Here is a 70589-nt window from a genome sequence, read left to right as displayed (position 1 = left end):
GATATTATATTTTACCATGGTGTCTAAGAATACATTTCTCTGACAGCTGTAAACATGTCCAATGATTAACGTGTAACCACTTATTTCTATTAAGTATGGTTTGTTTTTCTTGGGTCACGTGTGTGTGTGTGTGTGTGTGTGTGTGTGTGTGTGTGTGTGTGCGTGGCGGCGTGTTTGTGTGTGTTTGTGTGTGGCTCAGGGTCTCAAGACAAGGAGGTGAGTGTCCGTCTCCTAACTAATGAGGCCCCATGAGAGACGGTTTCATTCCTATGGAAATGTGCATGTGAGTGAGCGTGTGTGTGTGTGTGTGGGGGGGGGGGCGGTGTTACATATCTGGATAAGATTCCTTGGAGCTATGATGTGGAACAGCGAGCCTTGAGTGGCCGATGCTGGCGTAGGAATAATGTGTGTCAATTATGTGTGTGTGTGTGTGTGTGTGTGTGAGAGAGAGCATGTCTTTAGGCCGTGTTGACCAGTTGTCATCTTTGTGAGGACATTTTGACCCTGTGAGGACATTTTGGCTGGTCCACACAACTTTAACGGGCTATAGACCCAGTTTTAGTGTTAATTTGTGAATTAGCTTTAAGTTAGAGTAAGCACAATTTTTCAAAAATACTACCCCTATTCTTGTAATACAAAGCTAAATGCAAATTGGTGAAATATTCCTTTAAGGCTAGGGACTGTATCAATATGTCTATGAGTGTCCACACAAATAATGCAAAACCAGCTGTGTGTGTTCTTGTATGGGTATCTTTGTGAGGACCAAAAAAAAAACTTAGGGAGTGAGGACATTTTGGCTGGTCCTCACGTTCTGAGGGTTAAGTCTTGGTTTTAGGATTAGGGTTGTGATGGTTAAGGTTAGGGTGAAGGGGTTAGGGAACGCATTACGTGTGTCCTCAGTGTCCTCACTACGAATGTGGTGTGCAAACGTGTGTGTGTGAGAGAGAGAGAGAGCATTTCATCTGTCCATTCATGTGTCGATTTCGTTCTTTGTGGTAAAAAATGATAGTGAAAAGTGAAAAGTGCAGTGACAGCAGCATGGTAAAGGTGTGTTTGTGTGTGTGTGTGTGTGTCAAAGTGTGTATGAGCACGGAGGAGTGAGACAGGAAGCATCAGCCACAAAGTAGTGGTGGTGACTGAAAAAAGCCTCTGTACAGGCTGGTATACACACACACATATATATATGTGTGTGTATACAAATGTGTGTAAAACATAAGAGTATAGACCACAGCAGACCAACAATCTGAATGCATGCGTGAAAGTATTTACCCTACAGTATGTGGATGTGTGTGATGATGAACTTCCTGTGAGAGGGGGGCCCCACAGAGGAAGTTCAACGTGATCTTATTTGTATCTTGTGTCAACAAGCTGCTGATATTGTTGAGACTTTCATATAAGGTGAGCTTAGATTAGATTCTTACATAAATAGTTTTGTTTTTTTTCCCTGAGTGAATACAGCCAGCGTGACAACAACGCATAATTTGCACTTTACTGCACCATGAGCTCCATCAGAGCCTCGGGTTAAAATCTAAAGACAATCACATGTCACAGGGTCATGGGTTTTCCTCAAAGACTCAGCAATGCTCGTTCCCTGACAGCCGCTCAATCCCATGATTTTGAGCAAAATGCATTCAGTGTGACAGGCTGTGACATTTGTCATCATCACTGTTTTGAGATCATTTTCTTTTCACGAACCATACAGGATTTTCGAACCACTTATATAACCCAGTTATTTCAAAGCAACAATGTACACACAGTTGACACACTTTTGAGGAATGTTGGAGCTCTGTTGTGCGGCGCCACCTGGTGTTGTGTTGAAGCTCCAGCAGCTTCTTGCACCAGTAAGAATTTCAAAGCCACAAAATGTCAGCTCAGAATGTCTCTCTATCTCTCTCAGCTCCCTTAGAGCTCCCTCTGCTGGAAGAACAGCAGCACTTCAACAGTAAATATGAACCAAAGCCAAATGTCAAACTGCTTAATTACCAGTGGTGCGATAATTAAGGAGGGTTGCGCTGCCTCAGGATAAACTGTCTCAGTCACACCCTCTTACAAACGTGCATCCAACATTACACATAATTGTCTCCTTGTTACGACATCTAAATAAGCTGATTTTTCAACACACAACAAACAACCACAATCCGTACACGGTGGTGCACTGGCTGGCATTGTTACCTCACAATGTGTGTGTTTTCACCGGGTACTCCGGGTTCCTCCCGGAGTGCAGATTATAAGGGATGAGGTTAACTGGACACTCTAAATTAACCACAGGTGTGAGGTGAGAGAGGTGTTTCCGCGATGGATTTCAGGACCTGGTCATGCCTCCATCGATACATTGATGTTTGTTGAGGCTTTTTAATATTGCATTTTGACGTAGACATTGAATGTGATGCGCAACGCATTAAAACACATATTGCCTTGATAAAAAAAAAAAAAAAATTTCAAAGCTACAAGGAGCCACTGCAGAGGGGCCACATGTGGCTCCATAGCTGCAGGTTTCAGACCCCTGGTATAGGATATTCAGTGTTAGTGTGAAGGTGCAAACTTTCCCATGAGTCTAACTTTGCCTCATTGGCCTGAGGCAGCGACACTGAGCAGCTGCACACTGATAATAATGATGTTAAAGTCAATGTTCCATGGCTGATATCCATGACTCATCCATCCTGCTCGGCCGGGCCTGCTCGAGTTGAACTGGACCTGCTGTGTTCCCTGTTGTTATAATGTCCACACGCTCCCCACACACACACACACACCTGTGTGCTCGCTGCACACGTGATCCCTCGTCCCCAGGTTATGTCACATTCCAGGGAACGTGTTGGGACAGGGAGCTCACTGGAAACCCGGGGAGAAAATAAGCACATTCGGAGAGGAGCAGCACCTTCAATGCAAAAGTCAAGTCTCCACTTCTGCTGAGGTTGTGACATGATTCCTAGAAAATGCAGCCAGTCCTTGACCTGAGGAAAACCGTTCAGAGCTTGTGAACTTGAACTTGTTTCCTCCCTCCCACCTTGTTTCTTCACAGCTGGGATTCAGGATAAATAATGTTTTGGTGGTTTTTTTTTTCATTTTTAGCCAGCAGTTCTGAACACCAGAGGTGGAAACTAATGAATTACATTTACTCACGTTACTGTAATTGAGTAGATTATTTTTGTATACTTGTACTTTTTAAAGTAAACTTTAAAAATTGTAAGTTGACTTTTACTCAAGTATGTTGTTTTGGAAGTACTGTACCTCAGGTGAATGTGAGGACAGGGGAGTGATGATGAGGACAGGTGAATGTGAGGACAGGGGAATGATGATGAGGACAGGTGAATGTGAGGACAGGGAACCGATGAGGACAGGAAATGTGAGGACAGGGGAACGATGATGATGAGGACAGGTGAATGTGAGGACAGGGGAGTGATGATGAGGACAGGTGAATGTGAGGACAGGGGAATGATGATGAGGACAGGTGAATGAGGACAGGGGAACGAGGACAGGGACAGGGGAACGATGATGATGAGGACAGGTGAATGTGAGGACAGGGCGATGATGATGAGGGTGACAGGGGAACATGATGATGAGGACAGGTGAATGTGAGGACAGGGGAATGTGAGGACAGGGGAACGATGATGGGTGAATGTGAGGACAGGTGATGATGATGAGGACAGGTGAATGTGAGGACAGGGGAACGATGATGATGAGGACAGGTGATTGTGAGGACAGGTGAATGATGATAAGGACAGGTGAAATGGCATTAATTAAGGTCCCTTAGTGAGTGACATTTGTGACCTTTGACCCGTTTTGTCTGATACATTAAGCACTTTAATTTGTAAAGATTTGCCTTTAATGTAAAACAATGAACGTGAGAGTTGTGTCCCCTTTTTGCACAACACAAGAAAGAACCCAGAGGTTGTTATTAAAGTAACTAAGCTACTTTTTTACTTTAAAACTTGAGTACTTTTACCTGTACTTAAGTTAAAAAACAAAAAACGTTAAATAATATAGTGGTACTTTTACTTGAGTAGAATATTTTTAGTACTCTTTCCACCCCTGCTGAACACCCACGACCTGTCTGTCACCTTTGTTAATCTTTCGTGCACAGACTCACTTTCACATTTCCTGCCATAGTTCCCTCCCCTGTTTTCACTTTTAATTCATACTTAAGTGCATGTTTTGACCTTAATCCTCCCGCTTCTTCATCCATCTCTCTCTCTTTCTCTCTCACTGTCACTGGATGTTGATTAACCAGTCATGGCAGTCACATGTGGAATTTTTCATTACCTCGCCCCGGGGCACCATGCTGTCTCTGCCTGTGTATCATGCTACTCTCTTTTTTTCTACTCCTGCCCTCTCTCTCTCTCTCTCTCTCGCTCTCTCTGGAAAACACACACACACACACACACTCATTCTCTTCCTGGCCTATTATTCAGACTCAGCCACTAAAGCACGAGCTGTGATTTGTTGTTTGTTGTTTGTTGCAGCAGCGACAGCTGCAGCAGCTTTGTATGGTGCAGCTGTAGCAGACAGTGACTGATCGTCTTTCCATGGCCTGTCATCCGTCCAGCACAGGCTCCTACACTGTGGTCATCATCCCACTCAGGACGAGCCTCTACAGCCTGGACGCACTTCGCTTCTACCTATGGGTGAGGGGGGAAGATAATTGTGTGTGTGTGTTTTTGATCTTAATCAGTTCATGTCATGGTGTCTTTCCTCTGAGTCACTCATATTTTGTCCTTGTCTACATGTCTATTTTAAACAGCTGAGGGGGGAGAAAAGTGCTGTAGTTAACACATTTTTTAATCTGTGTATCTGTCACTACTTTGTTACTTTTGGCAAAAAGTAAGAAGTGATAGCCCAAAACAAAGCAGAGGCAGGTTTGTGTCCCTTTGGACTCATGTAACACATGTTTTTTTGTGGCAGATTTTCAGGTCATTGACAATATTCAACACTATTGTGTACATGTATGTACAGCCTGTGTATACATGTACGTGTCCTGTACAGTACAGGACACGTCAAACTGTATGTCGTGCAAGCAAGTACAAGCAGATGAAGGAGTGGCACAGAACAGTAACTGCATCAAAACAAGGGACACGTCTGTCTCACGTTCGTCTCACGTTCGCCTCACGTTCACCTCACGTTCGTCTCACGTTCGTCTCATGATCGTTTTCTTTGTCAGTCTTTTTCTTCTATGTCAGAAATGTGGAACAGTGAGAGCCAGCAATGACCATCTACTGTATATTAAGGTCAAAGTGCAATAGATACAAGTTAAATCCTCTGTGACACTTTAAGAAGCACTGTATCGTTTTTGCTATATTTATTCATTGTTGCTGATATTTCGGTGGACGTTTTTTTAGACAAACACTCCTGTGGCTGAATTTTGTCAGGTTGCAATATATGGTTTTCTGTGTTGTGTCATTCTGTCTTGTGTTCTTGTGTCCTTATGTCTTGTGTCCTATCTTGTATCCTTATGTCTTGTGTCCTATCTTGTGTCCTTATGTCTCATATCCTTATGTCTTGTGTCCTTATGTCTTATGTCCTTGTGTATTTTGTCCTTATGTCTTGTGTTCTTATATCTTGTGTCCTTTCTTGTGTCCTTTCTTGTATCCTTATGTCTGGTGTCCTGTCTTGTGTCCTTATGTCTTGTGTTCGTATGTCTTGTATCCTTATGTGTTTTGTCCTTATGTCTTGTGTTCTTATGTCTTGTGTCCTATCTTGTATCCTTATGTCTTGTGTCCTTATGTCTTGTATCCTTATGTCTGGTGTCCTGTCTTGTGTCCGATGTCTTGTATCCTTATGTCTGGTGTCCCGTCTTGTGTCCATATTTCATGTGTCCTGTCTTGTGTCCTTATGTCTTGTGTCTGTATGCCTTGTGTCCTTATGTCTGGTGTCCTGTCTGGTGTCCTGTTCTGTGTCCTTGTGTCTTGTGTCTTTTTAACCACTGCTACAAACCAAATTTCCCTCCTTGAGGGACATTAAAGGTCTGAACTGTTTGAGCACACGGTGCCTGAGATTTCATCAAATAATCTTAAAATGTCTCTAAATAATTCAATCATTTTGTCATGTGATTTTAGCACACGACAAAAATAATACCTATTGATTTATTTATTCAGGTTTTAAATCTTAAATTGTATCTTCAACAGATTTAAGTTAAAAGCAATAAAAGTCTGCTGCTTTTGACTGTCCAAAAATAAAATGAGATTTTATTTAAAGCTTCTTAGATGACCCTTAAAGACTGACATGATGTATTCAGAGTGCAATCTTAGCACCAAAGTGTTTAAGAAAAAGACTTCTGAGGACTTTATTTTGGTGTAGACAGAAGAGGTTTAATGTCTAAGTCTTTAATCGGTGACATAATAACGTGTCTTACTGGTTGGTGAAATAAATCCTCTTTAATCTGTAGTACATAAAAAGGGGAACTAAACTATTTGCGTTAATCCAGTGGAATCTAACATTGTCATGATCCACAGAAACAAAACACTCGTGGTGTCTTGAGCCAGGCTTTTCCATCTGTGCCCTTCCTCATGTCTGAGTGTTGTTCTGCGCGGCTGCCGCCAAACCAGTGACACATTCCCACATGTCAAGTTTGCTCCTCGCAGCTTTCTGTTAAAACCTCAGTGTATGTAACTGGGTTCCACCCACTGTAAATCTGTCATCATTAAAGGAGAAGAAACTGTACAAACCAGCAGTAATGTGTGTGTGTGTCTCACGTCGTTGTGGCTTACAGCAAATCTTATGTAACGCATGGACTTTTTTGCGTTTCTTGATTAGGGTTAGGACAAAATATTGTTTTTTTTAATACACTGGCCCCAGAAATTAATATTTTCATTGAAAAAAAACATGATGGATTTCCTTGCCAATTTGCTTCTTCAGTGTTATTATGTCATGAATCCTTAGAATTTATGGTAGTCAACTGGTTGAAGGTAATTGTGAAATGAACTCCCTGCACTTGACCCTTTTAGGGCCATTTTGTATTTTTCAGTTACAAAGATATAGTGATGTGACAATTTATGACTGCCTTGCAGTATATTGATCATAACAGTATCACTGTATCATGACGTTATTACTGATCTAACCCAACTTTATTTATAAAGCATTTAAAAAATGACAACAGCTGAAACAAAGGGCTCTACATCAGAGATAAATAAAACAAAAATCAAATATAAAAACATAAGCCGTAATAGACCTAAGAACAAACAAACTGTGGAAAGTATTAAAAACAGCACAAATGAACAAGTCATTCAATAAAACTATAGAAAAGAGAATACCACATATTGATAGAAGATGTAGGTTTGAATAACTTTATTATAATTTGAATTGCACCATAAGTCAATTTACCCAAGTTACCTTAACCTTGAGTTAGTGATGTAAAGGCCCTGATTATACCTTTTCCTCTTCTTTCACTTACTCTTTGAGTGCACGTTTAAGGGTCGTTCCATGCTTTAAAACCCACCAAACTTGTTGTGCACATTAGGAGTAGCAAACAAATGCAAGCTGGCTGAGATTTAAGGTGATCTGACTAATTTTGCAGGATTTACAGTTAACAAACAAACAAACATTCTCCCATTTTGTGTTCCCACTAGCTGCGCAGCACGCTTTCACTCACTCAGACACCGCCCTCACCTTCCTTTGATCTGTAATGCAAGTTGCCACAGCAACCATGGTAGTGGCCAACAGGAAGTTGCCAGTAACAAACATTGAGAGAACTCAGAAGAATGACCAGACTGGCAGCATCATGTCAACCATTGAATCAGATGTACCACAGCAGCAGAAGTTTATTACCACACTTTATTATGGGTCCTGTGTACCTAATAAAGTGGCTGGCGAGTGTATAAATACAAGTGAGTGTGTAGACAATGGAGCTAAAGGCCTCCTGATGTTCTGTTGATTTAGTTCCGTGCGCAGACAAAGCCTTGGGGGCCTCTGGAAGACAACGGGCACAGACTGTGCTGGTCACGTCCCTTTACACCAGGCTGCATTGTCTGTGGTTGGGATTTTTTTATTCAGCGTTTTGGTGCCATTAGGATGCACATGTCAATGAACATGTACATGTACATGTTCCGCACAAAACTGCAAGTGTTTGTACCTGACTTGTGTTCCTCTTGCTGCAGATTCAGCGCATGAGGGATCTAGAGAAGGAGAAGGACGCCCTGTGGTCAGGCCTGGAGATTCTGGAGAAGTCTCGGCTCTGGTACGTCCAGCGGCTGGAGGAGAACAGGATGCGACAGGACAACGTCGAGACCAAAGGGAAGTTTGACTCAGCTCAGGTACAGGACAGTGCTGGACTCAAGGCCTCATTGAGTTTGTCGTTTCAGTTTGGCTAATAATGATCCCACAAAGTCCATAATCTAATCGGGATTTCAGCATTTCTTCTCCTGTACACACACAGAACATTATAATCCAGGTGTCTATGAGCACAATGACAGTTTAAACAAATATGTCAGTTTTGTGGACGTTTTTCATTATACCCAGAAATGGCACAAAATCAATCTACAAACCAGGATGATTTATTTTGTATAGAGTTAGTTCTCTGGAGAAAAAATAAAAAGGTTTCATTGTTTTATTCTATTTTTGTATTATTTGGTGCACTTTGTTCTGTAGTGTTGAGTTGTTCCACTTTCAATTTTCTGAGACTATATTACCTTACTTATATGAGCCTAAATTCTGGATTATCTGATACAATACTCAGAGTATCATTATTGGTTTGACACATATCAAAAGTCATTGGAGCTGATATTGTAATAATAACCAATATGACTGAAAAAAAACCTTAGTATTCCAACTAAACAAAGACAGTAACAGTGTAAATAAAAAGTTTAGCAGTTAGATATCAGACTGATATCAGTATTGGTGGATACCCAAGATTGTGGTATCACATCGGTATTGGTTCATTTATTATGTACCTGTCACTCTTTGTGTTTGATTTGATTTTGAAAGATTATTTGAACTGAGAGTCAACAAGAAATAAGAAAATGCAAGGGCGAGAAAAAACATCAATTAAATTTAACACAAGTTGACACATGTTCAAAAGGAGTGGGAGTAAATCTGGACTCATTAAACCACACCCCTTCTCCCTTATTTATATGTTTATTCCACTTTTTTTTAATAATGAGTGTTAATAATACTAATCATTATTATAAGTTTCTGATCATCTCACCTCTTCCTCTGTGTGTCCAGACTCGGTCCTGCCTCCTCAGGTCTCGTGTCCTCAGGGTTAATGGTTCTCTGGGCTCAGTGATGTGTGAGCCAAACGTCACGAGCAAAAGCGACCCTTCCCTGCCGGAAACTGTGGCGGACAGCGACCTCCGGTGGCACAACTCGGTGCTGACTCAGGTAAGGTACTGTCAGGTGGAGGTGGTCGGTAGTTTTTGAGTGTTTGTCACGTGGAGGATAAAATTGTAGACGATGGATGAATGGATGGAAGAGGATAAGGCCAAATGGAAAACAGCTTAAATTAATATATGTTCTTAATAGTAAGAACAGTATGCAAATAGTATGGGAGAGGATTAGAATTTCAATTTAGTATTAAAAGTATTGAAAAAGTGTGGAGTTAGGATTGAGCCATGGTAGGGTGAGTTGTCTTTCAACTGGAAGGTTATGGGTTCAATTCCTACCTCTGCTAGTCTAGTATGTGTCCTTGAGCAAGACACTTAACCCCATGTTGCAGCTTGTGAATGGGTGAATGGCAAAAATGCAGCTCAACAAGACTAGAAAAGCTCTGTATAAATTAAGACCATTACCAACTCTTCTTCCTCTGATTTTATTTGGTAGTAACAAGTAACAAAGATAGTTAGAGGGAATGTAGCTTGCAGTAAAGGTAAAAGTTGCTGGAAATATAAATAACAAAGTTGTTGTACTTTGATGCATTACAACACTGCTCTTTGCCTATTGTTCTTTTTTCTTTAACCTTTAGAGCACAGAGCATTGCGGCTGCTTTTTTCCATTACTATGTTAAAGCCTACACTATACACAGAGGCTATAAGAACATGTGCAATACAGAGTGTCTTATATCCTTTTTGAGGAAATCAGATCGCCAACCATATAAACACACCTGAGCAAAAACTGCTTAAAATCTTAAAATCGGATTGAATCTGTGAAATTTGGAAATATGTCACAGTTCAAAGTTCACCTGGCTATTTTGTGACTTCTGCACGATCATTGCTACTTTGTGTCGCGACTAAAAAATGTGATATAGAATGAATCATAACTGACCTATAAACACACACGCCCCCAGGAGGTCCATATAAGGAGTTGTGTATTATTCCCATGGCAAATTACCACCTGCGGCACAGAGCACTATGGGTTAAATCTCTGCCAAGGAAGTTCTTTTTCCACAATGGTCTATCTGTCAGTTAGTTTGATTGTTAGCAGAAGTATGGAAGATATTTTCACAGACGCATACTAATGAGGTATGGATCGAAAAAGGAAGAAGCCTTTCCATGTTTGGTTTGGATCCAGATAAGGGTGTAGATCCAGGAGTGAACTATAAGGCCGTGTTGATGGAGAGACTGGAACTTAGTTTGAGCTCAACTGAGAGTGAATCGTATTTTATTTTATGTTATTGTGTGTAACATTATACCCTTCAGAACAAGGCTTCACGTTTCTCTGTGTGTGTGATGTGGCACCTGTTGTGCTCATCTCTCTTCTTTGGCAGGAACTGAGTGACAAAAATCATCGGATCTCCACGTTGGAGCTGGAGAAAGACGCCCTCCTCGAGCAGCTGTATGAACTACAGGCTCACTGACTTTCCAGCACACACACGTGTCTGTAAAAACGCACCACACGCTGCACTGCAACATTTCAATGGATGTCATACACTTAAAATGCTTCCTAACGGCTTGTATGTAAATATGTATTTAAATTAATAAATGACAATTAATGATCCAACATCTTGTTCCTTTTCTTTGAACTAGTTCCTGCTCGGTGATACATCTCTCAACTATGACTACGTTTGACCTTAGCAAAGAGAAAGCTTTAATTAATCACCACCATTAATTAACTTAATGTAATAATTATATCATGTAATTACTGGTTTTAAGTTAGAGACTAAAATCCCCAGCTACTAAAAGTTGTTTTGACAGTTTTGAGCTATTTGTCAGTTGGCATGTGAGTATTTCAGTTGCATCTTTCAAATTAAAGGTTTGCATATGTTCAACAGCATCACAGTTATAATTAATGCCTCAAAAAAATAACAATAATACAATATACAATACAGAACTGATGACACTTTTCTCTTCTGCTCATGACCCCTTTTATTCTTGATGTTTTATGCAGAATATATGAGTTAATTTGTTTCCTCTAGTTTTTATACGTTCTCCTTTTTAAGTGAAGTTGGATTGTCAGTAGTTTGGACTTTGACCTCTGTGCTCACGTGTGTCTGCAGCGTTCAGAAGCGAACCCCACAACTCAATCTTCCGTTTGGCGTTTCCGCCTCTCGATGAGGGCTCTCTGTCTCGACACGTAGTAGCAACCTTTCCCGGTGGTCCCGCACTGATCTTTTACTTCATCTGATAAACTTTATCTCGCCCAGTCATCGAGCGTGTTTGCAAGGGTTTTCTCTTCCTCCTCCGCTGCACAAATGTGTAAAAGGAAAACATTTGCAGGTTTCAGATAAAAAATAACCCAAATCTCTTGCATGTATGATGGAAATAAGTGTCACACCCTCAAAGAGTTCTGAAGTGGTTTTTTTGTTTGTGTGTGTGTGTGTGGATTTTAAAATCAACCTTTATTTGTTTTCATATTTCATATTTCATATTTGTCCCTGAGTGTTTACCCGCGGTTTACTCTGGGGCCCATGGTGGCCCTGTGTGTCCGCCTGAGGAGACTTTGTTGTTGAGCTGAACATCAGAGCTTTGCCAAATGAAATAAAACACGTGGGAGAAAATAGAAACTATATCAGAGTGTTTTGGGTTTTTTTGTTTAAAGCTGTAGTGTGTGTACTTCAGTGCTGATTAAGCCTATCAGCTCCACACGACTCACTTTGTGTCTCTGGGGAGAGCAGACTTTTGTTGTTGTGTTGTGTCTGTGGTGACACAGACTGCTTTACATCACTGACTGATGGAAGAAAGGCAGACGCATAACAGCTACTCTTGTGAAGTGAGGCTATTCCTGGCACTCTGGACTACTGGAGTAATATGAAATTAATGTTTTAACTCACTAACTTTAGATTAAAGGTGGGGTGGGAGGTCAGTTTTACTGTATTGCTTAAAATCCTCTTCACACCATGACTGTAATGAATGCATTGTCACAGAAATAAAAAATGTATTAAAAAAATGTATGATCACCTGTGGAGCGGAGAGGCCTGAAAAAACACCATTCAATCATAATGAACGGCCCTAATTAATTAGGTCTTGACCTCTCTGTGCACTCATCGTGCACGCGCAGAAGACAGCACCAGAGCTTATGCTAGCTCGCTAAAGCCAACGAAACAGTTGCAAACAACGCTATGGCAGACAAAGGTGCCAACAGCAGGTGTCGGTTGCAAACGGAAAACGTTTTTTGGGGAAAGCTACTGCCAAGAAAAAGGCCGAGAGTGAAGACCAGAGTGAATATCAGAAAGGGCTGCAAAGTGATGCCGTGGTGTCTCTGTTTCTTCCGGACAGGTAGGTTCATTTTATGTCTTTGTGATCTTTTGAGTGTATGTGTTGTTTTTCATGGCATCACATTGTCATTTGACCAAGCATCCAAAACCTTAGCGTCCCCGAAAGCTACCGAAAACAAAATATAGCCAGCTCAAACTATTTTGCCAGGATTTCCAGGTGTCATGACTGATGACCAGTTGACCTTTACAGATCATGTTGCCTCTGTTGCCCGCACAAAAATCAGGCTGTACCTAAACCAACAGGCTACCCAGCTCCTTGTACAGGCTTTGGTCATCTCCCACCTCGACTATACTGCAACACGCTGCTAACAGGCCTCCCGACCAGTGCTGTGAAACTGCTGCAGATACTGTATCGTGGAAAAATGCCATTAGAATTCTTACATATATCACCTTTAACTTGTAAACCTCAGTGTCAAAAAGCATTTGTTTTTCACTATGAACTGAAAGTTAATTGCTTTGTACATGGTAATTGCACTAAATTTGACCAGGTCCTTGAAATTCAACGCGAGCCTAGATTAGCAACAGGTTTTCCAGTAGGATAGAGTGATGCCTGCAGCAGGAATCTGATTAGAATCAGACTGAGTGCATCAGGAAAGAAAACATCCATCATGGCAAAGGCTTTCATTTAAGTAGCTTCATGTTCTTTATCTCCAGAGTGCCACTGAACCATCAAACCCAGGGTACCAGCACTTTTACTCTAATTATTGGGTCTAATTCACAAACTGCACAGGCAAACACCCTCTGATTGAGGGTCCGTCATGCCTTCATGGCTGTCAATGCCATGCTTCCATTGCAAGGTTCACTTCAACTGTACTCTGCTGGTGTCTCTAAATCCCTCTTACTTGTGTATACAATATCATGTTTGCTTTTTTTTTTCTTCTCCCCAGGTTGTGGTTGTGGTATTACTGGAAATAAAAAGTAGAAAAAAAGAAGGAGCGCTGCTTCCGTGCAGGCCAGCGGAGGTGGGAAGCATAAACACAGAAACGGGTGGAAACTGGGTGTTTGTGGCTGAGGGCTCCCTGATAAATGCATTCCACGCGCTAATAGGAAGTGAAAAACTTCCTGAGAAGCTATAGAGATATAGTGCGGTCTGACACCGGTAACTAAAAACAACACAAAAAACTTTCTTCATTGCAGACACTTTTAAGGAACCTGTTCAACCTGCACTACTGTAACATAATGTTCACTTCCACTGTTGAGGACTATGAAGGTTCTAGACATGATAGGCATTTATTTACATACGCTGTAGCAGGAAAATACACAGGTATAATTAACAAAATGATGAATGGCTGCATTTCATTCGTTCATGCACGGCTCTTCTCTTGATTTTAGCAGGTTTTCTGGTTCTACGGGGTTATGTATGGTACAGCAGCATCATGTAAAGGTAATTACCACCATTAATTAAGGTAAAGTGAGGTAAGGTAAAAATCACACTTTGCCCTCTTGAGTTGCTCACTTATTTGGTATTTATGAAGCACACGCCTGTCACTCCACATGTCTATAAAAAGCCAGAGAGGATCTGGGAGGTGATTTATTGGTTTATTTATGGTTATTGGTTTATCACCACTATAGTCTGCACAAACTTTACACCAAAGAGAAGATATTTATGCAGAACCTTTACTTGTTGAGTTGTCTTTGTTATGATTTGCTCCCAGAGTCAGCAAACGCTTGTCCACAGGAGTTTAATACTTACCACAAAATAAAATAGAATTGTCCACAAACAATGTTTTTGCTTTTGTTTCACGTTTAACACATTTGTGATGAGAAGAGCTGCTTCACTTGTTAATGGTCACTGAAAAGAATACATTTAGTCCTATAATCTTGGATTTACAGTATCAAGTATTTGTCAAATGTCTCAGTATCGTATAATCAAAAATGTGATATGGCACAAAAATGACAATTGTTTAATTGTCATTACCTTTTTATTGTTTGAATTTCATTGAAATTATCTTCTTAAAATCACCATTTACTTTGGAAATGTATATTTGCCTGACAAGAAATGACACATTTACATTTATCAAAAGTTAAACCTCGTTAAAATTGTATGTTCTAGTTGAGTTTAAGGCAGCAGATTGTTCATTTTGTCACGTTACAACTTAATCAACGTTTTTCCCATTATTTCCTCTAAATCACACTGAAGTGCTGTGTGATTAGTAATCAGCATGTCATAGAGAAGCAACATCTATACCACGTCCCTGCTGAAGCTGAGTCCACTTTTGGATTCTCCATCACTCTTGCGCTCCATCCTCTGCAGCGGCAAAGGCGCACGGTTGCGCGCGTCTCCAAACGGCATCTCCATGCCGGACACGTTAATATCCAGTAGGCTCTGCAGGTGTTTGATGTAGTCAATGGCTGCCCGCAGTGTCTCCACTTTGCTGAGCCGCTTGTCCTCAAATTCCTCGGGCAGATGCTCCCGGAGCCGTGCGTAACCCTCGTTTACGCAGCGCACCCGGTGTCTCTCCCTTTCGTTCCTTTTCCGGATAAACGCAGGCTCGAAGGAATAATCGCATACGCCGAAGTGTCCGTGATAGGGGAAATATGTTATCCGTCTGTAGGGCGACATCTGGCCGTGCACCGGGTCCAGGTATGTAGCGTCCAGATGCAAAGGCAGTCCGAGTCGAAGCGCATCTTTACAGTGCGCCCCGCTGTCGTTGTCGTTCACGGAGATGCCGTGCAGAGCCAGCGGAGGGACATAAGGAATATGCTCCATTAACTGTTTGCTGTGATAAGACATCTGTGTAAGAGAAAGTCAAAATAAAAATAAAAATAGACAATTGTACACACACACACACACACGAAATGTTGTATATTTCCCCAAATGATTCCAGAGCCTCACCGTGTCAGAGTCTCACTCTCTCCACAATCATCTCGTGGTTCCTTCTCTTGTATCTCGCCACTATGCGATCAGGTTTGATGTGACCTTTAATAAGCCGACTGTCTTCCACCAGGACAGACTGACTGACAGCTTGTTAGTGAGGCTTTCAGGGTGTAGACAGAGACACACACACACACACACACACCCCGGGGCGGGGATGCAGCCATAGTTCCTCATCGACATAAAACGGTTGTTATCCTCCTTCTGCTGTGGTGGTAAACATGAAACCCCTAAAAATATCTTTCTTTTTTTATTATTATTATTTGCAGAGGATTTTTTTTTCATACAACCTTTAATGAACATCTAGCACATTACACCCATGCAATTATTTTATACGTAATTAATTTTTAGGATAAGTGGAAAGAGGAAAAGGGGAACAATAACAAATAGCAAGGCAAGTAGAAGATACCCAACTAACTGATTTGAACACAACAATAAAAGTATGTTTTAACTTAAAATAAAGGGTTACAATGTTCGCACAGTGTTTAAATTACTTTATTTATTATTAAAGTCTATGTTAACATTTGTCGTTATGTTTTAACTTGTTCATGTCCGTGCACATGTGTATATACATAGTAAACAGACAATAATCAAAGAATAATATCAAAAGAACAGTTCTCTTGGGGTAGATTCCTCATAATACAGAGGCAGTTAAAGAAAAACACAGATACATGTCTGGACATATCATCAGGAATAATTTAGACACCTTTTAAAATTATTAAATAATTACTCAACATACAAAAAAAGACCACGTGTAATCGTGTAAATGGGTTCGTTTACGCTGAAAAAAACTGACCGAAAATACACCCATTCACCACTCGCCACTGCGCATGCGCTGTGGGGCTGCTCGCTGTCATGGCCCCGTCCAGGGACGTATTGTGCTGGTATGTTATTGTTTTTCCGGCTCCTTTACTCTTAAATGTGCTGTGTTCTTGCAATAGAGCGAAACATTCGAGAGCCACGTACCGTTCGTGCACTTTTCTAAACCCATAGCGCTGCGTTCTCTCTGTTTTGACGGTGTTTGGAGATGTAATTTAGCACGGCTAACGTTAGCAGTGTGGAAGTGTCGTTGTTAGCAAAGCAGTGGTTTTAAATAACGAGTTGCTCTCACGTTGTCCGTGTAAATACACAACTTGTAAGGATTCTGAAACGTGTCTGAAGTGGTTTTCATTTGTTTGACAGTGACAACAATGTAAAAACGCTTTTCATCAGGACAAGGCTACTGATGGACATCAGTTCTTAAAGCCAGGTAAGCTACTACTAGCTACTCCCATTGTGTAACGTCTATTTCTTTTTCCTTTTTGGATAACATTTCTGAGGGTTTATTGGCAAGTTTTTAAGTCTTGTTGAATGAAAGTACATACACCACATCAACAATAAAACAAACAGGCTAAGAAACAAACTGCTAATGACAGTAACACAACACTAACTTAACTGACTTTGACCATTACACACAGAAATTAAAGGTAAGGAACAGAGTCCACTGCAAAACAAAGACTGACCAAGGCATATTCTTAATATGCTGAATAATTAAATACATTGTCTTTGTAAAAATGTTGACATAATATCTCTGGCCAGTCACTGGCTATCAGTGTGAACTCCCTGTTAAGCTTGGGACATGCTACAAGATTTATTGCCCAATTTTACCCACAATTCACAGTTGGACAGAGTCTGCACCAGTCAGCACTAGTTGGGGACAGTCAGCATGGCTAGTTGTCACATAAATCTGTTAGTATGTGAGGGGTAAAAACTCAAATCAGCAAGTGTGTGAGAGAACAGACCTGACCTCAGTCGCAGCCGATCAAACATGTTTGAATTTATTGAGCTGAATTGGGTAGTGTGTATTGATTACTGACCCAACTGCAAACACACACCAACGCCCAATGAAAGAGAGTAGGTGGGACACAGGAAATGGCATCAGGGGATGAATATGACAGGAAGTAGTGGAAATATCAAAACAACAAATGGCGATGTTTGTTTACAAGTTTGAGTTAGATGTGTTCAGTTGGTTTCAGTTTGTCCATTGTTAAATGTGTGATCCACAGTCTTTCAGTCATCATAAAAATATCTGCTGAAACCAGTCAGTTAGTGTGTACTCCAAGTCTTTCCAAAAGTAGTAAAGACTGTGAAAGTTGTGTTGTGTGTCCTAAGCTTTATATATCTGCAGCATCAAGAATGTTGTTGTTTATTTGATGATGATGTTTCCCCAGGATGAACGAAATGAACCTGAGCCCTGTGGGTATGGACCAGCTCAGTGTGCCCTCAGTGAGTGCCAGCCACCTGGGTCTGCCCACCTCCCCCACACACAATCCCATCCCCACCTCAGGTATGGATTGCATTCACAGGCTTGTAACACATCTTAAAAGATGTTATACATCCTCCCCATGTGTGGAAAGTCAATAACTGTGATTATCTGATCTGATCTGCATTGTAAACCTAGTCAAACAGCTGGACTATATATTGATTTGTCCAGATGAAACTTCATGCATAAGATATACAAGAGTTAAATTAATCATTAACCACTAACCCTTTTAAAATTTGTAATGTGTTAATTTGTATTAATTAAAGTTAAACTGCTTTCAGACATGCATTGAACTCTTTACACCAAGAATGTACATGTCCACAGTAGTTGCTCCAGACATTTGTTTGCTAGCTCCTTATTATTATTTACAGATTATATTCAAGTAAATTGATGTGAGAACTCGGCAGGTAAAACTCCAAATAATCTGTAGATTTTACTGATTTTACTTACTGCTGTTGAGAACGTGTCTCACACAGACAATCTCTTGCCACGTTTTGTCATATATAGACGGCATACTCCAGTAAATGTCTGTACCTAATTTCTGGAAATCACCTGTAGTTCATGTCTGAAAATGGCTTTAAAGTATTCTTTTCTACATCCCTGGATGGGGTATTTGATTTAGGCATGCCAGTGGCCATCCCCAGCCTGGGTCCTTCCCTGGGCTCCCTCCCTTCTGCCCTCTCGCTGATGCTACCCATGGGTCCACTGAGTGACAGAGGAGTGATGTGCGGCCTTCCGGAGAGGAACTACTCCTTGCCGCCTCCTCCATACCCACACCTGGAGAGCAGCTACTTCCGACACATATTGCCAGGTATTGCCAGGTTTTGAATATTATCGGTTGAAAAGTAATCTGTTGTATCGTTATAGTGAGAATCATTGTTAAAGTCAACTTCAATCTAGATGCTCAACTTGTTGCTGTTTCAGCTGAAGAAGATTATGTTGATGAAACATTAATACGTGCTTCTTAATGTATTAAAGATCATGGACTCTTCTTGTCTCTTTAGGGATCCTGTCTTATCTGGCAGACCGTCCACCACCTCAATACATTCATCCCAGCAGTCTTAACATGGATGGGACCCTGTCTGTGGCTAGCAACAATCCCTCAGTACTTGATCCCTACAGTGGCCCAGGGGGCCCCCTGGAGCAGGGTCTGGTACCTATAGATTCCAGACAGGTCAGTGGGCAGGGTGACCTCCACCAGACTGGTGCACATGAATTAAACTCGACAGGATTGGCCATGGAGACACGTGTCAGTAGCCCCATGTCTCCAGATAGGATGGGAGAAGAGCTGGCCTCTATGGATGGAGTTGGAGTGGTGGCAGTGTCTGACACGCAGCAGCTTGGTGGTGGAAGGCAGCCTCAGCCGCATGAGGGCTTGACTGGTGTGGACTCATCTGGTGGGGTGTTGCCCCTCCACGGGCCCTCTGTGCTTGAACTACCAGTGGTTATGGAGCCAGATCACATGGGAGGTCGAGTTGGAAACACCGGGGCAGGAGCAGGTGGACTTGGGGAGCAGCTCCATTCAAATGGGGAGCTCAACTCGGGAGTTGTCAGTGTGGTGCTAACTGGCTCCATGGCAAATCAGGGTCAGCTGGAACCGGTGCCTCTCCATGGACACTCTGGTATGGGGTTGGAGTCGGTAAATGTGTCCCCCATCACTGCAGAAGTGTCACTGGGGCCTGAAAACAACCTGGTGTTGGTGAACTCCTCCTTGCAGCTCGAAGATTCTACGTCCAATAAGGAGAACATGGTCACCGCCTACACCATCTGTGAGTTTTTATTGAAGTCCCTCCGGACATTTTGAAGATTTGAGGAAAGAAAAAAACTTGAATTTTAACTTCAATTTTGTGCTGGTTTTGTTGTTCATTAGGGTGCACACTATGTGAGCGCTCATATACCTCAGACTGTCCAGAACATGGCCCAGTCACCTTCATCCCTGACGCTCCCATCCAAAGCCGTGCCCGCCTCTCACTACCACGTCCACTGTGTCTGCGTATCTCAGTGGCTGATGAACCACTTGGTAAGAAAATTTTAATAATAATATTTATATTTATAATAATAAAGTAAATAAGACTTTTTGTGGCCATTAAATTAGAGCCAACTTTGATCACCATTCTGTGGACAGAGGTATCTGATGAGATTTTTTCCTTTTTTATTTTTGTTTATACGTGTTAACTGATTAACAGAGTTATAATTTGTAAACACGCAACCTTGCAATTTATGTCTCAATATCATGATTTCTTTAGAGAAACACAACAGTTTTTAAAAAGAGATAAGAGGGCGTTAACAAAGTAAAGGTACCTTTAGGATTTTAACATTACCTTATAGAAAGAAAAATAGTATACAATTAATTTCCTGACAAAATGTTGTTATTGTAGGAGTTTTTGCACGTGATGTCATTGCTCAGAGGACGTGCTTCGGGCCAATGGTTGGCCAGCATTGTAGCAACGTGGATCTGTCTAATTGGCCAGAAAAAGACACACCTCAAATATGGAAGGTCAGTACAGTGACTTTTATTGATCTGTAACTTTCATACACAAAACCATGCTAAGTGGATGGAAAATAAATAGCCTTTTTCTCTGTCGCAGATGTATCACAACAATGTGCTGGAGTTCTACATTGTAACAACTGATGAGAACGAATGCAACTGGATGATGTTTGTGCGCAGGGCAAGGTATGACATCGCAGCAGCAGTGCTTTTGTTGTGATATTTCACTTTAGATAATAAGTCAATAAATGTTGTTTTTATTTGCTGTGTGTATTTAGGACTCGCGAGGAGCAGAACCTGGTGGCATACCCTGCAAATGGTAAACTATTCTTTTGTACAACCACAGAGATCCATCCGGATCAGGAGCTGCTCTTTTATTACAGTCGCGACTACTGCAGGGTAATGGGTGAGTTGACTATAGTTATGAAACTTGTGATTTTTAAAGCCTACCATCAGACAGTTGATGATAAATTAACAATTTTGCTTTTTTGTGTCACTGCAGGTGTACCTCAGGTGCCTGAGGGCCAGATCTGCCAATGTGGCGAAGAGTGCTCAACGTTCACTGAGCTCAAGTCTCATCTTGGCAGCCATAATAGTAACCACAGCCATCATCAGCCTCCACACAGCCACAGCCCATCACAACAGGACCACTCTCAGCAGCAGCAGCAGCAACAACAACAACAACAACAACAACAACAACAGCAACAGCAGCAGCAGCAACAACAACAGCAGCAAGAACAACAACAACCACCACAACAACAACAACACACTCATCAGGAAGAGAAGCTCACCAATGGGACGTCCAGCTCCTCCTCATCACCATGGCCCTGCCACGCTCACACTGCAGGACAAACGAGCAATGACAACACTAGTAGCAGCAGAGACAGTGGTGACAGGAGCTCTAATAATGTAAATGGCAGAGCAAAAGGACAGGGTCATGTGCGGGAGAAGAAATTCAAGTGCAGCATGTGTTCCCGGGCTTTCATTACATCCACCAAGCTCAATGTGCATTTTATGGGACACTTGGGCATGAAACCTCATAAGTGTGAATACTGCAGCAAGGCCTTCAGCGATCCCAGCAACCTCAGGAAGCACCTGAAGATTCACACAGGTACCGGCAGGCATAATGGAATTTGTACATCTGTATTTCAGCTACCATATGGGTCTACCAAAAAAAAACATTTCTTTCCAAAAAGCCACATGAACGCTAATACTTGAGCATCACAAAAGAAGATGATTTAAAAGTAATTTCTAAGAACTGTTCCTCTCTTTTAACACATCACCTCAAGGTCTTTGAAAGAATAGTTCAACACTTGAGATTTAAGATTCAAACTAATCTCCGATGTCCATTGGGGAAAAAAAAAAAAATTCCCCAAAGTTTACTTTTGTATTTCTGAAATGTGTGGAACTCCTTTTCTGTCTTGCAGGTCAGAAGAACTATCGATGCACGGTTTGTGAAAAGTCGTTCACGCAGAAGTCCCATGTGGCCTCACATATGCTCATCCACACCGGTGCAGAGAAGCTCAAGTGTGACCTGTGTGACCGGGCCTTCATCAGGAAGCATGACCTGACACAGCACATGTTCTCTCACACACAGTATGTAACTTATTTATTATGTTCTAAAAAAACCTGTCAAAGTAAGCAGAGGTTCTATAGCCATTATCTGGTATCCAGGCATTGAAAGCTGGGACTTTTTTCTCAAATCTTCAAACTCTCCGACAGTCATCCTACAGTCAGTCAGTCTTGAAGCAGTGAAGTGGTAAAAATTTAAGCTCTCCTTTGTTTTTCAATGCTTTCTTTCTCTTTTTAGTAAAATGATTGACCACCTGCTCACCATTGCTTAGTTGTTGACTTCACCTGTTTTTTCCCCTTATTCCTTGTAATGTATTCACTTTATTTAATGTGAAGTTTGAGGGAGGGTCAAATTCACCTTTGTGTCATTTGTTTACCTTTCCATTTATGTGCAAGAGACCTTTTCATTGGTTAATGCATCAGATTAATGTAAAAACGTAGGAGCACAAGAGGGCGGCCTCAGTAAAGCAAGGCACTTTTAAAAGGCTTATTCTTGGCCTATTAAGAACCAAATATATTCATTTTAAAGCAATCATATACTTAAACAAAAATACTTGTGTACAGTTTACTCAATAAACCCACCTACATAGTACACACTAGACCTTTAAATGAGCATCCATTTGCATGCATTTAAGTATTGAATGTTTTGGCTTTTCTCTGTTATCCGATATCTTACTCTCTCCCATCTCCACCACAGTGAGCGCAGGATACAGTGTCCAAAGTGCAACAAACCCTTCCTCAAGACCAACCACCTGAAGAAACACATGAACTCTCATGAGGGCCGCAGAGACTTTATCTGCGAAAAATGCTACAAAGCTTTCCTCACCAAATACCACCTCACCCGTCACCTCAAGATATGCAAAGGACCCAAGACGGAGAAAACATCCCACAAAGAGCAGGAAATGGATGAGGAAGAGGAGGATGAGGAGGATGAGGAGGATGGCAGCAGGGGAGGAGGAGAAAGACTGATTGACTCAGCCAATGATGAAGACTGCGGTTTAGATGTGGGAGGATATAACTCTGAGAAGTCCCTGTCACCCCCGCATTGATAACACCGAGCCTCTTGTTTATTTAAGAACTTCACAACAACACTGATATTTATTTAAATTATATCAGTTACTACATTCGAATGGCCACCTTGAACATAAGTGAAATATTTTTGTTTCGTGTAAGCATAGCAGTGCTTCTACAATGATCTTAACCCTAAAGATCTGTTTCTCTTGTTTCTTTTAAGGGAAGCCTGTGCAATATTGTTGGTTTATAGGATTCATATGAGAGTTGATACATTTTTCTTCTTTGATCAGATTTTCTATGATCATCTCACTAACGGCGTGTCTGATATCATATATTGTGTAGTTGAACATTGTCATTTGAAATTTCTGATGCCATATTTATTATTGTGTAATTCCTGTATACCCTGGGTCTTTGCTTTTTAATTTATCAAATGCATCAATCTAATTATTTTAGATTGCCTGTGTGATTGGAACAGAGACTTTGCGTTATTGTAATAGTCCTCTGTGTGAATGTTGAATAAATGTTAAAATAATGTTATCTTGATTTCATCTTTTACACAATATTTTAATATTTTTTAATCACAGTCAACACATGATCACGCATGGAAAACCACATTGTAAGTCATATACCTTGGAGACAGCTCTCCCAAATGTATATATCTATCTATATATATATAGATAAATAGATATATATATGTATATGATAGATCGATCAATAGATATTTTGTGTGATATCTAAATGTAAAAAACAATCTAAGATAAGTCTATTAAACTAAACCTTTAGTAAGTACTTTTGTACTTTTTCTTTAGTTACATTTGACTATAATTAATTTGTGTAATAATAATAACAATAATAATAATAATCGGCAGTGTTTTCACATACAACAATCGGTAGGTTCAAATTTTGCTATTTTAAAATTTTCTTTTTCTGTCAGGGCTCGGTGCCAGCGGAAGTAGTCACTCTGGCTTCCGGTCCAGTACAAATTATGCATCGCCGCAGTTGTCATTCACTTCAGCGTGGTAGGAATTATCTTCCTTTTCTCTCCCGTTTGTACTTTACTTGTGGTATTCTTTGGTAGTATTATTGTCTCATGTCTTATATATCATGGGAACAAGTTTTAACAAACCATATTTTTTTTCAAAGGTCCTTTTCCTTTTATGTTTTGTGTTAGCTAGCTAGCTGATATTAGCTCATCGTATATAGAAGGGGAGCTACGGTAATGTCAGGTTAAAGAACAGTTAGTTGTTCAGTAAAATACGCTGTTTTTTGTGGGATTTTTTTTATGGCATACCGGTTAACTGCTTTTTTCTTGTCAGCCTAAACAGTGAGATAAGAACATGTTGGCCCCACAGAAGGAGGGGGTGCCCAGTGTGATAGACAGTGCGCTGAGGATGAGGAGAGAGGAGCAGGCTCGACAGGTGGTGCTCGCCTGGGCTGTGCTCAACGTCTCCCTCGCTGGAATGATTTACACGGAGATGTAAGTTTTTCTGATTCACTCTCCCCTTCTTTTCCTGCGTTTTTTCTTCTAGTGTACTGTGTGATAATGTATGTGTCTTTTTACCCTTTCTATCAGGTCAGGGAAACTGCTCAGCCGATACTATAACATCACATACTGGCCAATCTGGTACATTGGTGAGATCCTACATTACATCTTTCATTTGTATCTGATGATATCAGCTTTCATTGTTAAATCATGTAGCCCCCAAACAGACCTAGTATTGACACCTGTGTTTAAAAATTAGCTCACCAGAACAGAGTTTTTTAACAGAGAGAGAGAGAGAGAGTCAGAGTCGTGAGTCAGACACTTAAGATATTTGATTGTTACACAGCGGCTATGATGAGAAAACACAAACGTCCTCAAACCTCCTTCAAATGTACAGCAGTGTGAAATTATTTTTGATTCATAAAGCTCCTCAACTCTTTTTTTCGCTCTATCTCCCTTTCACAAGAGCAGGTAGAGATGCAGACACACAAACCCATTGATAGCAGACAGATTTGTACGGACTCATTTTGCCCTCGCAAACAGACTTTATGTCAGTTTGTGATTACATATTGAGCAGGGATGTGAGATCTAGTTACAGGAGATGCAGGATCAGCTAGGTCACTGCCAGGTGTAAACAGTCGTATGTAGCACTGTGTGGTCATTGGTCATATCTCTGAGGACATGGTGATAACGGGTCTGCATTTGGCTTTTTCCATAGAAGACCTGTTTTGCTATGTGTCTGTATCTTTCTCTGTCCTTCACAGAACTGGTGCTGGCATCTCTCTTCAGCCTCAATGCTCTTTTTGACTTTTGGAAATATTTCAAATACACTATGGCTCCCTCCACTATTGCTGTGTCCCCTGAGCAGCATCTCCTTCTGGGGCTGAGGAACACAAGTGAGGCTCACTCTTGTCAGCAGACTGTTAATATTTCACTCCCGTTGCTTCATCAGTATTTATACAAGAATGTTATTGGATTTGAGTCATTGTTATTTGTTGTCTTGCAGGCATTCAGGCCTCACCGCCACAGAAGCCAGAAAAGAAGGAGACCCCAGCTCCAGCCCAGTTGTCTCCACTGCAGGGTCAGAGTGTGCTGAGTTTTAGCCCTTCCCGTTCGGCAAACACTAACCCCAAGTTCTCCCCGAGCTGTGTACCTGGATATAGCCCTCCTCTCAGCAGTCCACCCACCCCAAACAGTGTGGGGGGGCCTTTTTCCCCCTCAGTGCCATTTGGAAAGGTAAATTACTCACATCACTGAAATAGTTTCTGGGAAATGCATATTTAAATCAATTTAATAACTGTACTGTGTTATTTCCATTTCAGGTGTTGAACTACAGCCCATCCCCAGGTTCTTCTCCCTACCCCAGCAGCATTGGTCCAGCAGAGGGCTCCAGTTTGAGAGCTCGATACCGTACTTCACCCTCAGTATATAATTCCCCAGGAAGCAAGGAGGACTACATGGATGATCAGAAAACCTTGGAGAGGTTCCTCCGCACAGAGGAAGAGAGGAGTCACCGCAGCCAACTAGGTAGAAAATGGCAGTGTTGTAGGAACACAAACAGAATCACTGGTATATTTGAATCAGACACGTGTAGACCAATAAATTGTACATGCTGCTGCCTGTCTGGTCTTAAAAGTGTTTATAGTTAAATAAAAAATAATATGCAGATGAACTGTACTAAAATACTAAAATGTTACCTTAGGTAGTCCAGAGTCTGTGTCTCCAAACCACAGTCCAACATTTTGGAACTATAACCGCTCTGTGGGGGATTACGCTCAGAGCCTGAGGAAATTTTTGTACCAGCCAGCCTGTCGCTCTCAGGCTCCATCTGCACACAAGGATGAGACAGACCTGGGCTCAAAACAGGCTGCAGAGGAGGTCTGTCTTCTCATTAGTTTTGTGTGGTATCTTGTTTTGCCTTAATGAAAAATGCTTTTGGTATTGAAGTGGGATGTATGGTTAATTTGAGTTTTTTTCCCCCCCCCGTTATGTAGGTGTGGGCCAGAATCACAACCAGTCGCCCTGTAGTTGACCGCATTGATAGCTGGACTGCCAAGCTTAGGAACGTAAGTGTCCAAATATATAGAACTACATGCTGAAGATGCACTGTTGATTTCAGCAATTTTATCATTGATTTTTGTCATGTCTTCAAAAGTATTTTGTTTCTTTGCAGTGGATAAGTGACACAATCCTGGTCCCCCTGGTCAAGGAAATTGACTGTGTCAACAGCCAGCTCAGGAGGATGGGCTGCCCTGAACTCCAGATAGGAGGTAAACCACCACTAGTGTGTATTACGGCCAAAACTGTTTTTAGATTCAGGGAGATAAATAGTGCAGGAGTGAAGAATATATTTATGTAAACTCATGTTTTCTGCAATGCATTTTTTTGTATTTGCCAAAAATCATGATTTATAGCTCCAGGAAATGTAATGAACTTGCAGAGTTCAGATATGCAACTTGGTTTGTTTATGAAATAGATTTATTATTTTTTATTGTGAAATATTTTTTATCCAATACTCACTGAGTTTTACTTGTTTTGCCCCTCTCCATTGTCAGATGCCAGCATAAGCAGCCTGAAGCAGGCAGCAGTGATGAAAGCCTCTTCCATCCCCACCATGAACTCTATTGTCCAATACCTGGATGTCACACCCAACCAGGAGTATCTGGTGGACCGAATAAAAGGTAGGTTCAACTGCGAAGACCATGTTTGTGTTTTTAGTGGATCTAAAGAAATTTCAACCATTTTCATTGACAAAAGGCTTTGTTTAGCTGCAACATATTTAATTTGAATAATAATAGATCTTACATTTTGTCTCAGCATTAATAGAATACAGTTCAAAGGCCATGGAGGCATTTACATGTGTAGTGCAAACATTTTAAAATAATTAGAGACATGCTTATTAAATTGAGAGCTGGTTTTAATTAATGAGGGGAAAAGGGCAAAGGTCCGAAATAGCAAAATCGAAGGTATTTGTTTCTCAAATGCATAGCACGGGTTTTGTGGATGACTAGAAAATCACTTGCACAAAGAAAACCCCTCTTTTACTTCAAGGTATGTCTCTACAGTGTGGGTGACGATGCTTATGCAAAAACGTTTTAATGTGTGTGAATCTGAGCACAGAATGATCCTTTGGATCTCTGCATTCACCCTGTCGCTACAATCAAATGCATCTAAACTCGTTAAATGACATTTCCTTGTTTCGACTGGACACAGAGTAATCAAAAATCAATACTTTTTGGTCAGAGCTGTACATTTGTGGTATATTTTCATGTGTGAAATGCAACAAATCTTCTTCTGTTCTGTCAGAGCTGTCTCACAGCGGCTGCATGAGCTCCTTCCGCTGGGAAAGAGGTGGTGATCTGAAGAGCAGGAAGTGGGACACAGACCTCCCCTCTGATTGTGCTGTAGGTACAAACATACACCCGTGTACTCAGATCTAGTTGTTTAAAACATTTTCAAGTAAAATAGTCACTGCTCAGGATTAAATCCAATTTTGACCCACATTATTTTTTGTTCGTTACTGCCTAATGTTGCAGCATCAAACTGGAATTAGCAGAAAAGTGAAGTGAAGTATTTTGTCTCCTTTCGTTGTGTCGCTCTTGTCTATTCTCTCAGATCCTCATGCACATGTTTTGCACATACTTGGACTCCAGACTCCCCCCACACCCAAAGTACCCAGACGGGAAGACTTTTACTTCACAGCACTTCAGCCATACTCCAGACAAACCTGGTAAATACAAACTCATGGTATTCACTAATTGCTTCAGTTTCTCGCGGTGTTTTAATTCTTGTGCTCTTTTCATACTATTTCATAGATGTAACCAAAGAGAACCTCCTCTGCATTCACCAAAGCAGCATCACTCCACCTCACTACCAGCTCATCTACCAGGGAAACATCTACAGTCTTCCCAAGGTGATAATCCACCACTCACTCTTTTTAAAAAATACTTTGTATGTTTTATTCATTTCCTTTTCTAGTTGTTACAATATTTGTCTCGTTGTAGGTTCATAAGATTAAATAATAAATGTATAAAGATAGATGACATTAAATGCATGTCTATTGCTGTCCAAAGTGTTTATTCTCACTACTACACAGAACATGACAACACATAAGCTGAAGGGCCTTGTGTAAGCTACCTTGCCTTAATTTTCTCCATTGGAGGTGAATGCTCACCTATCCCCACATGTGATGTGTAACTGCTATAAAGCCAGCAAATTCAGGGCTTTAGAAGAGACTTTGTAAAACAGTTCAGTCTGTTTTGCTCTACACCAACACTTTAATTCCAATGACCTTAACACACCTCAAATTCTGTTTCAGGGCAGGAACAACCTTTTCCATACAGTCCTCATGTTTCTCTATGTCATTAAGACTAAGGAGTCAGGGATGCTGGGGTGAGTAATGCTGCAACGGAAATGTTATTTGTGGCCAGCTTGGCAAAAAATACACAAAACAGACAATTGTATACAGTATTGATTTATTTAATAAGGTCTGTTTATTTGAAGTAATTGTTTTTACTTTGCTTGGCTTCTGTGGGAAAATAAATGGCCTTTTGTCTTTTTTCAGGAGAGTAAATCTCGGCCTCTCTGGTGTGAACATCCTGTGGATATTTGAAGACTGATGCATTTATAATTTACAAGCAACCACAAGCTACAAATGGATGATTTTCCCTCATCAGTGCTGCGTACACTGGTTGTATCACCTTACAGGAGGCTCTTTATAGGCAAAGTGTGGAAAAACTGTGCTTCTGTTTCTACTTCATAACAAATGCACATTTTTTGAACGTTTACACGATCTAAAAATCAGCAGCATGCTGTATTTTCTGTTACACCAGTGAGCTTATGATACAATGTAGAGCTGTATTTTTTTTTAACATTGGTTTGCTGATTTTCAGAATGCACCAGCATGGGTGACTTGTACATAATATACCTCACGACTTGTGAATTGCAAAGGGTTAAAACCTTTTTAGCTTGAATGTAAATACAGTATGTGCCGACTTCATGTTTCTTTAGCATCATAGTGACCTTTTGGAGCTAATGTTGATTTTTTGTTGTTGTTCTGCCTTGGAATGAATGCCTGCAGTAATAGGGACACTCCTGGGATGTGCTTGAATTCAGTTGCACAACATGCTCAATGATACTAGTTTTGGTATTTGATGTGGACTATTTTCCATATTACTAGGCCACCATGCCACACATAATTATGACTAGAGTTTAATCTGACGTGCTGGAAAACAAATTGGAAAAACTCTGAATCACCAAAGTTTATTTTTTGTATGTACAGTATGCCTTCTTTAGAACAGCCTCTCTGTGTCAGCCGTTCATGAAGTTTTTACATGTTGACTTCTGTTTTACAAAATGTCACCTGAGACTAAATAAAATAAAAATTTTGGTATAAAAATAAACTTGTTCGTTTCTGTCTCTCAAATTGTACTTGGCACTTTTGACTATCTCGAACAACCGCATGGTGGCAGTGTAGTTCAGTGTGTCTTTTTCTTCCGATTTTGACCTTATGTTCCCATTTTCTCTAAGACACTACACGTCCACTGCGTGAGTTGTGTGCATGTGTGAACAGCGACTTACGATATTTATGAATAGTTTTAAAATATTGTTTGTCAACATAGGGTGTGGGGGATCTCTTTTGGGTTAGGGGTGCTATGTGTGATGTGGCAGCGTGCCCTTCAAAGTGTATGACGATATAAGTGACGTAAATGTATCCAGTTTCATGTGAGAAACAATAGTAATGAGTTTTTTCACGTCTAGCATTAAAAGATAGAGGTTTGATTGTTCATTGAACAGATTATGTGGCATAACCCGTGTTTGTTTTGTAGTTTCTCGTTTTCCTTTTTTGTCAAAGGACTTTATTTCCCAAAATGCATTTCACGGTGCAGCTCTACCTGCTTGGAAATGTAGTCGAAGTGTCAACTAAGACAGCTTTTCTGTTGATTGTAATTCATAAATAAGTTACATTATTGTTTATCTTCCATACTAATCAACACTGTACAAAGGTCAGTGGTGTGCCCTTGATTGGTATAATAGTGCGCCCACAAGGGGACCGTCTGAGAAATAGAAAAACTACAACAACCACAATGCACTGCGCCCATCGCCGCTCCGTTCCGCTCATATCCGCTTGACTCGTTATTAGTGTTGAAAAGGGACTTTGTGAAACTGCAGCGATGTCAGTCCAGGTTGTGGCAGCGAAAATGGCAGAGGTCGAACTCAAAGACGTTCCCACCGGCAAAGACCTGGCGGCTGGATCCCCGTTGACACCAACGTCGCAAGGCAAGAGTCTCGGCAGGATCGAGCCACACGAGGCCGGTTCCTCTGCCGTTGCGTCCCCAACAGCGGAGCCCTCCGCGAAAGCCGGGGGAGCCAGCCTTGGCTTGCTCACGCCGAACCCCATGAAGATGCCGCAGGCGTCGGCTATGAAGCGGTCGGACCCGCAGGAGAACGGCGGAGAGGCTTTTGTCAACCGTGACGGTACCGTGGCCGAGGCTCCGCGAATGAAGAAGGTGAGGGAGACCGCATTTTTTCTCGCCATAACCACCAGTATTCTCGGTGTTATTGAACCACCACTAAGCACCTCGCCGCAACGAGAGCTCCCTGGGAAATCTGGCATTGTGTGACGATGCTAACAGGCTAGCCGGTCCAAAAGCTGATTCAGCTCTGTCAGTTAACACTGTAAATAATGGTGTGTGGTGCTAATAACACAGTAGAGGGTTTAAGTGAGAGCCCAGGGGCCAGACACCGTATTTTAAAAAGGTGTAACTATCTAATTTAGAGTGACACGTTCAAAACTACACGTAGCGTTCATGTCCAAGTTGCCATAAGTTTTGATATTGCGTTTTCAGAACGATAGACGTTATTGACCTTATTTGATATGCTTATTTATTATCATACCACCCTTGTTTGTTTTGTGGATGTTTGAATAATTAATCCTTTTTGTTATAAACTTTTTTTCAACCAGGGAATCCTCATTGACATTAAAAATCTGTTTTAATAGAGGGTCCTGGCATTTAACAGGGTGACAGTCAATTTCAAAGGCAAAACACTTTTTTTTTCTTTAAAAAAAACCCCATCATGAAATATACATCTTAAAGTAGAATCAAATACTGAATCATTAAATAAGTACACCGTGTGAATTATCAGCATCTACAGATTTGGGTGACTCCAAGTTATTATAATTATAGTTCCACGGTCTTATGCTTCAAAATCCCACAAAATACCATGTGCTGTTAAAAACAGAGTTCAGTTAATTCCTCAAATGTAATTTGACCATTTTGCTTGGCCAAAAATTTGGCTGTGACTTCCATTTGTGACCATATTCACCACTGTGTTAGCACATGATGTACTTCACGATATATGTGTGAATGCTGGCTTTAAAAGGAGTTTTCAAATTCATTTTGATTGAGCCCTTGTCACCTGAAGTGTGATCGAACTTGGACACAATAGCAACCATTAATCTGTCACTCTTTGCAAGTGCTGTCTGAAATTTGTCTGGTTTTGTTTGTGCCCTAAAAACATGTAATCTTTCTGCATATCACAAAGTCTTGATTAGGACAGAAGTGGATATTTAGGGCAATGTTCAAGGACAGCGCTGTTTTGAACAGGCTACTGGTTTTATTCTTCTGAGTGGGTTATCATCAATGGTTGGGAGACATTTAGCACACTGTAGTGCACTTTATCATTTCTGGTTTGGGATTAGTCCACTTATTGGGATGAGGTTGAGCACCTGACTGGGTGGTGCAGAGACGGCATCCTGCTCATTAGCACCACCAAAATGAAGGAGCTGATTATTTACTTCAGGAAAAAAAATAAATTGGACATTCAGCTCATTCTCATCAGGAGGGAACATCTGCTTCCTGGGGATGTACATAGAGGAGGACCTGATGTGGAGAGCCAGCACCACACGGGTATTAAAGTAGGCACAGCAGATGTTTAATTTCCTGAGGGTCCTCAGGAAGAACCACCTATTAGCAAATCAGCATGCGTCCTCCTATTGCTGCTCCTATAGAGAGCATACAAACATACTGTGTCAGTATGTGGTTTGCTGGCTGCACAGCAGCAGAGGAGAAAGCTCTTCAGAGTGTCGTCACCTCTGCCCAGATGATGATGGGATGTCCTCTCTTCTCTCTGGAACGACTGTACAGTTCCTGTTGCCTCAAAAGAGCCCAGGGGACACTGAAAGATCCATCACAGGAATGTGCAGTGTCTCACATGTGTGCTCTTAAAGATCTTAATAGTAAAGACATATCTATCCTTTCTCTTTTTTCTTGTTCTGCAATTGTAAATTCTTTGCAGCTCAATGATTATTTTTCAGCTCTAGTCTTAGAGTAAAACGTAGAGGCAGAAGGAACAAGTGGTTTGGAATTCACTTAACACCCACATCCACAATTACGCCCCGGCAGTCATCCTATCCTGTTGGACAACCCCTAAGGAAGTCTTACGAGAAGAGAGCCACACAGCAATATCTATAGTGTGAGGATGGACCGTGGACTGACTGGAGCTCAGAGCAGATGGCTTTACATACCTCAGACTCTCACAGCAAGCAAGCATATGGAAGTCAACCTGCAACAGGGAGCACTGGGCCCTCAGGGCGAACCACATTTGCGGCGTGGTGCGAAGGTGGACGTAGATGGCAACAGCCATATCTGGATTATTGTGGAGGCCAAGTTCACATACAGGACCATGGTACAGAATGAAGTTGTACTGATTGCTTTTACTCACACACACCACGGAGCTTATTATTTATTATCTAATGAAATAGTGATAGGTGTCTCTTGGTTGCCTGATAGTGTGAGTGTTGTATAATATTCCTAGTTGAGATATATTAGTTTATGACGCTATTGTTTAGAATCTCTTAAATTTAAAGAGATTTGACACAAGAGGGGTGTATTATTGAATTTCATTGTCAACGTTTCTGTCATTTATTCATATAATGCAGAGACCAATAAACCATAGTAAAGAATGATAGACTGTAAATAAAACAAGATTTAGAGCAATCAATTACATTAATGTACATATCTTGTTGTCGCTACATTTGTCTGGTACATCACTTTAGTGTATAACCAGTGGGACAGAAGGCTGCCTGCTGCCTATTTATAGATCATGAGGTATGGTCAGTCTTATAGCGCAATGCATTATAGATATCCAACCACAGCCTGGCCTTTAGCATCAGCTGGATTCTGCCTGCTATGTGCAGCAAAGGGTAACTGAAGCAGTGGCACTGATGATTCAAGTATACAGGCAGCAGCGTTGACTGACTGACTGAGTGGATGACGGGCAAGCCTGTAATCCATGCCTTTATCATGTCATCACACGAGGGGATTAAAAGGCCAGCTCTCTGTTGTAGGTTGGCCGAGATGTAAGCTTTTTGAGTCACTGAGTGTTGTTGTGTCACGCATCGCTTGTCATATGTATGTCTGGTGTTTTGTAAAGTTGTGGGTGATACCTGCAGTTTGAAGGATAAGAAACTAGCCGCTTAAGGCCTTGGTTACACTGGACGCGTACGCATGCAGTGACAGCTGCGTTACTCATCTGCTGCGCCTCATGCATCTCTGCCGTTCACACAGAGAGTGAGTCTGCTGTAGAGCTGTTGCTATGTTTCACACTAAGTGCCATTAAATAATGTACTTAAACACTCTAAATACTCCTTTTGTATTCAACTGAATGCCAGTACTCCTTCATTATAAAGCCACTCACCAGGTGGTCTCTGCAAGTAATCTTAAATGCTGGAGTGAGTGGTTTTACTTAGTGTTGTGTTTGACATAAGCAACATATATGCAAGTTGAAAATGTGGTGGTAGATAATTTTCACTCAATGTTTACATGACCTTAGAAAAATGTAAGTATTGTGTTTATATTTATATTTATATTTATATATATATATATATATATATATATATATATATATATATATATATACACATACACACACACATAAAACTAGGCTTTTTCAAAGTCAGAGACTTAAACACACAGTTAAATCAGTTGGACTTTGAACCAGAAATAAAACAAGTTGCTGGTACACAGAAGACAACAGCAAGAAAAACCTAGCAAAATCCAGACTGCTGCATTTGGACTGACCATGAGACCAATTCTTTGAGCTGGCAAAGCATAAATTGAATATAAATTGATGGGAGGAAGATTTGATTGGCTCTTGACATGATGCCAACTAGCTGCCAGATAAAATTGTTTTGGTCGGTGGTGTAATAACTGCCTAATACTAACAGACAGGCACACTTAATTCAATAAATCAGCTAGTTTTTGTATACTGGGACAGGGGTGGTAGTCTAATTAAATGGTCTAGTTGAACTTCAATCATAGCTTGACTTAACTGTGTCTGGAAACATATCGACCATCTATTTTGCTCTATTTTGAAGCATGTGGCTTGTGGTACATATATAGCCAGGTGTCTTTTCCCAAGAAGAGCCACATTGCGCACTCATGAGACAAATGTTTCTCATAGACATTGTGGTTCCTCTAATCTGTTAACACGTGCCATGCTAAGGCTGTGACAAGTCTTGATTTAATTTCATACTGGGTCACTAGGGTCACCTCCCTGATTTTCTTATTTGAAACACATTGGGCCTGACCGAACACAAGAGTTTTCACCATCATGGTGCTAACTGACCTTTGAATGAGTTAACTTCCTAATGGATTTAGGAAAGCTTGCACAATGATCTCTTTGAATGACATCAGAGAATGTTGTGTTAACAGATAATTTTGCTCTGATGTAAAGTTACGTCACATCCTGTGGCCAAGTGGAAAAGGGAACTTGGCTTGTAACCGGAAGGTCGCCGGTTCAAGTCCCCACCAGGTCGAAAGGGCTGGGGTACCCCTGAGCAAGGTACCCAACCCCCATTACTCCCCGGGCGCTACTCCGTGTGGCAGCCCACTGCTCCTAATTCTAGGATGGGTCAAAATGCAGAGAATAATTTCCCTAAGGGGATTAATAAAGTATCAAAAATAAAATAAAAATAACCTGCTGCTGTTATTAATGCTTACTGTTTACCTACAGTGTCCCATAGCTACTCTGCTTAGACCCTGTAGAAAGTTCTGAACAGAATAGAGCCTTTCTGATGTATTGAAGTCAAAATTAGTGATAGAATTCTTGAAACCAATGGTAAGACTGCACAAGTTATCTTGTGGAAGTTTAAGGTCACTCTGATCTGTGCCCTGTCAGCATTGTCGTCTTCATGGAAAGTCACAGAGGGTCTTTATCGTCCTGTGGCTGTCCTTGGCTACAAAGGAGAACGCATAATTTTCCTGCCCCTGGGCTCTCATTTGTGAGTCACCTCAGTGATTAAAATTGCTTGCATACAAGTTTGTTAGTGAACGCACAGTGATAATTACTCACACATCGTCCTGAGAGAATTCTGTCTTCTTTCACTGTGGTGTTGACATAGTTAAATCACTCTCTTATCCAAAATAGGTTTTGGGTTAAAATGTTGTATTCCCCCTGGCATTTAATGCAGAGGAAAATAGTGACTATAGTTTGTCTCGCTGTCATGGTATTGAGCTAAAACAAATGTTTAGCCTTTGCTTTTGAGTGTTGATAAAAACATTTTCATAATCAGAACAACCTGCACTCTTTTCAGTAGTATTCTATTCGGTTACAGGGGACCAACCTAAAGTCCCTGTCAGCTTTTTGCAGCTGCTTTGTAATATATTAAACACTGTCATGCTGATTCTTGTGCTGACATGAGCTTTCACTGGTTAAGGAATCTTCATGGAGGAGGGAAAGTATGTGTGAACATTGTCAGAGGTTAACGGGCAGGCCACGAGGATGATGACAGCTTCTCCTGGCAAACGTACCGACTGACCCAATTTTACCAGTTTAAGATGTCTGCTCTCTACTGGCAAAAAAAGAGTGAAATTTGTAGCAAATCTAGTAAAATGTCAAGTTTGATTGTTGTGCTAAATCTTGCCTAAATAAAAGAACCACAAACCACAGTTCAATTGATAAGTGTTACATCTCCACTTAACAGAGCCCCATTATATCACAAACAGCTGATGGTGCTGTATTATCGTAGTAGATTACTTTGCCAAAATGTTGTCTTTTTATGCAAGCATGGGCATAAACTCATCATAATTGTTTCCATCTCCACTAAAATATGAATCTACTTCAACAATGCCCATAAAAAAAATTCCTTTGTCACCTGGTATTTCTTCAGCCTAACAAGCTGAGGACAAAATGGAACATCATCACCACGACATCATGATGACACGACGTTGCCCGTTCTTTGATCTCATTCTACAGACGTTCTACATTATAAGTTAAAGGCTCACCAAAATTCCAAAAAAGAATCAACATTCTTTCCCTTTCTACTTTGCTTTTTTGGAAGCACAAAGCAAAAAGGCGCCAGTTTGAGATTTGAATATATATATATATATATATATAAAACCATTTCCATCATCGGCTATTATCTACACTGACATGGCGGATCCAAAGAACCTGTTCGCACTTTACACCACTGCAGCTGGTGCAGGAGATTTACATCATGATTCTCACTCTGAGGCCATCGCATCACTTCCTGAGCAGGATGTGAAAACATTAGCTGAGGATGAGGAGGTGCTCCTTAAAATGCAGGCCAAACTATTTCGTTATGCCACTGAGAAGAGCCCCCCAGAGTGGAAGGAGAGAGGAACTGGTGTGGTCAAGCTGCTGAAACACAAACAGAAGGGCATGATCCGCCTCCTAATGAGGAGAAACCGGACTTTGAAGGTTTGTGCTAATCATTGTTTTATACCCATGATGGAACTGAAGCCCAATGCTGGCAATAACAGGGCATGGGTGTGGTTCACACCAGCAGACTTTGCTGATGGATGTCCCAAACCTGAAATCCTGGCAATATGCTTTTTTAACGCACACAATGCCCAGAAGTTCAAGTTGATGTTCGATAAGTGCAAGGAGGAGGTCAGAAAAGATCTAGAGGGAAAAGGTAACACTGATGGCAGAGATAAGGTCACAGAGGAGCTGGAAGAGCTCTCAGTAAAAGATGAGGCCAAAGAAGAAAAGAAGGGAGAAGAAAAATGGTAGACTGCGGCAGACAAGAAAAAAAAAAAAATCTTAAGTGGGTTGTTCATCAGTTTGGTGCAGCAATTATTTGGCTTAAATTCAGAACCAGGAAATAGTTAGTGTTACTAAGATTAAAATGAAATTCAGTGAAGCCCTGAAAGGGGAAAATCTCCCCAATGTTCCAGGACATCATGTCTTTGTAGTTTTACTATTAAGTGCAATAGATTTATTTGTATGTGCTTTAGTCTCTGTCTTAAATAAGTGAATACAACAATAGTGTAACAATAGTTCTGTTGTTTTCACTGAACTGGAGTGAGTATAAATAAGTGCTCAAATAAAAATAATTAAAGAGTCACTCACAGACTCCGCAGTTCATTTGAGGTTGTCGGGCATGTTCTATATTCAATGTTGTAGCACAGCAATTCCCAAATGTAAGACTGCCAGGGGCCCACTTTGAAATCTGAAAATTCTCAGAGGCTCACCCTAACCTTGAATCATGACTCTGTATAACACATAAGGCTAGGATGAATAATGCAATTTATATATTTGTCTTTAACATAGTACATTTAGTTCTTTAAATGTATTTAAATGTGAACATGGGGGGGAAAATTCATTGCAGATTAATAATCAATCCACTTCACTTTCAGCCTTTAACAGGCAGAACATGTCACGTGAACATTGAATCATGCCATTCACTTGCGTATATCTTGGATGTTGATGCATATATTAAAATCAATCACAGCTTGGGCTCAGTGTAAGGGGCGTTCAGCGAATCCCCTGCTGTGTTGAGTGTTTTGACTGCTTGTCATCGACGCTCATTCTGATTGGTTAGCTGTAAATCTGTTGAAAGCGGAAGCCTGAAAAGAACAACCTAGATTTGAAAAGAATAAAGGCCACGGATCAGCAAATATGGTGACACCACTTATACTAAGTCAGATAAGAAAAATAACACAATTTGAATGCCATCTCTTTGTTTTATTCCTCCATAAGTATTTCTTAAAAATCCTTTGTACATATTTTTCTCGGGTGCATCTTATTTTCTTTATAGAATCGATGCGGAAAATCAACAATCGGAATTTTAAAAACATCCCAGCTGTCATTTGAGTTGATGGGTTGCAAAAAAAACAAGACAACTAGCAAAGTAGTAAATGTTTAAATGTATGAATGATTGTCCATCAGAATCACCTGAAGGAGAAAGATCAAATTTCTGCACCACAGTAAGGAGAAACGGCTGATAACTGGCCATTTTAGTCGTACACTTCATTTCTTTATTCATGTGTATCTCAGCCAACAGATGCAACTGTTCCAGTTTTGCTGCATCTTCAGCTGTAATGACACTTGAGACTGTGTCCCCTTAAACCCTGGCTCCTCTGTTTAGTTGAGTCACGCTGCATCAGATTTACTTCTTTTGGCAGTGGCCATGATCCTGGTCCGTGATGACATGTGACATAACCACTATGTGTTTCCTTCACCCTGCCCATGACCTGACAGGCATGCAGCCAGAGGGGGACCACCCTGAATGCCATGCCAAGCTGCTGTTGTATGCTTGTTGTAGGTGATTCTTTGACCTGCTTATGTTGCAGCAATAATTGCTACCATTAGCTGTCATTAATTTATTTGTTTTTATCTATAGTTTATGTCTTTTTTATAAAATTTGTATTCTCAATTTGGCCACTGCTGTCACACAACTGGCTCATTCCTCAACCTTGACATGGAGATATTCAGTATGTGTTAGATGAACGCAAAGTATTAGAGGGCTTTATGACTGTCAAACTCTGCCAGGCAACAGAACATGAAATGTGTCCCAAAATAATAAATGCTTATAGGGTCTTGCTGAGTGCTGTGTGTAATTGTGTATCACTTGGCTGCCTGTGCCACATCGAAGAGCGTGTATATTTGGCCAGCTTTGTCTTCAGAGCTGGATTTACCACTCTTTTTAATCACCTATGAGTAAAACTGTAATTCAGATTTTTCTTTTGTGCTCTTGCACCGTTTTCCTCAAATTAGCACTTGTAGTTTTTTTCATTCTCCTCTCCTTTCTGCTGGCCCTGTTTGTTTCCTCCGGTCAGCCTACTCAACAATAGCTTTTTATGTCCAGGTCTTGCTTTCTCCTGTTCTCACTGTGCTCTTGTATGGGGCAAGCACATTCTACCCACTCACAGTGTTGATCTTAACACCACACAGCAAAGGCATGTGTGAGAACCCACTTTCATAACCAACTTCATTCGTGTCACTGAGGCTCTCAAGAAATGGCTGCTAGGACTTAACACCAGTTTGAGTTTCTCTCACCCTTAGGTTGCCAGATAGCGATCTCATCACCTCTTCTTCAGATGGGATGTTCTAGCCTCTACTTTTCTGTCGGACTGCGTGGTTGAATAATGAAGTGAAAATCACAATATTTCACCAAAATTTGAGATCACAATTTTTTTCCTGAGGTCAAAGAAATTTAAGAAGTTGAAAAATCTGAAAGTTTTTTGTTTTTTTTAAAAAAAACAAGACAAGCTGATTAGTTATTTATCAAAAATAGTTTAGTAATTCACAATTGATTAATCAAGTAATAAGTGCAGTCCACTGATTCTCTAACCAATATTTGCAGCAGCGTGTGCTGTCTCTAAACTAACTTCTTCGGTCAGTGCTATGCTTCAGCCAAACCTTGGTGACCAACATTAAATTATGTTTCTACTTACTTCTACATGCTTAATTTTGTCAGGTCGCAGTTTCTTCTCGACATGAAAACAAGCATACACTGCAACGACCTCCAGCACTTGTAAGCTAGTGAGTAATCCAGGGTTCACTGTGTGTTTTAATTGTGAGCTGTGAAGACAAGCAGCCAAAAAGATGCATTCATTGACCCTGGTAAATTTCATCAGTTCTGGGGGCTTCACAGTGTGTTGAGCTTAGATGAGTGACTTCAAGATGTATTCAGTAAACCTTGTAAATTGAATCAGTTCTGAAAACACACTGTTGTCCACTAACCAAAATCACACCTTGTGGTAATGTCTGCACCACAAATTAGGTAGTCAAAAGTGTTATCAATGCAATCATTGGGAAGAAAAAAAAAGAGTTCTGTATTGTATCTTTTTAATACAAAAACTGATTAACTTTTTACAGTCAAACAAATAATTGAACATTAATTCCCGTAACTAATATGGATTAAGAAATAAATGGCGTCAACATGCATGAACCCTGAAGATGATCAACTTGACTGTTGAGTTCAGTATTAAATGAAATTGTTACACAACTCGCAAACATTTCACAAATGCAATTGGAACATATTTTTCAGTCCGTGGCTTTAAAGGAATCATAGCAGAACATTTGTGGCAGTTCCCAAAAATAATAATAATTTCGATTAGATTACCTCAATAACATTAACAAAGTGTTTCTGTCCTCTGTAGTTTTGAAACCTGGGCAAACATCTGTACTTGACCTGTCAGCTCGTGTTCATAATCCCTGTCAGCTATATGTTACCTTTCTTTTTCAAATTAAGTTGACACCTATAAAGTGTTGGCTGTCTCACTCGACTTTCCAGTGTCCGTGAGTCCTAAGTGCTCTGGCTGTCGTTGTCAGTGCTGTGCTTAACCTGTCAAATTAAATGTTCACTTTTTGTATATTGGAGCCCTAACACTTACCCCAAGGCAGACAATCAAGTGAACTCTGCCCTGGTTTTTGGTATGTGGCTCATGGGGCCTGGTATTTGATTTCTCTGATGTAGTTGCTTTGTTTTTAGGCTGGTATTGGCAGTATCGCTGCCTCTCCAGTGTGTACCACCCACACGTTTATCTGCAGCTGTACCTCCCCAGTTGTTATTCATTCATCCTGCTTTGTCATTGCTGCTTGTTATAACTGAGCATGTACAGCTCATTGAGTTACACATCATCCTGTCTAAAGCTGTTGTACAAGCTCCAGATTCTTGGAACAGCAAATGTAGTGCTCCCATTTCCTGGAAACTGTCTGCTCACAAGCAACCAAATTAGTGTGAAATTTTAAACCCTTGGTGTAGTTACAATTGAACAAGTGATCAACCTTTTTGGTGTGTGTGTGTGTGTGTGTGTGTGTATCCTGAGGATCGGTAGGAAGTAAGGGACGCTGAACTTGCTTACCAGCATGACAAGGAATGCAGCTCAATACTCGAGCACTGCATCCAAACAAAGGGCCAACATTGTGTCCAAAAAGTGCTAGCTCACAAAAGGGCCCTCACAAAGCCTGAAATGAACCCCCACACACCCATCTGTCTGCCCTACTTCCTATTAGTCAGACCAAGCCACTAACACTCTAAAAGACAGATGATATCAGCTGAAGCACATCAAGGATATCGATGTAGATATCCAGTACTGTGCAAAAGTCTATGCCACCATTAGATTTGTTGTTTTAGCAATGCTATAATGACCATACAGTACAATTATTTTCAATCACTTGGGAACACAGCCAGAAAATATGGTAAATGTAAGCATTGAAAAAAACAGCTTTTACAGTTTTAAGTGACAGGTCTTTTTGTGGGACTTGCCCTAAACCTTGAACAACAGCATGACCCTGTTTTCCTAACCCTGTAGTAGAATCCTTAACATTATTGGTAAAACCTGTGTTTGTCCTATTTCATTTCAATAAATATCTGCAGTGAAAAAAGTCGCCTTTTATTTAAGACATGCTTGAGCATTATGTATGAGTTATACCAGTAGCAAAAGGTCATTGAGTTTAAGACCAACCTTCAGTCACATCATTCCAATCTAAATGCCAATGATCACAGAATTTGACAGACATAAAAATAGCAAAGCTGGTGGTGTCCTGAGACTTTTGCTCAGCACGGTACATAAAGACAAATAGGTTCGTAATGGAAACTTAATTAATGGAATACGTTGAGATATCATGCACAAATATTGACTGGAGAAAATCAAATCCTGTCACTCACTGCCTATGGGGAACGGAGAAATAAACAGCTGGGTTCACAGATGAGTTCAATAAATGCACCACATTAATGGTAGTAAAACATAACACAGATGGGTTGGGGGTCGGAGTTTCAGTGGAGCTTCAACATCTGCAATTTAGCCCCATCATCAGAAAAAGTTTTGGGTTTTTTTGTCCACAAAGAACAAAAATATAAATAAAAAAACTTCAGATGTTATAAACCTGGTTCGTATGGCAAATACCAATATGAAGTCCAATACTCAATGTCCCGAAAGCTTGGACTGATTTGGCTCTGCCAACTGAGCTGTGCCAGTAGTTGTAAAAAGTAGAAGTGACAGAGCCAAAGTTCTTTAATCTATTATAAATGTAAAAATATTGATTTACAGCAGATTTACGTGATTAATGACAAACAACTATTGGACAATTACTTCACACCCCTAATTAAATGTAGACCACTCACCCCATAATTGGTTTATTACAAAAGTCTGTCCCATCTGTGAGCCTTTGATGTAATTACACCTGCCCTGCAGGGAGAGACTATTTTTGGCAATTAAGGATCAGGAAAGAAAAAACATGCATTTACAGAAATAGTACACCCCATGCTTCATTTATTGCTAATAAATCTGTAGACGTTTTCTTGGTTTTCCCTTTGACTGATGGTCATGATTGATTTGTTCACTGGTGAAAGGATTTACTTCCTCCCAAGGCTTGACGTAGAAAAAGAGACCAATGTGTGTGAAGTATGTCCTAATAGAGACAGATGGTTGCATGCTATTTGTAAATGGATGGATGAATGGATGAGTATGTATACAGCACGTACAGCTTGCCGTTTGATTCGTGTAAAAGTATTCTATAGTTGATCCATCACTGGGTCCAATTATATCTACTTTGTGCCACAGTCAGTTTTCTCTCTGATTTGAGAGCCATATAGAGGTGGCAAAAATTGATTTTTAAAAGATCTGATCAATAGTAACGCTGATCACTTTGCCGTCAGTGTGAATGGAGCTTATTTGACCACTGTCATTGGATGGGATCACAAAGCCTTGGGGCTCTGAACTGTGCCCTATTTTTGGTCGAAATGGGCAGCAAAATCATGTTACACAACACAAATTAAGTGTGTGTGTGTGTGTGTGTGTGTGTGGCTAATCTAGTGCCATAACATTCTGAAATACTGTAAATCTAATTTGAAAAGTAAAATAAAAATTCAACTAGTAAAAGATGCATGCATATTTAAGAAGCATTTAGGAGTTTCAGCTAGTCAAAATGGTCTCTTCATAAGAAAGTCAGCTGTTACTCGTCCTTGAAGGACATGTGAATCCTCCATTCTTAATCCTCCCCCATTCAGTGGCAGATAGAGGGGAAAGGCATGTGAAAGAGAAGAGAACAAGAAAGCCCTGACTGTGGTGCTCTTCCCGACTCCTCCCTCTCTGGTAAGAAGCAGGTAGGGTTTAATCAGTCACTAAGCCCCAACATTCATTGCCTGTTCTCTTCTAGTATCAGTGTCCCTGGCTTTTACAATGACTATTGGACCATATCAGAAGGACAGAGATTGTTCTAGTGGGCTGTGCAGACATTAGACGGCCATGAATACTTTCCATGATTTATTGCAGCACTGCAATCATTCAGAACCACAATTTTATTTAACAATCTGGGGGGGTTTTGAGGTTTGTTTTTCTTATTTCCATGTTTCCTTATAGATAGATGGTATATACAAATTAATAGTTTGAAAGGTGAAGCCCAGGAAGTAGAATAGAATTAACACTAAGCCATCAGGGGGTGGATTTGAATGCAAAAGTCCCATTCTAACTTGATTTATAATGCCAATAATCATTTTCCTGAGGTGTTAATGATCTCAATCGTTAGTTGTAGGTCTTCCACAATAGAGCATGTTGTCAATTTTGTAAGTTATGTTCCCATTTAGAGGAATATAGATGATGTATATGAGTGGATATCAGTGTGACTGACAGCTAGTATTTTCTATTAGATGTCTGTTTGCAGGAGACTTTTGTGAATTTCTGGTTATTTTTTTGGCAAAAAACTGTCTCTAGGCTTCAGAACGGGAGTTTGTTTAGCAACCAATATGCTTTGTTCATTTTTATATACAGTTTATGTTCTTATAGCACCATCAGTGCAACACCTTTTGATGCATTTGATGAATCCAAAGGCATTGACTCAACTGTTATGTCAAAGAGAAGCATCTGGATTTAATATTCACATTTCAGAAGAATTAAATTCCCATTTTTGCTTCCATGGAGCTGACATTTGTTAATGGTGGAAATGTGTGGGGCATGTGTTAAGGCACTTGTAATTGCACGTGGGCCCAGGAACTGCCAAGTGCATGCGTGGCAGTGGGTGTGCGTGTGAGCGTATTTTGCACATGACATGCGAGTCAGTGTGAGCACTTGTCTGTGTCTATAAATCAGCAGGAGCCATTCTTACATCACACAGCCCCCTTCGGGGGAGCACAGCTAGTGCACTCAACACACGTGCACTAGTAGCTTCCTTCTTCCTTCTCATCCTTCTATTGGTCAGAGGCCTCAGGAGTAAGGACTATTGAATAAGAGCAGCCACCCTCTCTCTCTCTAGGTTTTCTATTTAAATATTTCTAATGCTCACTATTCACTCTTTTTTCCCCCCTGCCACTCCTTTTGTGCATTGACCTTTATTATGGAAAGGGCCTGTCAAGGTCATGAAAGCCCATTCACAAATACCTCCCATTTCTACACAAGGGCACACATTGAGGGCAAATTTTCTGAATGTGAGCATGCATGTTGTCATCTTTGGTCAAAATATTTATTTTGCGCGGTGCTCTCTGCAAGTCCGAGCACCTCTGACTTGTGTGCGTCTGTTCCTCTGTCCGTGTGCAGTGCGAGAGCTTCAAATGCAGTCTGCCAGTCACTCCAGCTGTCTTGACGGTGATTTTACTACTGTCTTGTTCAGAAGCTTTTTAAAATGTCATCTGTAAGACATATTAATCTGAATGACATTTAATTTGCAAATGACAAATCACAAATATTTTCTCATTACGAGAAGGAGGAAGTGACTCTACATAAAACCAGGCCAATATTCAGCCACAGGGAAACTGATGGTCTAAAACAGAGGTCTCAAACTTGCGGCCCGCAGGCCACATGTGGCCCCTCAACCAATTTTTTGTGGCCCATCACTTTATAGTGAGATATTTCTGTATGTTTTTTTTAATTGATAGATTAATTTTGTATCATAAATACGTTTATATTGTGAATAATTTATCGTTCCATATCAAAACAGACACTTTTATTTTAAAATTATGTGAAATATCTTCACAAAAAGTTTGACTTTTTTTCCACTTGACTGGCATCCTGGGTCTAAAACATACCCACTGTCCTCCTGGTGGCCAATGAAAGCTTGACACACTGTACTTGGTATATTGGAATTAAATCATCATGGAACTTGGACGTCTGACCAGTATATTGATTCTTTACAATAGTCCTCATAGTGGTGTTAATAGTAGTTAGTGCTTCTTTCTCAACATTAAGTATTAAAATACATTTTGTGCAGGTAGCACACTTTTCTATAATATCGTTTTTTTTTTTTTGATCATCTGTGATAGAAGATGAAATTGCTGGCATTCTTTCAAGTTCAAAGTAGTCACTCAAACAATAAATCAAACTCTGCTAATCTTGTCTCTGACTGGTGCCAGCAATCATCCAGGGCCAGTGTGGCCTGAGGTGTGACAGACCAATCTTAGACTCGACAATAATGGCAGCAGGCTTAGTTGTCGGCCAAGTGTGTCAGTCAGTAAACAGCAGCCTGCTCCGTCAAGACGAAGAAACCTGTCAGCTCTGTCATGTTGCATAATCTCTTTTTTTGGAAGGGTATACAGGGTATTCTTGTACCTTTTTTATCCATATCGTGTGTTCTGAATCAGAGGGGCTTCTTATTCCAGACTCATTAGTATTGCGTGTGATCTAGATGCAGGGAAGTTTTCTCTTTTTCGGGGTGAGACAAGGAGAATAATAAAAGAAGAATGGCTTCTAGGTCTGCTTACAGTCTGTTTTTGGTTTTCTAATGCACAGGCACAACAGTAATCCAGAAATAGCAGTTAAGACGGTGAGAAACTTGCGTGCAGCTATTTGATGTGTTATCCAAATGCTTTGTTAAACAATACACACACACTGTGGTCCATTCTCTCATCTGCATCAAGCTGGATGAGTAAGACAAGTGGGGCAGTAGGAAAAAGGGAGAACTGCTAGTGAAGTGATCAAAAGGCAGACAAAAGAGGTCCATGTTTTTTCACACTGGAACGGTGTGGGGGAAATCTGAAAAACAAGACTGCAGTTGCGTTGTTTAAACGGCCTCTAGTGCTTTTCACAACGACTATTAATCAAAGCCCCTTTTTTCACAAAGCCACCTGGTTCAGTTCTATACGCTACGCAATTATGTGCGTGTCTATTGTCAAATGTTGAAGGGACCCAAAAAAACAATCTACGCTATCCCCGTTCCCCTGTATCAAGCAAAGTGGTTGGAGCTGGACAAACTGCAGTCTGTCAATTTGTTGACAGTTAATCCATCATTTATGTATGATGAACATAGAAAACTGTGGTGTGTTCTCCTCAAAGAAGCTTATAGTCATATCGTAGCTAGCAGTCACATGCCAAGAAGAAAGAACAAGAAATGCTGAAATTCCTCTATTGTTGCTTTTTGTTGAATTTATTGGCAAGCGCCACTGTGATGGTATGAAGTCTCACTATTTACGTTCCCGACATGTGTATGTGGCTATACTTAAATAGCCACACAATTTACGTATGTGGCCTACACGCCGTGTGGTGGAAGCACCAGTCGGATGAGGGTGTACTGTTCCAAACCACACTGTGGTGAGCTGAACTGCACTAAAACAGGCTGGTGAAAACGAGGCTCAAAAGGACTGCTCTAGAGCCAAGGACGGTCAGGTGTACAAGTAAGGAAACGTATATAGTACTTACTACATCTACACACATACGGTGTACATCTCGATCAGTGTCTTTAAAAGCTCATTAATTCCAATGGACTCTTTGTTTTGCTCTGTTCTCTACTCTATGCAGTTGATTTTTGTTTTGTGCTCCGTGGAAGATTGAAGGGGCTGAGTTGAACAGAGACACTTGTGATTGCCAACAGGCAACACTACAAACAAGACTTTCTCCAGTAGAGAAGCAATCATTGAAATACATTATCGGCATCCTGCCAGATTCAGAGAACACTTTCACTGGTATCAAATGGCTGATTTTGAATGATCACTTAACGCAGTTCATTCACAATCAAGGATTACGACTCTTGACCAATGACAACAGTTGTAAAAGGTCTTGTCTTGTTTATTTTTTTATTTTATTTTTCTTCTCTTTCCTTTGCCTTGTTGTTGGAGCTTCTTTAAGTAGGAAGAAGTAACCTTGATGATGCCTGGCCAGTTTTTCGGAATATGTTTAAGACCCATTGATGCAGTCAAACCATCTTGTCGTCACCCATTTTTTTTTATCACAGTTATTATTATTATTTTCCGTGTACGTTCTTCGGCATCGAGACATGCGTCTTATTCTATCAGAGGCTCTTGAGAACTAATTTATTTCCCCCCTCTAAATTAATCCCAGAATGGGGACAATCAGGCAGAAGCACTTTTAAGGATTTAGCTCCAAGGATATTTCCAGTCATTTGTTTGTTGCGTTAAGCGGTCAACAGAACATGCTCTTATTTTTCTCCCCCTGCTGTCTTTTCTTTTTTTTCTTTTTCTTTTAAACCATCACTCACTATGCCTGCCCTTCTGGCAGAACACATCTAAACATAAAGCTATTAACTGGAACACTCATCCTTGCACTTAGATCTGTCTGTTTACCTTTTAACTTTGCAAGGTCATTATCATCTATAATACTGCAATCTTGGCCTGATACCACAGCTTTGCTGCGGTTTTATCCCTATGTTTGGCTGGTAAGCCTGTCACAAGTCAGACTGTGCCAACACAGTCATCCATCCATCACTGCGATAGAGACTTAGTGTCTGTCTGGTAACATGAGATTTCCTGATCAGCGCTAGCTTCCCAGAACAGAGTTAGTGTTGACACTTTATAATGTAGTACCAGCTTGTTTATTTTTTTAAAGTTTACATTGAAATGGAACACTACTGGTGCTTTGTGTTTACTCATGGTCCAGTGCTCTCTAGTCTTTGTTCTTATTAAGTCTTTCAAAATTGATTTTAAATCTCATGCATTTGTTTATTTAAACATTAACATGTTTTGATGCCAACGTTTCCCCACAAATGGCCACCTCCAGTTCTTATTACTCACCATATACAGGGCACCAAAAAAACAACACATGTGGCTGATGTCAATTTGGCACCTAAGAAAGTAACTGTCTTTAAATGTGTTTGTCTTGTATAACTGTGGATATCTTTCTATTATTTTGTGCAGTTGCTGTTGCCAGTCACACAGGTCACATCAGGGAAGTATAAACAGTTTTGTACCAGTCTTGGTGGAAAGCCTTCCTCCCCAGGTTCCCCTGTGGGTTTACTTTGAAAGGACGTTGCACCTGGTCTCCTGGCGGGGTCTGATCCAGTGCTTGTCTCTATTTCCTGATGCAGATTAGTTGGATGTTATCGTCATCCAGTGACTAAGATGTCATGGAGTTGGTCACGATTACTGTAACTGCTAAAAATGTATCTGTGCTGTGCTGTGAAACTGTTTGTTCAGATTGACTTCAACGGAAGAGATTTGACTTTATTGATGACATTATAATTGCATCACAAAGCTGTTAGCCGAGTTTTCTCATTCAGGGAAACGTACACAGGATGTTATTCAAATGAGGTTCCATTTCACTGCTCAGTGTCTCTGAAACAAACATTCACATTATGTTTTCTCCTTGTAGACCATGACTCGCGGAGAATGGGTTTAATGACCTGGTGACTATGTTGCAGCTTCAGGTCACCATTTTCGGTTCATTATGTTCGTAAAATTGTCTTTCTTTAGTAGATATCATAGATATTTCACTTATTGTTTTTGAAATATTATTAAATTAAAGTCGGCTGTCGAGTCTTATTCTTTGTCTCCCACTCTTTTCTGTTAAATTCAGTTCCCCCTTGTTCCTGTTGAGTATAAGGCTTGGAAATTACCATTGCTGTGGAACATGACACTGCATGCAATTACCCGCATATGAGTGTGATTGTGTGTGTGTTTATATAATGACATTTGGCACCAGATGGGAGAGCTTACATGTAGACGGGATGAACCGTCATCTCTTCAAGCCCTACTTTTAGTCAGTAAGCATTGATACTGAATATTTTAGAAACATGCAGCCCTGAAGTTGTGGTTGACTAGTTTGGGACCAGGGTGAAATGTACCATGCAGCAGTATTAAGCCATATTAATCAGTTTTATTTGCCTTAATCAATTGTCTTTGTAGCACATTACCTTATCAGCAGGAAACTTTGAGTGAATCTATAATCCTATTGCTTTCCGTCTCTCTCAGCAAACCTTGAAGTCTGTGAATGAGTTACTGTTTGCCTGGAGGCTGTGGGTCTGTGTAATCGTCCTGTAGCAGAGTGATGCAGCAGCTAGTAGGATGGTACAGATTTGTCATTGTTGGTTCACCAGAGAGGTTGTGTTTTCTCATTGCTATTTTTATGTTTGCTTTAAAACAAGTTTTCATCACAGGTGGCATTCAGATTTTAGATTTTTAGAACTGTAGTGTGTCATTTTTAAATGCCTGTTACGCTCAAACTATTGTCACATGTTCACATGATGCTGATCAGCGATACACAACCTTGTTTTTCCTCAGTATAGTGGACGCGCGATCGTAAGTAAAGCAAAATGGCTGCAAACACGTCTGCTCAGAAAAAGAAACCTAGGCCTTCAGCAGTTACCTGGCCAGAGAAGAGGGAGTTTATGGCGGGATAATGTCAGAGAAAGCAATCTTTAAGAGATGCCCCACCCAAGTTCAATACATAGACTTTATGCACTTTGTTCTCTGTGTTGTGAATAAATAGAGAAATAACCCATGTTTAACTTCTCTTCAGTCAGACATGTATCGCGATGTTAAGAAAGTAAAATAAATAAAACTGAAATAAAAAGTCAAAGTATTGTGAGGAAAAAAGTCAGAATTGTAGGGGGATTAAGTCAGAATTGCCGTAATACTCTTCCATATGATGTATCACTATAATGTCTTACAATATATTGACTATCAGAAAGAATCGCTGCATTGTGATATGATGGGTGTCTTGGACCATGTGTCGTGTATCGGGGGTACCATGTGATTCCCACGCCTATTGATCCCTTTGCTGTCAACATGCTGCAATTTAGTGATCGATGACACTTGTCAATAGTGAGGCTGGCATGTTTCCATGTGCAGAGGTTGAGGGAGGACCTTACACCCGGCTGACGGCACGAGAGGCCCAGTGTTTTGTTGCTGCAGGGGTCTCTGCTCCATCCCATGACCTCTTTGTGTTTGATTAGGATCAAGTTTGTTCCTACACAGGTCTGGAAACGCATAAAAAGCAAATCTCCCCTAGTCTGAAATGACTTCAAAGGAGGCCAGCTGTGTATGTACTTGGGGGAAAAGCCTTGTGTGACTTGTGTATGAGGTTGTATCACCTGGCCTTTTTTTTTTTTTAAATCTAAATTGTTCAGGAGAAACCTGTAATGAACAAATTCACAAACGAGACACACGTGGAAACCCTGCAGACAACACAGCTGGGCAGACACTGCTGTGTGTGTGTATTACAAACTTGCATTGATTTTATTTTGCAGCTGAGTACACATTCATAAGTAATATAGTGTCACACGATCTTGTTGAAGCTTGGCATTATAAATAATTATATTAGTCTCATTATAAAAACAATGAAGTTGCATTGCAAATGTATCAGCATTGGCAACTACTTCTAAATGAATGTTATTATAGCATAAAGAAGTGCATAAAATGTCTTAAATTCTGAAAATGTACCATTTCCCTAGTCTGAGGAAATGTCTTCAAATTTGCCAGCCAACAGATTTTTGTTTAATATTATATATATGTGAAAGAAAACTAACACATTTCACATTTTACGAATCTGAAACCAGTTTATTTATGTGATGATATTTTAATGAAGATGTCTCAGACGGTAAAATAATTCCCAAATGTTTTGCCTGTTCACTAATTGATAAATTAGCTTTTTATTCCACTCTAGTCTAATGGGATACTACACTAATAGCTAAAATGCGTAGCTTCCTTAATTAAGAAAACTAATTATTTTATTACCAATATCTATTCCTTAGACCTTTTTTTTCCTCCTAGTTATAACATTTCCCAAAGAACAAGTCTTATCACTTAGTATTGCAGGACTGCAGTTTTACAGGTCGGTTATCAGGTGTAAAACTTTGTTGTGGATTATGCTGGGAAAAGGCATGTTCAGATAAATCCCCTGGTTAAACACAAGCCAAAGACATGTAGATAATATCAGGCCTGTGTAGATTTAGTTGTAAATGTGTTTTGTCAAGGTGGGGTTTCTTGCTGATGTCAAAGTTCAGCTCTGATGCAGTTGTGATCGGTATTTCAAATTAATTAAATATTGTGGTGGATTTTTGGTCAAACGTCAAACTAATCTTACGAGGTTTGAGGCAGCCTCTGGATTTCATTACAGAGAGTTGAAAACCTTTTTAGCTAATATATTTTTTAGCAATATTTCTCAACTCAGGGGAAACTAGGGTTAGGAAGCACAATTTTTCAAAAATACCACCCCTATTCTAGTAATACAAAGCTAAATGCAAATTGGTGAAGTATACCTTTAATATCCATTATTATATGCAGAAACCCTATTGAGTTTCTGGCTGGTTGGGGAAAATGAAGTAATATTTTACCAAGCTGCTTCATGTGGAATAAAAAGGGACTGCCGATGTAATTTCAACACCTGTTTTGAACATGTTGCATTTTATTTAACCTTTCACCAAGCTGCTTCTCAGGTTGTAGTAATCAGTAAGACTGGATGCTACCTGAGCTTCAGATAGTCCTACTTGTAACCACATCCACCCTACTTTCATTGTTTTGGTTTTTTTTACAGCGTCTGTTGTCAATATTTTTGTTCTGCCTCCGTCTCAGTGAGTGAGGGCACAGTTTGTACGAGCAGACAGGACTTATTTCACGGTTCCTTTGATTTTTACCTGTGCTTTGAAGCATTACTGAAGCCTTAATGTCCTTGAGAATCTTAAATTGGATGTTCTTATTGAATTAGTCTTAAAAGGAAATGTCATGAGGAGATTGTGTTTGCTTGTGGGCCAGAAGATGATGGACACGAGCGGACAGCCTAAGCACACCAAGGTAATGCTGCTTGGTATGTTTGAGGTAATATCCGTGCAAAACAAGTTCTGCATGTATGGGATATATACGCTTATCATTTGTATTTACCCTTCTGTTAGCTCTTGCATGTTTACCTCTCATTACCATAACTCCTAGACCGTTCGTGATACCTTGACAATTCTCAAACTATGGACTGGCGATCCAAAAGTGAAAGTTATCTTGGAAAAAGGGGCAGAAACACTCACTCATTAAATATTTTTTGACAAATCTAAAGCCACAACATCAAATAAATCCAGGCGTCCTGATTATCATGATGGTCATAAGAGGGTTAATGTGTTTTCGTTCACAAAATACTTGACTTTCTTCCAGTGAGGAATAATGAAATATTTTTTTTACTGTAGTTACTCTCAGAAATGCTCTGCTGTCACCACACCAGTGTTTGTTCTGTGACACTGTAATAAGCATATTTGATAAATTACATCAGTGGGACTTGCACATCCAGACAGGACATCATATTTTGTAGTTATCTGACTCAATGTTGATGTCTAAACCAACCACACACAAACACACACACACACACACACACACACACATGCACAGAGATTTGACCTTACATTTGTTTATTTCCCCCCCGGAGGTTCCCTAGCTTTTATTGAGTAAAATTTGGTCAATTTGTGGTGACGTTAATAGAGGAAGATGCCAGGTCGGCTGGATGAGCTGAATCTGCAGTAAATGGCTGTGGGGGAAACCACACGGGATGCTCTCCCATCACATTTGCTGCCCGCTGCAGCACATCTGTGCCTATTTGCTTTCCTTTTCCCTTTTGCCCAGAGGGGTTTCTGTTTTTGCTGCAGATCCCATGGTGTTCGGCGAGCTTGTTGATTGTGTTCAGCTAAGGGAATCCACCCTGTCCTGTAGCATGGTGTCTCATCGCAGAGTTGGAACACACAGAGGCCGTCAGGTGCTGTGGCAGGGCTCGGGATTTACATTTTCTCATTTACTATTGTGGTATTTAGATTATGACTGCAAATTATAATCAAGTCAAGTAAGCAAATGGAACATACAGTCTGTATGCTTGACCTTGTAGGTTGCATATAGGGGCTTATTTCTGCTTTACAGTTTGCAGATGCGCTTGAAAGGATAGAAATTATGTGTTAAGCTAAGACCTCCACGGTCATGTCACTTCTAAACACAAAATGGAAAAATGATTTTCATATTCATAGTCTTAAAGGAATACTTGGGGTTGGGGTAGTATTTTTGAAAGATGGTGCTTCCCAACTTGGTTTACCCTGAGTTGAGAAATGTCTTCACTCTTTGTTACATGCCCACCAGTGACACTTGGTCCTGTTAGTGTAACTGTTAGCAAAGAGGGCGGACACCGTTTACATTCTGGGATTGCGGTCCCGTCCCCCTATGAGTGGGTCTTAAAAAGTGCGGTATTAGCGTTGCAGTTTCAAGCCTCAGACCAAGTGTCACTGGTGGGCACGTAACAAAGAAAAGAATCAAGATATTTCTCAACTCAGGGGAAACTGAGGTTGGGAAGCGCAGATCAGTGAAGTATTTCTTTAACATGTTCTGCTTTAATAGGTGAATTTATTGAGCTCCCGTGTGTATGTGCTGGTATTTTGTTGGTGTGTTTTGGTACTTTGCGTGGGGCAAAAGGCCACCATGATTGAAATGGATTTGTAGTGGTTGCATGGCAACATTAGGAACTATAATCAGTGGTGTGTACTTGTTGTATCTGTATGAGGCCACTTGTGTGAACACAGCGTACCTAAGTGGGACTGCCCACACCCAGCTTCACTCCCAGTCTCTTGTAACCCCATTTAAATGTGAAACATGTACACAGATGAGTGGAAAGACAGTCCCCGGTGAGCATGCGAGTCCCAGTATTGAATCAACATTCATTATTCACATGTCATTAGCCTCCCAATCAGTCACCATCCATAATGTAAAGGCGTGCATTCATTGCAAGGTGACAAGAGAGGCAGAGACAGTGGAAAATTGTAAAACGTAAAAAAAACAAAAAAACAAAACACACAAGTTGAAAAAAGAGAGACAATAATAACGGCTGCATAGATAATAGTGCTTGGCAACTATGGACAAATCATATCCTGGGATATGATTTTTGATGAAAAGTGATGCACACAAGCCGATGGTTTGGTGTTATATAAAGAGTAGTTTCGTAATTGACAGAAAATAATTATTTTCTCACGATGACAAACAAAAATTTGAGGTAACTTAAAGCAGTCACTTAACGTGACTTTTCGTGAGCATAATAACAAGATGCATTATTTAGAGGCTGATGATTCTATTTCCTTATCTTTCTGGTCACGTGGCGTAGCTTTGAGCGTAGGTCTGCGTGCGACAGGATGTGTGGAGTCATTGTAAATGTGCGTTTTGTATTCCCTTTTTAAACCTGTGGTGTTGTGCTGTAGAGTCGGGAGGAAGAGGATATGTTCTGACACATCCGATGGGTCAAAGCGTGCCTCGCATTAAAACACAGCAGGACGTCTCCACCACAGTGACGTTGCAGAGCTGCCGCTGAGGCCACTGAGCTCAGCGGCGGCCCTGAGACGTCACCGTTACCAAGTTCATGACGAGGGCTTTCTCTAGTTGTAAATATGAAGAGGGTCTATAATGACCTGACGTGTCTCCAGCTGCTCTACATTTTCAACAGATTGAATGAGCTCCACATAATGATTTTTCCAGCTGCTGAGTCATGCTGACCTGTTCCTAGTTGGCAGGATGGTGTACTAGTACAGGAGCAGTGTGTTGCTGTGTCCCTCTGTTGTTGCTAGTGCCTCTCTTACATAACGCCAGGGCTGCAACAAAAGATTATTTTCGTAATCTGTTGATTATTTTCTTGATTATTCAAGGAGTTGTTTGGTCCATAAAATGTCAAAATGTGTTGATTGGTGTTTCCCAAACCTCAAAATGATGATCTCAAATGTCTTCTTTCAGCAACAAACCAACTTTATTCACTTTTATGTGGAGCAAAGAAACCTGGAAATATCCACATTTAAGAAGCTGAAAAAACAGAGAGCCTATATTTTAATAATAAAAAACACTCGCAGATTCATCACATATCAAAATAGTTGGCAATTAATTTGGTGATCGATTAATACTCAGTTACTTGATTAATTGACCAGTGACAGTGATGAGCCTCTCAAAGCCTCTCCTGTCACTACCACATATAGATTCCTCTAGGGCTGCAATTATTATTGATCAGTAATTGATTAATTAATCAATAAATCAATCCTTGATTGAGTGTTATTTTGTAATTAAAACAAGCTTCCAAATAACAACAAAAAAATTGTCTGAACAGCAATTCAATTAAATGAAAATATAATCAACAGTTGATTATGAAAATAATAGTCATTCATCAGATCATTCGGGTTGTGACTTCATTCATAGACGATACTTGGTGACCGTTTAATTATGTCCCGGTGCAGCAAATACATGCTTAAGTCTGTCCTCTAACTTCCGTTTGATAAGCCTGAGGAGACCAATGGACCATTGTTTTAGTCTGCTATTGGGGTCAAGGTTTATTTATTGCCACCATTAGCTGCCCTCATTAGATTCATAAATCTAGTGGCGGTTTTGTCAATCTTTAATGCTGTTTTTTATGGCCTGTTTAATAAATGTTTTAGTCATTTGTAGATACATGATTTTTAGCACATTCAAATATAACTAGGTGATGTTACGGCTCCAGCTTGGGTACATTTTAATAACTCCAATGTGTCCCTTTCTAGTTTTCTAAGCAATATGTCTAGACAGCTTTATGACCCATGCTTCCTCTGAAGGGTTTGGCTATCATTGTTTTTTTTAATCCCACATCGGTCTATGTAGTTGCAAAAATATTTTAGTTTTCCTTCCCTTTTTTCAATAAACAGCATCAACTGGGGTGAAGCAGAGCTTTTCTTGATACCGGCAATTCAGGAATCTCAAACGACGGTTAAACGAGAATACAGAGGTAGTAGAGAGATGGTGGGGGGGAAACAATTTATTGCATTGTGATTGCCGGAGTGAGCATGGTCGGACCAGTTCGGCCTGGATTGCAGGAAAAGCAAAGGCCGAAAAGTTGGCAGAGCAAGACGAGATGTAGCCTGTGAACACTGAGGGCTCCTCAATGCAAAATACCTTGAAACTCACACCACACCCACGCGGAAATGCTGAAGAGGAAAAAAAGATGCCCTGCGTTTCAAAAAAAGGTGAGCATGAAGGAGGGAATCAAAAGCGAAGTATGCAAGCTTGATTCGTGGACAGAACAAGTTATGTGCGGAGTGCAGACGTCATCATTTTGGGTGGAAAGCAGCTGTGCTGTGTGTCTCATTTATTCAGTGTCTCTCTCACCCCCTCTCTGTGAGAATGAATGGAGTGAATGGGCACTCACACACAATGAACCTCTTGGTATTTGATGTGCACGTACACACTCAAATACCCAGCATGTGTCTGAATGTCAGATTTGTTTTGTAACTTCTCTTTGATTAAAAAAAAAACGAAAATAATTTTTTAGCGTTTTGGACCCAAGGCCGGGCTTTGGGAGCGATGAATGGTGCTTCTTTGTAATTAAATCTGTAAAGCTTCTCAACGCAACGTCACAGGACCATGACATTGGCAGAATCTCTCACTTTTTTCAGATATCTTGACAGAATGGTTTGCTGGTTCGTGGGCGTCGTTGAATAACCTTTGCGGAAAGATAAAAGGGTGGGAAACAACCCACAGTTACTCATATTATGTGAATGCTCACACACCCACACGCATGTTTTGTTCTTGTTTGCGAGATTTTTATTGTGTGAATAAGTAACCCATTCATACTCCGTTGTTATTATTAGTGCATATATTATGATCCACCAGATCAGACTATTGACTCTGATGCAATGGCTGAAAAAAAAACTGTTGCACCATGTCTGGCCTTCCTGCTAGTTGATGATAATAGTGTTACTGTTTTCTTTATCTTTTTAAAGCGAGTGAAACCAAAGCAAAGCTGGTCCCCGCTCTTGAAAACTGACTTAATCAGTCTTTTTTTTGTCCAAGTCTGGATGTTAAAATTTGACCGTAGTTTTGTTCTCTTCCCCTGCCCTCTCCTCTCTCTCTCTCTCTCTCTCTCTCTCTCTCTCTACAAATAGATCCAGTTTGCCGACCAGAAACAGGAGTTTAACAAGCGCCCCTCCAAGATTGGCCGGCGCTCTCTGTCCCGCTCCATTTCCCAGTCCTCCACAGACAGCTACAGCTCAGGTATTCCTTCTATTACTCACCTACCAAGACATGTTTCCAGTGCCCATCATAGCGTTTATCCATATTTTTTTTTATGACACCAAAGCTGTAGAAAGTGTTAACTGGGACAAACTCGACAGACTGACCTCATCTATGTCCTCACTAACCACCTCTGTCTCATTGGCTCTCATTCTCACACTCTGACACTGTGGCCTCTGTGTGAGGGGATTAGCTGCTGCTGGTCTGGTCCCCTGAAGGGGGGGGGGAGGGAGGGAGGTATGTGGTTCGGTTTGAGCTGAATGGCATAGAAAACCAAAAATTTCAAGTCCAAACCATTCATCCTCTACATCTACTCTTTATCCTCCAAAACATTTGGAAATTCAGCAGCAGTTTGATGTGATAAATGCTTGTAGCAACGTGGTAGTGAACTGAATAATTTACTTAAAAGTTTTTAGCATGACATTTTTCAGTGACAGTAGTGACACACCTGAGCGTTTGTTCGCCAAGAACAAGACTGAAACCACTTCCACGTCTGTCAAATTAAATATAAAACGACATCCGTGAGATGATTAGCTAAAGATTGGTGAGTGGGAAAACAGCCCGACCAGGTGCATCCTAAGTTCACAAAGTCTGACTACATGAATCTCTACAAAAGTTGTTTTTTTTTTGCTTCAAGGAAATGTTCAGGTCTGTGTTAAAACAACAGTTGAATTTTCTAATGACTACAGCAAGTTGTGCTCACTGTGCGTTGAAACAAATCAGTCTGTTTATACTCAACTATGTATCATGGTATCAGTGTAATTGGTGGGGAACAAAATCCACCCACAGAAAAATATCCTTTAATCCAGAGATGGAAAAACCCCAAAACAATGAGTCTACCAGTTAAACAATGGGAGTTTCCAGAGAACAGACCAGAGCAAAGTATGCCTTTTAGAATTTAGAAAAAATGATTAAACGGCAGCAAGTGCAGCAGCGCAGTGTGACAGTTCCAACTCTGTTTGCTCGTTGCCCCTTCCTGCTCTTCTTAAAACATCCTGACCAACAAATTTCAGCACCAAATGTTGATTTTTCTGCGTTAAGTTGCTTCATTTTTGCACACTCATTGACTCTCCTGCTGTGCTCCAGGGTCATTCACAGTGCACAGTTCGTCCAATGACGCCATTAGGATGATGAATTAATCCGTGATTACGCATGTGAGACTGCCTGGACAGTGTCTCTCTACTTTGATGGACAGAGATTGATGACAGATGGACAGAAATAGACTTTTAGTCAGTATTAGTATGATACTATTTGGGTCCCTTGGGTCAGTGCTACTGGGGGAAAAAAAGTGCTATCTATTCTTTTTCTGATAAGATGAAAGATTTCCATCCTTGCCACTGCTTCATGTTTTGTACGGCTTAGCGACACCAGTCAGTCACCTGAGCGAATGACTTCACGTTCCACCTCTTTTCGTCATGCATAATAATAATAATAATAATAATAATAATAATGAAAGTGAAATTTCACTTTGTTTATAAATAATAACATTGAACTGTTTTCTCAGGAAAAAGTACTTCGGCTCTGGCCTAAAAGTGTTTATGTAACGGGGGAAGGTTAGTTTTTTTACGGCCCCTCCTCGGGATTAAATGTTCCCTCTCTGGCCTGAGGCGCTTAGATCATTACTGAAGTCATGACATGAGCTTTTCTTCCTTAGATATTATGATCATAATGAGAGCACTTAGCCTGCATTGATTCGACAAGCTCATTCTTTTTCCTCCACGCTGCGTGCGTCTTGTGTTCAACTAATAACAGCAGAGTTGTCAATGCTGCCAATATTAAGTTATTCTCAGACACTTGTGCAACCCCAATGTCTCATCCCTTCTCAACTCTCCCTTTCATGTTCTTTCTTTGTTTCCCCCTCCTCATCCCTCTCTACTCATTCCCTGTCTTCTTCTATAAATCCTTCAGCAGAGTGCTTCTTATTTTTCTGATGGTTCCCACAGTACAGTGAACACACCAGTGGTACCTTTCCCATGACCACTTCTTTTCCACATGTAGCTGTGAAGACCTGTGGGCTTCTTAACCTTTGTAACATTACAGTGTAAAGTCCTCCAGTCTGTTCTGGTTCATCATGTACCTGCTATACATACAGCAAGGACCACATATGCATAGTACAGTACTGAAAGCACACCCTCCTCACTGAGTGTGCCGCTGTTTGCCGTCTGTATCTCGAGAGGTGCATTCATACTTCTTTATGGCAGGGTTTTGTGTTCACTTTGTCTTGTGTTCCCATACGACTGGAGTTTCTCTGGCAGGAAATGCCTTGCACACAGCTTTGTAATCAATTAAACCTTGGTGCCGTGAAAACATGTGTGGGTTGGGGAAAGGCCAAGTGAAATTCACAATAAAGAAGCCAAAAGGCACATTGTGTTTGTTGGGCACTTTGGAACTTGGAAGCTGTGGTTGAAAGAATCCTGTGAGAATGGAAAACAAATCCTGTTTCAATTGTTTTGTAAAATAAAATAATAATAAAAATGTCCAGGCTTCAACAATTTATTGGCAGAAAATTCTATGATAATGGTTTTTTAGAAGCATCATAAATATTTGATGGTGGCTTACTGCAAAAAGACCTTTTGACCTTGTGAAGCGCACTCATTATTTTTAACAAATGTTGAATAGATCATCAATCTTAATATTTTATGTTTGCACGAAACGCTGACGGAACCATTTTTGCATGTGTTTGTTGCAGCGGCGTCGTACACGGACAGCTCCGACGACGAGACATCTCCTCGGGACAAACAGCAGAAGAACTCCAAGGGCAACGGGGACTTCTGCATCAAAAACATCAAACAGGCCGACTTTGGACGCCGAGAAATTGAGATCGCAGAGCAAGGTTAAAGAAAGGCTCCAAATGAATCACATTTTCCTTTTTTATTATAAACATTTGTTTTGCACTTTCTTCAACACATTTTCACTTGAGCACAACATACAGTTACACAAGCAGGTGTGTGAGTGTGTGTGTGGTGGCCATATGTCCCCTGCCACCACAAGCCTAAAGTCCAACACATCATTCCCTAATTACTTCACAGAAGGAACATACAGGGAGCCTCAGCTGGCCCCTGCAGGCTTTTCGCGGACACACGCACACACACACACACACACACACACAGAGGCACACGACAGAGTATATCCTTTGCGCTGACAGCTCACGTAGCTCAAGGATTGGCAACACAGTACGACAGGAATTGTATTTCAATATGGGAATCCCTTCCATGCGACTGACTGCTGTGGCCAATTCTGTACACTTTTTTTTTTCAGAGATGCCAGCACTGATGGCCCTTAGGAAGCGAGCCCAGGGGGAGAAACCCCTCGCCGGAGCCAAGGTGGTGGGCTGCACTCATATTACCGCCCAGACTGCTGTGAGTAGAACAAAAAGCAAAAAAGGGCAAAAAAAAAAAAAAACAGACATACACACACTCCAATTCGCACCATTATCTGCAGAAGTGACACACTATTTACACTAAGTGAAACTCTCCTTCTTTTCCTGTCTTCCCGCAGGTGCTGATGGAGACTCTGTCAGCTTTGGGGGCTCAGTGCAGATGGGCTGCCTGCAACATTTACTCCACCCAGAATGAAGTGGCAGCTGCCCTGGCAGAGGGAGGTGAGACTCTTGGGAGTTGCCGTGTGTTGACACCTGCTCTTTTCATTTCTCTCCTGCTTTGTCTTTCAAAATCATTCTCATCCCTCAGACCTACCTCATTTTGCTTCTTTTTTGCTGTACTCTGTATTTATAATCCTCCCTCTCCCCCTCTCTCTCTAGGCTTCAGTGTATTTGCATGGAAGGGGGAGTCGGAGGACGACTTCTGGTGGTGCATCGATCGCTGCGTTAACGTGGAAGGCTGGCAGCCAAACATGGTAACACACCTACATTCTAAATAAAGCCAGTCAAATACAAATTTGATCTTTTCTTTCTTTTCTATCCTGTAGTGTTTATGCATGTTGCCATTTATAACCAGTGACTTTTTCTGTCACTGTGGATAGAAGTTCATGAAGAATCGGGAACAGCACAAGGCTGTAATATGTACAGATTAATGTTAACGAAATGGTACATGTAGTTTATGAACCATTCATTTAGTTTATTAACACTTAATCTGGAAAATTTGTTATTTAACTTGAGTTGGACGCAACGTCACAGTTCTCCGTCTTAAACTGTTTTGTTTTGGTTGTCGTCGGTCAGATTCTGGACGACGGTGGAGACCTGACTCACTGGATTTATAAAAAGTACCCCAACATGTTCAAGAAGATCAAGGGCATCGTAGAGGAGAGCGTTACCGGTGTGCACAGGTAGGACTTTCTCCAACTAATGTAGATCACTGTTGATTCTCACACACTCGGCGTCTGATGTGGTAACATCACCATCTAGTGGTGAGAATACCACATTTTACTGAGATTACACAACTGCAGCATGGCTTTAACCATGAATGAAAGTGGACTGTTTTATCACAATAACATTGACAGTGTATTGACAGTGTTGTGTTCATGTGTAGGTTGTATCAACTGTCCAAGGCAGGAAAGCTGTCCGTTCCGGCCATGAACGTCAACGACTCTGTGACTAAGCAGAAGTTTGACAACCTTTATTGCTGCAGGGAGTCCATCTTAGACGGGTATGAAACGGTCCTCTGCTACATTTCTGTTGCTCTTAAATATGCTGTTGTAGTGAAATGACTGCGTTCCTCTCCTCAGCCTGAAGAGAACCACTGATGTCATGTTTGGGGGCAAACAGGTGGTGGTGTGTGGATACGGAGAGGTAAACGCAATCCAATGTTGTTGGAAGACAAATAAGAGTAGTTGCCTTCATAGATTTCACACTATATTGTTTTGAAGCAAATTGTCTAAAACTTCATTAGTACTGAATATGCGAGAGGTCTGTGCGGATAGAATAGAGTGCTGATTAGATTCCTCTTCATTATGTCACTTCTGCAATTAACACTTGCTTTCATTATTGATTTATCTTGACTGGGTTTATCATTTTATGATTAGGAAATGATGTTTTGAGAAATGGCTGACAATCTCAGAAGAGATAAAGCTGCAGTGCATAACTTTTGGTCAATATTCTGTCTCTGTTTGGTCTTCGCCAACAGAAACGATGTAACGTTATTTTGGATTCTGCATCTACCATCAGACCTGACTCAGGGAGCATTTGTGTATACTAAACAGGTTTTGTTTTTTTGAGCAATAGAATAGTCTCTGTTTCTTTGTGTTGCCTGTCTCACTCCAACTTGTCTTCAGCTATCTCACTTGGCTCACACAGTGTTGTCTTGTTTCCTCTGAGAAACACAGCGAGTCATGTCAAGCTGATAGGCTCAGTATTTTTTTTAAAACTCCTACGACAATGGTTTGAATGTAACCGTTTGTATTTTTAAATTACACAGTTCAGTTTTACCAACCAAGAAAACTGTCACTATTTTAGACTTTTATAACACATCAACAAAGCGGACTGTTTTCGTCACGTGATCCACTTTGATTAAAGTACATTTAATCTAATCTACATTTAATCCCCAGGTTGGAAAAGGCTGCTGTGCTGCCCTGAAAGCAATGGGCTCCATCGTCTACGTCACCGAGATCGACCCCATCTGTGCTCTGCAGGCCTGGTAAGTCTCCACGTGTAGAATTTCCCGTGACTCGCTCTCTTTGTGTTGACACTGCATCGATCCATTGCTTTGTCCTTGCCGCAGCATGGACGGCTTCAGGCTGGTGAAGCTGAACGAAGTCATCAGACAAGTGGACATCGTCATCACCTGCACGGGTTTGTTCTTCCTTCTGTCTCTTTATTGCCCTTCCTAACAGCTGCGCAGGCATTTGTCCTGTTGGGGAATGAATGATCCACGGCTAACTGATTGAACCAAGGCAGTTTTTTAAGTAGCTTTCATTATGTGAATTGGGAACATGATGGACATAAAACGACGATGAGTCATACTGTTCGCTCAGGAGGACTGGACACTCATTCTGCAGCAGGTACTAATCTAGTTCTTCGCCAGCCAGGGACTTGTCCTTCACACTTATATGAAGCTGAGAATTACTTGTGTCTCAGGTTCAGCCAGCAGTAGCAGGTTTTAAACCAAACGAAGGAGGCTGTCTGAGGGCTGGAACAGGAAAGATGGACGCATCGCATTTGTGCCAGACTTTGTGGAGAGGAATTCATGTACTGCTTGCACAATTTAAACAGCTTTTTTGAATTCCTGATGAATGAATAATACTATTGTAAGGAAATGAGGGGGGGAATTAGTTATTATAATCATAATCTCCCATTATAATTATAGTTTTTACACCCCTTCAAGTCAGATGTGCATCATTTGTATGTTTCCAGTGTTTGAAATGAGAGTTAAGCTGTAAACATAAACTAAGAATTGAATTTAACATTCAACAACAAAAAAAAAAACTCATCTCGAGACGCGCATGGATCCTCATGTACATGTACGGAGGGAACACTCAATCTGAATTACCCTGTCACACTTAATTAATCATGCCCAAGTGCTTTCATGAGACATAATTAAACCAAGTACAGGAAAGACTTTGATGGGAGCAGAAAGGAAGGAGTTTGATCCCAGAGGGATCACAGCAGCCACCTCACACAGATCAGGCACTCGGAAGAAAATGAAATACTGTTAATAGAACTCCTCCTACACTGGGTTTTGGCGTAATTTATCTTGTTTCTTCTATTAATTTTATTCTTCTTTATCTCCTCTGACTTCATTCAGGCAATAAGAACGTGGTGGTGAGAGAGAACCTCGACCGAATGAAGAACGGCTGCATCGTCTGCAACATGGGACACTCCAACACCGAGATCGATGTGGTCAGTTACCGACTCCTACATCTCAAATAGCCTTTAAACGCACCACGCGTTGCATAAAGAGCTCTATGAGGATTGAAGCACGTTCAATCCCCAAAATAAAAGTATTTGTGTTTTTGTAGGCAAGCCTGCGAACTCCTGAGCTGACCTGGGAGAGGGTTCGCTCTCAGGTGGACCACGTCATCTGGCCCGATGGCAAGAGGATAGTGCTGCTGGCTGAGGTACACACACACACACACACACACACACACACACACACTTTTTGAAGGAGAACAAGGTGAAATTCCAAGTTATGAGTAATATAATATGACAGAGGTACAGACGTCACACTGTCTTATCAAAGACCGTCTCTGCTACTTTTGTGACCTGCTACATGTTTCACGCTCTCCTCCATCCTCACCTCACCCCTCTCGAGATCACACTCTGTTCCATACAACTACAATCGGAGATCCAAAAGTGTCACTTCGTTACTCTCACATCACCATTTCTGTGTTTGTTGATATAAGGAGAATTTAAAATGACGTGCTTTTTGAGTTGAGCTCTCAGAAGAGAATACATTTTTGGGTTCCCGTTCTCATTTAATGCGCATTTATCTGTGTTTCCATCAACCTCTGTGAAATAAGTGCTGGGATTTACTTCACGGCCAATAGCAGTAGGTGGCGCCCAAGTCCATTTCACCACAGAAGGACAAGAAGTGACGCAACTTGATGACGTAAATTAAGGCACCAGTAGCTGATATGTGGTGGTGTGCATTACAAAAAAAATTTTAAAATCTTGTTTCCACATATTCCACCCCCCTCACATACTGATTTCTGCTTTTTTTTTGTAACGGTACAGCACAATGAGAGGGATGTTTTAATTGTGTAATGTTGTCCTTGATTATGTTTCCATTTCATCTCCTTAAGCATAAAAACTTCAAGTCTATTTTGAACGTCTGTTTCCATTTTGGTATTTTTAGTTCTACAAAAGCCCTCATAGTAACAGGTCAAAGGAAACCCACCTGAGGTAGTATTATATACTCATGTAATTATTTACAAGGAATAATTTCACAAGTATTTGATACCAGAGAAAGAGCCACAAAGACAAGTTTGGACCATTATAATAGACGATAGAACAAATCAATCTTCCACTCAAAGCAAAAGTAACCGCAGCTATGAGGAGCAGGTCGTGTTGTTGCAGAGCGTTTCTTCTACATGCTGCACGCTCAAGTTCATCTTCTGCACTTGCTGTCCACAACGGAGTTTCTCTGCAGTGCAGCATATTCGGTGGCAGCTGTTTAACAAACGCACCACGGCAACTTTCCTTCTTGTGAAAAGGAAAACAAACAGTTCAAAGTCGGATACAAGAAAGCATACAGCACTGTAAAAGTTTCAAAACACCACCAGCTTTGATGTTTTTATGTCTGCTGAATTCTGTAATCATTGTCATTTGGATTGGAATGATGTGACTGAGTTGGTTTTATATATTAGCAAGTGGTCAGTGAGTTTAACTCAGTCAGCGTGTGTGTGATGCTGGTGTGAACCTTATTCACAGCAGATGTTTCCTCACATGAAACACAGCTTTTACTAAGTAACATTAATTCCACTTAAGCTGTTTTTTGTTAATTATACTGTGTTCTTTTCAACTTACCTCATTATGCCATGTGGTGTCTCCAATCTGAGTTCTTATTCCTCACTGACGTTTCCCTTTCACGTCAAGCTACACAAAGTTAAATCCGGTGTGTCTTTGCCTCCTGTGTCCTTACGCCACACACTTTCTTTCTCCCCAGGGTCGACTGCTGAACCTCAGCTGCTCCACTGTTCCCACTTTTGTGCTCTCCATCACCGCCACTACCCAGGTCGACCAATTTATACACATCATTCACATTATACTTGACTGGATTTGTGTGTGTTTGACCTTTGCCCTGACCTTGATTTCTTTCTGTCCAAAAGGCACAAAAACAAGTTGTTTCGTGAGTAACACTTGTGTGTGTTCTTGATTTCTCTCCAGGCTCTGGCTCTGATAGAGCTGTACAACGCCCCAGAGGGACGCTACAAGCAGGATGTTTACCTGCTGCCCAAGAAGATGGGTAAGATTGACTTCCATTAAAAGCATGTTAAACGTTTAAAGTTGATAACAGAGAGCACTTGTGTCTGGAGAAGAACACACAGTAATTGAAGTATTAATCTCCGTTGTAAAACACGGAAAGCTGCAAGCTATTAGGCTATGGAGATGAATGACCTTGTTTGCTTCTTAAGTAGCCACCAAAACACGGAGGTGATTACGCAGGGTTTGTTTTTGCCCCGATGGAGTCTGCAGGCACTTTACACTTATCTCTGTAGACGACACACAATCTCATCTGTTCCAGCCAGAGTCGTCGCCCTGGAAAAATCGTTCACAGTACAATGAGTCCTGTGTGTGTGTGTGTGTGTGTGTGTGTGTGTGCGTGCGTGCGTGCATCAGTGTTGCTTGGCCCTAACATTTCTTAGCTGTTCGTATGTGTGTGAGAGCAGCGCTGACACAAAGTAAAGACGAAACAGGCAGCCAAATGTAGGTCGCCAGCGTCTGCCACATCACACACACCGACAGAGAGATGATGGAGAGGGAAGAACAGGTGGAATGTGAGGAAAGGAGGACGAGGGAGGGGAAGGCAAATGGGGAGAAAGATGAACATAGGAGACAGTGCAGAGGAGAGATGGCGTGGTGGTAAATTTGAATCATTAATCGACCACACAGATGACTTGTCAGTGTTTACACTCTTTTCTTTTTTTATCTCCCCAACCTCCCCCCCCCCGCCCTCCAGACGAGTATGTGGCCAGCCTACATCTGCCGACATTTGACGCACATCTGACGGAGCTGAGCGACGAGCAGGCCAAGTATCTGGGCTTGAACAAGAACGGACCCTTTAAGCCAAACTACTATAGGTATGAGATTAGAACGCCTCAGTGCAAGGAGCTTAGATGGAGGATGGAGAAATCATCTGTTCATAGAAATAATTGTTACTTACTGAGTGTATTTGATGACCAGTCCAAATAGATGACGCGTAACCAGTAACTTGTTGATCAACTGGTAATTTCAGCTTCGTTTTTTTTAACATTTTGAAAGGAACTAAGGATTAACTGAGAAGGCAGGAACAGGTTCCAGGTTTCACTGTGTGTTTGCTACGTACAAAAATAAATACAATCTGACGCATTATGATCTATAATGTCAGTGAAACAAAACTAAATGGGACTCCTGTAATTGACAAGAAGACTAATAAGGAAGTCACATTCTATGCTTTAAAAGGCACAATATTTTATCCACATATTTGACATCAAAAGATACTTCATGAAACTTGAAAACAAAACAAAACTCAAATGACTGACCTTTTTTTTCGGTGTATTTATTTCCAGGTATTAAATCAGCGTCGCGTGGACTGGAAACACCAATACTCCATGAATCGCACAGACTCATAGAGGGAGAGGAGGAGGAGGAGGAGGAGGAGGAGGAAGAGGAGGACAGAATAGTCAACACACCTGCTTTATTTTCGTGGGAGGGGAGGGAGGGGGGAGCTCTGGCTGAGCCCGAAGAGAAGGGGGTTTGCAGAGGGGGTCATAGTTCCACATACACCCGTGGCAGTCGTTTTATTTATTCACGCTTTAAAACAATAATAACAACGTTAACTCTAACTCTGCAGAGCTGCTCCTGCCATTCTCTACTTTCTATCTCCCCCCTCGACTTCTTCTCCTGGGAGATTTGACTTCCCTTCTGCTTGGCATCACAATTATCATATTGTCCTAAGACGCTCATTTGTGTGTCAACCTGTATGTATACCTTTCATCCTCTCTTCCCATTGCCAGATCTTCTATTGTTTAACTATTATTAAAGATGGAATTATTGATGCTAAAATGAGATATATACTATATAAACAAACTTGATTAAAAAAGAAAAGAAAATCTGTGTGAATGAAGGTGAACTTTGAAGATTTAGTGACAGACACTTTTCCCTGTCCCTCTTTCTTTCTTTTTTTGGTTATTGTCTTTTCTTTTCTACTTGTGATTATGTTTTTGTGTTGTTCTGTGAGGGCGGGGTTAGACCTGATGGGTGGGGTTAGTTGGGATCTCAGGGTCCAATCATATCATATGTCTTTTAATTCATCATTTCATTGAGTCTCACTGTTGTTTTTTAAACACTTTTTATTACGCGTCATTCTCTCTCTCCTGATCAGCCTGTAGTTTGTTTGTTTTGTTTGTCTGTTTTCTTTAGTGCGACTGGACAGTGGGCGGTGCTTCCCGCCCGCCACTCAAAACCCTGCAGTGAAACCATCTCATTGGCTGCTTCTCTCTCAGCGTCCACGCAAAAACGCCAGTGTTGTCATAAAAAAAAAGTATTTCAAGCCAGTGGGAGCCGAACGTTTCAGTTTGTCTTTTTCCTTTCCCACGAGAGACGATACTGTATTAGAAGCACGACAGGCTGTCGGATCATTGCAAGGGTTATACTGTATATTTAGATATTTATATAGAAACTTAGATTTTTCTATCTTTTCCTCTCTTGCACCATCTGTCATACGTTTTTTTTTTGTTTTGTTTTTTGGAAAACAAAAAATCCTAAACATAAGCAATTAAATGTTCTAATAATGCGTGTACGTAAAACCTCGTTTTTAATACTGTGACAGGCGTGTTTTGTTTTTTTTTTTCCTCCAGAGAAACCAAATGTGCACCAAGTTGTTGCCAGTCTGGTACTATTTTTGTTTTGAACATGGGTCGTCTTTGCAAAAAAAAAAAATAATGGTGCTGTGTAAATTTACGACACTGGCCATACACAACACGACTCGTTGGTACTCGCAGATACAGTCGAGTGATTCAGTCATCTGAATCTCACTATCAATTATTTTTCCATCCAAGAAATCAGTGTGCATTTGCCTGTAAAGGGATTTTTCCTATGTTTCTTTCCATGACATATTTTCTTCTTCTTCCCTGCACCTGAAAGACTTAGATCCTTACTCTATAATGAGCTGCACCGGTTGTCATCCTCGACGGCTCTTTCCCCAGCTGACCTGATGGGTGGAAATTAGAAAATCCCTGACCGTCATTTCTCCTGACAGCTGACACCTGAGCCAGTGTGTCGTCCCGCTGGGAGATGCTTGTCGCTTCTACTCTCGCAGACACGGGATCAAATGCTTTAACACATTAACTAAAAATTAAACCATTAAGTTCACTGTATATGGGGGGGTTATATAAAATAAAAAAAACCTTTTTAATCAGGTTGAAATGGCACAAAAACCTTGTTTACCAATCGAATAAAATTTTATTTGAAGTACAAATATTCCTACACATGTCCTGCAACTTTGTATGTGTGACGTCACGAGTGTTCAATATTTTCTTAACATTCTAATGCTAGGTTTCTTATCTTGGCTTAGCATGTTGACTGCAAACAGCGGAGAGTGCTAATAACGTAGTAAACTGTACAGTAAAGGAAAAAGGTGTGAATTACCATGGAAAAATAGTCATTAAGTGAATTATTATTTATGCCAAATTATTTTTTTGCACTAAATAAAGGAAAATCTAACCTAGTATTGGTGAGTTGTAGATGTAGTGGTAGCAGAGTTGCTCTCTTCCCCCGTTTTCAGTTTTTATGCTAAGCAATCAAGATTTCCAGACTATTTATTTAAATTTGGTTGACATTTAAAGCAAAAAAAAAAGTTCTTCTCAGATACCTGCTTTATATGAAGTGTTGAGATCTGATACTGTGCCACAGCCCATAAAACCTCAGCACCAGTTGAGAATAGTACTATTCTCTGCCAATGTTAACAATAATAATAATAATAATAATAATAATGCCTCTCCTCGAGCTGTGGAGAATCTCCCTCTCTTTACGCGGTGTGACCTGTCGTCCAGTGTTGTTCTTCAAGTCCTATTTCCTTGCTTTTGTTTTCTGTGTAAATGTGTCAAATATGTGAGTATGTGTACCTTTTTAATGTGTGTTTGTGTGCGTCTGTGTGTGCACTTCCCTCTCATGTAGGCTTAGGTTGCTTCATTACCAGCTGCCTCAGGATCCTAGCCTGTACGTTAGGGGAAGAAACTATTGT

The 70589-nt window shown here is 40.7% G+C and overlaps 6 protein-coding genes across 6 annotated transcripts; 5 read left to right on the top strand and 1 right to left on the bottom strand.

The window, feature by feature from the left end:
* Positions 1 to 4373: 4373 nt before the first annotated feature.
* Positions 4374 to 10863, top strand: sapcd1 (suppressor APC domain containing 1). The gene is made up of 4 exons (XM_044020739.1): positions 4374 to 4622; positions 8088 to 8243; positions 9154 to 9309; positions 10631 to 10863. The coding sequence occupies exons 1-4, from the start codon at positions 4524 to 4526 to the stop codon at positions 10718 to 10720; spliced, it is 501 nt and encodes a 166-aa protein (XP_043876674.1). The 5' UTR covers positions 4374 to 4523; the 3' UTR covers positions 10721 to 10863.
* Positions 10864 to 14521: 3658 nt separating this feature from the next.
* Positions 14522 to 15508, bottom strand: LOC122767281 (achaete-scute homolog 4-like). Its single transcript, XM_044022724.1, has 2 exons — positions 15414 to 15508; positions 14522 to 15311 (listed from the first exon to the last, which is right to left on the bottom strand). The coding sequence occupies exon 2, from the start codon at positions 15309 to 15311 to the stop codon at positions 14760 to 14762; it is 552 nt and encodes a 183-aa protein (XP_043878659.1). The 5' UTR covers positions 15414 to 15508; the 3' UTR covers positions 14522 to 14759.
* Positions 15509 to 16284: 776 nt separating this feature from the next.
* Positions 16285 to 23365, top strand: prdm4 (PR domain containing 4). The gene is made up of 12 exons (XM_044022697.1): positions 16285 to 16336; positions 16635 to 16701; positions 17663 to 17778; positions 18377 to 18565; positions 18759 to 19523; positions 19625 to 19774; positions 20133 to 20251; positions 20343 to 20428; positions 20521 to 20648; positions 20745 to 21353; positions 21670 to 21838; positions 22512 to 23365. The coding sequence occupies exons 3-12, from the start codon at positions 17664 to 17666 to the stop codon at positions 22861 to 22863; spliced, it is 2682 nt and encodes an 893-aa protein (XP_043878632.1). The 5' UTR covers positions 16285 to 16336; positions 16635 to 16701; position 17663; the 3' UTR covers positions 22864 to 23365.
* A 422-nt stretch (positions 23366 to 23787) lies between these two features.
* Positions 23788 to 29707, top strand: tmem209 (transmembrane protein 209). Its single transcript, XM_044022834.1, has 15 exons — positions 23788 to 23847; positions 24145 to 24305; positions 24402 to 24460; positions 25076 to 25207; positions 25318 to 25547; positions 25634 to 25838; positions 26014 to 26189; positions 26306 to 26377; positions 26485 to 26581; positions 26867 to 26992; positions 27618 to 27715; positions 27927 to 28041; positions 28127 to 28224; positions 28630 to 28703; positions 28876 to 29707. The coding sequence occupies exons 2-15, from the start codon at positions 24166 to 24168 to the stop codon at positions 28928 to 28930; spliced, it is 1677 nt and encodes a 558-aa protein (XP_043878769.1). The 5' UTR covers positions 23788 to 23847; positions 24145 to 24165; the 3' UTR covers positions 28931 to 29707.
* A 726-nt stretch (positions 29708 to 30433) lies between these two features.
* Positions 30434 to 68049, top strand: ahcyl2b (adenosylhomocysteinase like 2b). The gene is made up of 17 exons (XM_044022379.1): positions 30434 to 30820; positions 57627 to 57735; positions 60443 to 60586; positions 61012 to 61112; positions 61252 to 61354; positions 61514 to 61608; positions 61931 to 62037; positions 62241 to 62357; positions 62437 to 62500; positions 63256 to 63344; positions 63429 to 63499; positions 64452 to 64546; positions 64666 to 64764; positions 66312 to 66380; positions 66533 to 66611; positions 67326 to 67446; positions 67915 to 68049. The coding sequence occupies exons 1-17, from the start codon at positions 30485 to 30487 to the stop codon at positions 67919 to 67921; spliced, it is 1806 nt and encodes a 601-aa protein (XP_043878314.1). The 5' UTR covers positions 30434 to 30484; the 3' UTR covers positions 67922 to 68049.
* LOC122767041 (ran-specific GTPase-activating protein-like) lies at positions 36747 to 37891 on the top strand. The gene has a single exon (XM_044022380.1). It carries the CDS (start codon positions 36747 to 36749, stop codon positions 37347 to 37349), a length of 603 nt encoding a protein of 200 aa, XP_043878315.1. The 3' UTR covers positions 37350 to 37891.
* Positions 68050 to 70589: the final 2540 nt, after the last annotated feature.

The sequence above is a fragment of the Solea senegalensis genome, linkage group LG3 (genome assembly GCF_019176455.1).
Source record: "Solea senegalensis isolate Sse05_10M linkage group LG3, IFAPA_SoseM_1, whole genome shotgun sequence".
NCBI classification, from domain to species: Eukaryota; Metazoa; Chordata; class Actinopteri; order Pleuronectiformes; family Soleidae; genus Solea; species Solea senegalensis.
Note: the sequence above shows the minus strand (reverse complement) of the source record. Positions and strands in the feature narration are given on the sequence as shown.

Excerpts from the sequence above, each read along its gene's own strand:
- sapcd1 (XM_044020739.1), top strand. The coding sequence starts at position 4,524 with ATGGCCTGTCATCCGTCCAGCACAGGCTCCTACACTGTGGTCATCATC. Across the intron at positions 8,244-9,153 it reads GGAAGTTTGACTCAGCTCAG|ACTCGGTCCTGCCTCCTCAG; the intron begins GTACAGGACAGT and ends CTGTGTGTCCAG. Across the intron at positions 9,310-10,630 it reads ACAACTCGGTGCTGACTCAG|GAACTGAGTGACAAAAATCA; the intron begins GTAAGGTACTGT and ends CTTCTTTGGCAG.
- LOC122767281 (XM_044022724.1), bottom strand. The coding sequence starts at position 15,311 with ATGTCTTATCACAGCAAACAGTTAATGGAGCATATTCCTTATGTCCCT.
- prdm4 (XM_044022697.1), top strand. The coding sequence starts at position 17,664 with ATGAACGAAATGAACCTGAGCCCTGTGGGTATGGACCAGCTCAGTGTG. Across the intron at positions 20,252-20,342 it reads ACACACCTCAAATATGGAAG|ATGTATCACAACAATGTGCT; the intron begins GTCAGTACAGTG and ends TCTCTGTCGCAG. Across the intron at positions 20,429-20,520 it reads ATGTTTGTGCGCAGGGCAAG|GACTCGCGAGGAGCAGAACC; the intron begins GTATGACATCGC and ends GTGTGTATTTAG.
- tmem209 (XM_044022834.1), top strand. The coding sequence starts at position 24,166 with ATGTTGGCCCCACAGAAGGAGGGGGTGCCCAGTGTGATAGACAGTGCG. Across the intron at positions 26,582-26,866 it reads CCCTGAACTCCAGATAGGAG|ATGCCAGCATAAGCAGCCTG; the intron begins GTAAACCACCAC and ends CTCCATTGTCAG. Across the intron at positions 27,716-27,926 it reads ACCTCCCCTCTGATTGTGCT|ATCCTCATGCACATGTTTTG; the intron begins GTAGGTACAAAC and ends CTATTCTCTCAG.
- ahcyl2b (XM_044022379.1), top strand. The coding sequence starts at position 30,485 with ATGTCAGTCCAGGTTGTGGCAGCGAAAATGGCAGAGGTCGAACTCAAA. Across the intron at positions 61,113-61,251 it reads ATATTACCGCCCAGACTGCT|GTGCTGATGGAGACTCTGTC; the intron begins GTGAGTAGAACA and ends GTCTTCCCGCAG. Across the intron at positions 62,358-62,436 it reads AGGGAGTCCATCTTAGACGG|CCTGAAGAGAACCACTGATG; the intron begins GTATGAAACGGT and ends TCCTCTCCTCAG.
- LOC122767041 (XM_044022380.1), top strand. The coding sequence starts at position 36,747 with ATGGCGGATCCAAAGAACCTGTTCGCACTTTACACCACTGCAGCTGGT.